At 37.9% G+C, this 72,089-nt stretch overlaps 2 protein-coding genes, 1 non-coding gene and 1 pseudogene across 3 annotated transcripts; all 4 read left to right on the top strand.

Moving 5' to 3' along the window:
* The first annotated feature begins 20,724 nt into the window (after nucleotides 1-20,724).
* Nucleotides 20,725-42,510, top strand: LOC124959683 (von Willebrand factor A domain-containing protein 5A-like; annotated as a pseudogene).
* Nucleotides 42,511-43,138: 628 nt separating this feature from the next.
* LOC124960894 (U6 spliceosomal RNA) lies at nucleotides 43,139-43,241 on the top strand. The gene has a single exon (XR_007104208.1). It is a non-coding gene; the product is annotated as a U6 spliceosomal RNA (small nuclear RNA).
* An 8,833-nt stretch (nucleotides 43,242-52,074) lies between these two features.
* Nucleotides 52,075-53,002, top strand: LOC124960014 (olfactory receptor 149-like). Its single transcript, XM_047518536.1, is given in 3 exon segments — nucleotides 52,075-52,183; nucleotides 52,186-52,509; nucleotides 52,512-53,002. Coding segments are annotated over 3 exon segments (924 nt in total).
* Nucleotides 53,003-64,235: 11,233 nt separating this feature from the next.
* LOC124960253 (olfactory receptor 150-like) lies at nucleotides 64,236-65,174 on the top strand. Its single transcript, XM_047518951.1, has one exon. The coding sequence runs from the start codon at nucleotides 64,239-64,241 to the stop codon at nucleotides 65,172-65,174; it is 936 nt and encodes a 311-aa protein (XP_047374907.1). The 5' UTR covers nucleotides 64,236-64,238.
* The last annotated feature ends 6,915 nt before the right edge of the window (nucleotides 65,175-72,089 follow it).

Below are 72,089 nucleotides of genomic sequence, written 5' to 3'. Positions count from 1 at the left end.
TGTGTTCCATAGCCAAGGTCATACAGAAAACTGATAGCAGTGTACTTGGTCTCAGTGTGGGACTGAGCAGTATTGGGCGATGGAGGTCATTCTCCTTCTATCTCTGTATGTCTGTTTTCCCTCTGAGACATCTTGATGGATGTAATTGGCAGGTCCTATGCTGCAGATCCTGCTGTCTCCTCTTCAGCCAACAAAGGGTGTCCATAAGAAGTCACATAAAGCCGGGCATGGTAGACCACGCCTGTAACCCCAGCAGCTCTGGAGCCTGAATCAGGAGGTTTTCAAGTTCAAGACCAACCTCAGCAACTTATCAATCAAGGCCCTAAGCAACTTAGTAAGACTCTGTCTCAAAATAAAAAAGGGCTTGAGATGTAGCTCAGTGGTAAAACACCCCTGGATTAAATCCCCAGTACCGAAAAGAAGAAGGTGGGACAGGAGAAGGATACAGAGAGGAGGATCATGAGGAGGAGGAGGAGGGAGAAGAAGAAGAAGAAGAAGAAGAAGAGGAGGAGGAGGAGGAGGAGGAGGAGGAGGAGGAGGAGGAGGAGGAGAAGGAGGAGGAGGGAGGAGGAGGAGAGAAATTGAATGAATTAGAGGACACAGGCAGGTCATTTTTCATTCTATGAAACTTTACCAGCTATCAAAATATGCCAAACTGTTTTATATTCTGGAGAACAGGAATTAGTCATGGTGTCTCCCTGCCAAAGAGAACATGGGTTAATAGGAGAAATGAGGCATTGATCAAGTCATCACACATTTGAACTCTAATCACTTAACACGGTCAGTGCTAGGAAGAAAAGCACATGGAGGGGAAATAGTGTCCTCCTGTCAGCAACTGAGCACTCACACTGTGATCTGTAGGTAGGTGGGAATCCCTACAGGGTGGTGAAGACTCAGAGAAAACACTTTCCCAACTGAGATCTGAAGGGCGAGTCAGCCTGCAGGGAGGGGGAGAAGACTCTAAGCAGAGGCAGTGACCTGCACAGAGGCTGCACAGGAAAGGAGCTGGGAGAGCTGAGGAAGAGAGCAAAAGGGTTCTGTGCAAGATGAAGCTTGAGAAATAGAAAAGAAATAATTACTCAGGGCTGCCATGGTCACTTTAAAATTGTGTTCTCTGCAGGAGGAGGTTTAAGAAACATTCAGAGTTTTAAGTAGACTTGTGTTTCAGTATATTGTAGGGAGGGAGAATATGAGGAGACAATTCTTGCTACAGTGGGGATAGAGTTTTGGAGGAGCAAGTGTATATTCACAAACATAAATTAGGTCACTGGGCAGAATTTTGAGATACTTTTTCAGGAAAAAAGGAGAAAGATATTCACAAGATCAAAGAAATGCAACTGGCAATGTGTTTGGATTAAGGCCTGGTGTTTGCCTCATCTAATGGCATCAGAGCAAATGTTCATTTTTGTTTTTTACATTTCTGTGTCTGACAGTACACTGAGAAATGGATTTCAATTCTCATTATCTAGATGAGTCCCCCACAGATGCCCTCTGGGAACACCTACCAGGTAGGAACCAACAGAAGATCGCAACAAATGGGAATAAGAATAATAAACCATACTCTCTCTGATTAGAACATTTCCTTGTAAATGAGTTTAGGCATAATGGAGAAGAAGCATAATTACTACAACACCATTGGGTTTTGAAATGACTCTGCTTTCTTTCCTCAGGAGTAATTACTCGGAATGTTTATCCACTTCAACTTTTTAGATCTGCTTATCATTCTCACTTGATCACAGTCTGAAATATTCTTTCATTCCTCTTGAAAATAGTTTTTTAAAAAGTAAATGTTACAAACTCATCTCAAAATAGTAAAAGAACACAAAAAATAAAATGAAAGTTTTTCAAATTCCTACAAATAAGGTTACATAATTTAACATTTAGTAGGATTTTGTTTCCAATGTCTATTTATACACAGACAATTTGTATGGGAATAAAATAATGTGTAAGTATTCACAACCTCTGTAAGAGATGGTGTGGCTCAGAACAGAGAGATAAAATTGCATCATGGGACAAGTTACAGATGGAAATAATATGTCCAAAATAGACATAAATCCCAAGAAGAAACACATGGGAGTCTCGAGAGTAGAGGAAGAAAGCACTGCTATAAAGATCAATCATTTCCAAGTAGGGTAAAGAAGCAGATGACAGAGAAGATTCCCAAGAGCAAAGTCTCCAGTCCCTCTGTCTGGGGTATTCCTAGGAGAGTGAACTCATTCAGCAAGATGTGACATGGTGACAATGAATATATTGGTATTGTGTCTGTCATAATCAGACTCCACCTTCCTATTTTTAGGTTGTTTGTGAAGTCACATTTTATATAAAACTGAAAATATAGGATATTGGCACATTGCTAGTGGTGCAATTTATGAAACTGTAGAGTCATGAAACTAAAATCTTTCAGTACTACAACTTTATTTGTTTTCTGCATTGTCAAAATGTGTACTTAAAAAGGGTATTTGTGGTAACTACACTTAATATGGATCCACCTTCTTAACTGATTTGTAAGTATAGTATACATTAATGTCAAATACAGAAGAACATGTTCATCAGGGTATCTCTAGAGCACCATATTTATTATGATTTATTTATTACTGGAATTCAATTTTCAAATGGTCTAAAATGGACTGCTTTTGACCAAAGACAAATTTAAACCTTTCTAATAACCCAAGAGAGCAATCATTACAGTGAATTTGTTTTTGGATCCAGATTCCATGCCAAGTAAAAGGAATTCAGATATTCATTAAAGTGCAGTGTTGTCTAATTCTTCATGTAGGATAGATAGGATGGGTATTGAACATACATCCTCATAAATGCTGGCAACTGATCATTGTCTATTACTGGAGCTAAAAACTGTGACATCTGCCTTTGTGGGACTTAAAATAGCTTCATGATCCCTCCGGAGTCTTACCCATAACGTGTCCTGGAAAAGGAGCCCTCTGAGCATAAGCAATTAAATACTGAATGTTCAGGGAGTTTTGGAATTACAAAATAGTACGCAGTAACTGAGGTTCTCTTAAAAGACATTGGAGATCAAAAAGCTTTGGAATCCTTCCTGACCACCCCCATTTTTCTGTGTTGAGTTCATATCGCATTGACACCTTTTGTTCTCTAGAGATGTCAGGTTTTGGCCTGTCTATTCTGTCATCTTATTTTCAGTTTCTACCTATTTCCTTACTTCTTGTGGTTCTTGTTTCCCATGGGCCAGAACTTAATCACAAGGTAACACCAGATTTAAGAGAGACTGGAAATGTCTTATTTTGGAATAGTCATAGACTTGGCTCCACTTAGGATACTTACTAATATGAAAAGAAGGTGAGAATCAATTTTGGAAACTACCTAGAAGGCTAGGGCACAAGAACAGACCTTCGTGGGAAGATACCTCATCTGAGGTGGCCTCTATTTGTTCTGTAACGTACGACACTCATATATTGCATAAAGGTGTTTCTGTCCAAGGGTAGCAATGCATCTTTAATGGTGTCCCATAACAGAATTATAAAGCTGGAAGATTTCTATTTCCCTGTGGTGTCGTAGCCATCCTCATGTGGTAGCAGAAGGTATCATATGCAAATGCTGTATGAATGAACCTACTGTTCTACCAGTCACATACCAGTAGGGCACAACATTATGTAAGGTGCATAATACTTGTCAGAGATGATAAAAGACTATGTTATTGTTTTATACTTTTATCCTGTACCCTTTTACCATTATTTTATAGTGTATAACTACCACTTGAAAAAAAAAAAAAAAAAACGGGAAACTTTGCTGTATGGAGTCAGAGGCTCACACATCTTATGTTTGATGCATACCTTGATTGCATCAAGGGACCATGTCATGTGACTGACATGGACTTTCCAGGGATGTGTGAGTCTACCCTTTTTATCACAGAATAAAGAAATTGCTCAATGAAGCATGTTTCAGAACATGTCCCATAGCTAAGCAATGCATGATGATTTTAGTTTCTGGGTTTCTTTAAGCACCTTCACTACAGAATATTTTCTTCTTTGCTTATTTATTTGTTCATCAAATTTTTCCTCTATTTACAATATAAGCTGCAGAGGGAGAAGAATTTGTCTTTTTTGCTGAATGCCAATATGCAGACTAGTATCTTCTGTTTTGTATAGAAGTTCAATAAATACATGTTGATCAAAGAATGAATTGTGTTTCTCTAACAAAAATGTGGTCATTGGACTCATTAAATATTTTACCTGAAAAGTGTAAAATTGTCCACAGTATTTGCACAAATATGAATAAACAAATTATAATGCACCCAATGATTTAATAAATATAAAGTTCTGCATACTTGTTATTATGCCAGGTTTAGGGGCATTTCACCTATTTATCTTTCCAATAACCAGAAACATTTGTGTGTTCCCTGATTCTTGTCCTTCCAATAAGATTCTGTGTCTAGTCTGCAGCAGACTTCAAATTCTTAGCTTGTGACTAAGCTAGATCAGAGGATGAACACTGCTGAGTCTTCTAACTTCTTTCTCTTACTGACAGAAACTTCAGTCAATAAACTGAAGTTATAGCTGGGGAAAAATATATTTATATATTTAAATAATTTCTATCCAGAGAAATGGACCATCCCTTCTCTTAACTAGTTTGGCATATGCAGTAGTAATATATATCATCTGCATTACTATTCACTACTGATAAAACAGTTTGTTCCTGTTCTTATGTATAGCTTTACTCTTTTTGTGTATGTATTTGTGTGAGTGTGTTTGTGTGTGTGTTTACTTTCACATCCATTAAGATCCATTAGATCTTAAAAACAACCCAGGGAATTAGCTATGCCACTATATTCATTTCATAAATGCAAGAATGAATACTTTGAGGGGAGAAAAATTGCCACAACAAATACATCACAGAGACCAAATCAAACTGAGTCTTTCATACACTTCATATATACTTAACACAGATTTTTCTACATTGATATGAACTTCTTTGACCCAAATTTAATAGGTCCTTATGAAATTCAGAGAAGATAGAGGGAATTTGATCATGTCTAGTGCTCTTTTTTTTAAATTTATTTTTATTATAAACAAATGGGATACATGTTGTTTCTGTTTGTACATGAAATAAAGGCATGCCATTTGTGTAATCATATATCTACATAGGGTAAAGATGTTTGATTCATTCTGTTATTTTTCCTTCCTCCCCACCCCTCCCATCACTCTTTCCCTCTATACAGTCCCTCCTTCCTCCATTCTTTCCCCCCTCCACCCCCCACCATGTGTCATCATCCGCTTATCAGTGAGATCATTCATCCTTTGTTTTTTTGAGATTGGCTTATCTCACTTAGCATGATATTCTCCAATTTCATCCATTTGCCTGCAAATGCCATAATTTTATTATTCTTTATAGCTGAGTAATATTCCATTGTATATATATATATATGCCACAGTTTTTTTATCCATTCATCAATTGAAGGACATCTAGGTTGGTCCACAATCTGGCTATCGTGAATGAGCAGCAATGAACATTGATGTGGCTGTATCTCTGTAGTATGCTGATTTTAAGTCCTTTGGTTATAGGTCAAGGAGTGGGATAGCTGGGTCAAATGGAGGTTCCATTCCAAGCTTTCTAGGAATCTCCACACTGCTTTCCAAAGTGGCTGCACTAGGAATCTCCACACTGCTTTCCAGAGTGGCTGCACTGATTTGCATCCCCCCCAGCAATGTAGGAGTGTACCTTTTCCCCACATCCTCTCCAACACCTATTGTTGCTTGTATTCTTGATAATCGCAATTCTAATTGGGGTGAGATGGAATATTCATGTAGTTTTGATTTGCATTTCTCTTATTACTAAAGATGGTGAACATTTTTTCATATATCTGTTGATTGCTTATACATCTTCTTCTGTGAAATGTGTGTTCATTTCCTTAGTCCATTTCTTGATTGGATTATTTATATTCTTGGTGTAGAGTTCTTTGAGTTCTTTATATATTCTGGAAATTAGCACTTTATCTGAAGTATGAGTGGCAAAGATTTTCTCCCAATCTGTAGGTTCTCTCTTCACATTGCTGATAGTTTCCTTTGCTGAGAGAAAGCTATTTAGTTTGAATCTATTCCAGTTATTGATTCTTGCTTTTATTTCTTGTGCTATGGGAGTGCTGTTAAGGAAGTCTGATCCTTAGCCAACATGTTGAAGATTTGAACCTATTTTTTCTTCTATAAGATGCAGGGTCTCTGGTCTGATTCTGAGGTCCTTGATCCATTGGGAGTTGAGTCTTGTGCAGGGTGAGAGATAGGGGTTTAGTTTCATTCTGCTGCATATGGTTTTCCAGTTTCCCCAGCACTATTTGTTGAAGAGGCTATCTTTTCTCCATTGCATATTTTTGGCACATTTGTCTAGTATGCGGAAATTATATTTGGGTTTGTGTCCGTGTCCTCTATTCTGTACCATTGATCTACCTGTCTATTTCGGTACCAGTACCATGTCATTTTTATTACTATTGCTTTGTAGTATAGTTGAAGTTCTGGTATTGCGATACCCCCTGCTTCATTCTTCCTGCTAAGGATTCCTTTAGCTATTCTGAGTTTCTTATTCTTCCAGATGAATTTCATGATTGCTTGCTCTATTTCTGTAAGGTACATCATTGGGATTTTAATTGAAATTGCATTGAATCTGTATAGCACTTTTGGTAGTATGACCATTTTGACAATATTAATTCTGCCTATCCAAGAACACGGGAGATCTTTCCATCTTCTAAGGCCTTCCTCAATTTCTTTCTTCAATGTTTTGTAGCTTTCATTGTAAAGATCTTCTACCTCTTTGGTTAGATTGATTCCCAAGTACTTTATTTTTTTCAAGGCTATTGCAAATGGAGTTGTTTTCCTCATTTCCCTCTCAGATGTTTCATTGCTTGTGTATAAAAATGCTTTAGATATATGTGTGTTGATTTTATAGCCTGCTATTTTGCTGAATTCATTGATGATGTCTAGAAGTTTTCTGGAGAAGTTTCTTGGATCCTCTAAGTATAGAATCATGTCATCCGCAAATAGTGACAGCTTAAGTTCCCTTTTCCTATTTGTATCCCTTTAATTTCTTTAGTCTGCCTAATTGCTCTGGCTAGAGTTTCGAGGACAATGTTGAATAAAAGTGGTGGAAGAGGACATCCCTGTCTTGTTCCCATTTTTAAAGGGAATGGTTTCAGTTTTTCTCCGTTAAGAATGATGTTGGCCATAGGCTTAGCATAAATAGCCTTTACAATGTTCAGGTATGTTCCTACTATCCCTATTTTTTCTAGTGTTTTGAGCAAGAAGGGGTTTTGTATTTGTGGAATACTTTTTCTGCATCAATTGAAATAACCATATGAACCTTATCCTTCAGTCAATTGACATGACAGATTACGTTTATTGATTTACAGATGTTAAACCATCATTGCTTTCCAGGGATGAACCCCATTTGATCGTGGTGCACAATTTTCTTAATATGTTTTTGGATACAGTTTGCCAATATTTTGTTAAGGATCTTCGCATCTATATTCATCAAGGATATTGGTATTAAATTTTCTTTTTTGATTTTTTTTTGCCTGGTTTGAGTATGAGGGTGATATTAGCTTCATAGAATGAGTTTGGTAAGGTACACTCCTTTTCTATTTCCTGGAATACTTTAAGAAGTATTGGAATGAATTCTTCTTTGAAGGACTCGTAGCACTTGACTGAGAATCCGTCTGCTCCTGGGCTTTTCTTGGATGGTAGGTTTTTAACGACTTCTTCTATTTCATTGCTTGATATTGATCTGTTTAAATTGTGTATGTCCGGTGATCCAAGATGGCAGAGTAGAGGGTGACTGCATCTCCAGTCGCTCCAGAACCCAGGACTCAAGAAGGGGAGGCATTGAGAGACTTGGACTAAAATAGAGCCACGGGATGAGTCTCCCCCACTGGGTAAAGCTCAGCCTGGGCGGCAGACACAGGTAGGGGCGGCTTATCAGAGGAGGGCAGGGCAGCTAGGGTCTTCCCCAGGTAGCCTTGCATGCTCTGGCGGTGGGCTCCTCCCACACGGCCAGCTGCACAGTGCAGGCCCCCCAGTGAGAGACTTTCCGCACAGAGACAGATCCAAGCCCTGGAACCAGTAGGGGGCTAGGGGCAGCTTTCTTTGGAAGCACTGCATTATCAAGTTCCTCCAAGACTTCAGGCTACTGAAGGCTGGGAGGTGATACACTGGAAATCTACAGGGACACTATAAGCCAATAGAGGAAATCTGCAATATCTCAGAGTCCCACTGACATCTGACCAATATGAGAAAACAGGGGAAGAAAATGTCCCAAATAAATCTAGATACTATATCAATAAAACCCAGTGACAGCACAGCAGAAGAAATGGCAGAAAGGGAGTTCAGAATGTACATAATTAAAACAATCAGGGAAGCAGATGAGGAGATGAAAAGCAAATACAGGCATTGAAAGAGGAGATGAAAGAGCAAATGCAGGCATTAAATGATCGTACCAATCAACAGTTAAAAAACCAAATATGGGAAGCAAGAGATCATTTTAATAAAGAGTTAGAGATACTGAAAAAAAAAACAAACAAACAGAAATCCTTGAAATGAAGGAAACAATAAACCAAGTTAAAAACCCCATAGAAAGCATAACCAATAGAATAGAACACCTGGAAGACAGACTTCAGACATTGAAGACAAAATATTTAATCTTCAAAACAAAGTTGGCCAAACAGAGAAGATGGTAAGAAATCATGAACAGAATCAACAAGAATTATGGGATTTCATGAAAAGGCCAAATTTAAGAATTATTTGAGGAAGGCTGAGAGAAACAAACCAAAGGAATGAACAATCTATTCAATGAAATAATATCAGAAAATTTCCCAAATCTGAAGAATGAAATGGAAAACCAAGTACAAGAGGCTTATAGGACTCCAAATATACAAAATTACAACAGACCCACACCAAGGCACATTATAATGAAAATACCTAACATACAAAATAAAGACAGAATTATAAAGGCCGTGAGAGAAAAGAATTAAATTACATTCAGGGGGAAACCAATAAGAATATCAGCAGATTTTTCAATCCAGACCCTAAAAGCTAGAAGGGCCTTGAACAACATTTACCAAGCCCTGAAAGAAAACAGATGCCAACCAAGAATCACCCAGCAAAACTTACTTTCCGATTTGACATTGAAATAAGATCCTTCCATGATAAACAAAAGCTAAAGGAATTTACAAAAAGAAAGCCATCATTACAGAACATTCTCAGCAAAATATTCCATGAGGAAGAGATGAAAAACAACGATGCAAATCAGCAATGGGAGGAACTAGTCTAAAGGAATAGCCAAATAAAGGAGAAACCAAATCATGTCAAAAAACAAATATGAGTCAAATGACTGGGAATACAAATCATATCACAATAATAACCCTGAATGTTAATGGCCTGAACTCATCAATCAAAAGACATAGACTGGCAGATTGGATTAAAAACAAAAATCCTACAATATGCTGCCTGCAAGAGACTCACCTCATAGAAAGAGATACCCATAGACTAAAGGTGAAATGATGGGAAAAAACATACCATGCACACGGACACAGCAAAAAAGCTGGAGTATCCATCCTCATTTCAGAAAATGTGGACTTCAAGCCAAAACTAGTCAGAAGGGATAAAGAAGGACATTATATGTTGCTTAAGGGAAGCATATCAGAAAGACATAACAATCATAAATAATTATGCCCCGAACATTGGCTCATCCACGTACATCAAACAAATCCTTCTCAATTCCAGAAATCAAATAGACCACAACACAATAATGCTAGGTGATTTTAACACACCTCTATCACCACTGGATAGATCGTCCAAACAAAAATTGAATAAAGAAACCATAGATCTCAATAACACAATCAACAATTTAGACCTAATAGACATATATAGAATATACCATCCAACAAAGAACAAATACACTTTCTTCTCAGCAGCACATGGATCCTTCTCTAAAATAGACCATATTTTATGCCACAAAGCTACTGTTAGCAAATACAAGAAGATAGAGATACTACCTTGTACTCTATCAGATCATAATGGATTGAAATTAGAAATAAATGACAGAATAAAAAACAGAAACTTCTCCAATACCTGGAGATTAAATAATACACTATTATATGATGAATGGATAACAGAAGACATCAGGAGGGAAATTAAAAAATTCTTAGAAGTAAACGAGAACAAAGACACATCATATCAAAATCTCTGGGACACTACGAAAGCAGAACTTAGAGGAAGATTTATTTCATGGGGCACATTCAACAAAAGAAGTAGAAATCAACAAATAAACGACTTAACACTACAGCTCAAAGCCATAGAAAAAGAAGAGCAGACCAACACCAAAAGGAGTAGAACACAGGAAATAGTTAAAATCAGAGCCGAAATCAACAAAATTGAAACAAAAAAAAATCAGAAAAATTAACAAAATAAACAGTTGGTTCTTTGAAAAAAATAAACAAAATTGATAAACCCCTAGCCACAGTAACAAAGAGAAAGAGGGAGAAAACTCAAATTACTAAAATTTGAAATGCACAAGAAAATATCACAACAGACACGAGTGAAATACAAAACATAATTAGAAGCTATTTTGAAAATCTATACTCCAACAAAACAGAAAACCTCGAAGACATCAATAAGTTTCTAGAGACATATGAATTACCTAAACTGAACGAGGGGGACATACACAACTTAAATAAATCAATTTGAAGCAATGAAATAGAAGAGGTCATCAAAAGACTACCAACAAATAAAAGTCCGGGACCAGATGGGTTCTCAGCCGAGTTCTACAAAACCTTTAAAGAAGAGCTCATTCCAATACTCCTCAAAGGAAATAGAAGAGGAGGGAACCCTCCCAAATGCATTCTATGAAGCCAATATCACCCTAATACCTAAACCAGACAGAGACACATCGAGGAAAGAAAATTTCAGACCAATATCCTTAATGAACATCGATGCAAAAATTCTCAACAAAATTTTAGCAAATCGCATACAAAAATAGATTAAAAAGATAGTTCACCACGATCAAGTGGGTTTTATCCCAGGGATGCAAGGTTGGTTCAACATCCGGAAATCAATTAATGTCATTCACCATATCAACACACTTAAAGTTAAGAATCACATGATTATTTCAATAGAATCAGAAAAAGCATTTGATAAAATACAGCATCCCTTCATGCTCAAAACACTAGAAAAAATAGGGGTAGTGGGAACATTCCTTAACATCATAAAGGCCATCTGCGCTAAGCCCATGGCCAATATCATTCTAAATGGTGAAAAACTGAAAGCATTCCCCCTAAAAAGTGGAACAAGGCAGGGATGCCCTCTTTCACCACTTCTATTCAACATCATCCTTGAGACTCTAGCCAGAGCAATTAGACAAACCAAAGAAATTAAATGGATACGAATTGGAAAAGAAGAACTCAAACTATCCCTGTTCACTGATGACATGATTATATATTTAGAGGAACCTGGAAATTCCACTAGAAAACTTTTAGAACTCATAAGTGAATTCAGTAAAGTAGCAGGTTACAAGATCAATGCTCATAAATCCAATGCATTTTTATACATTAGTGATGAATCTTCAGAAAGAGAAATTAGGAAAACTATCCCATTCACAATAGCATCAAAAAAAATAAAATACTTGGGAATCAATCTCACAAAAGAGGTGAAAGACCTCTACAATGAGAACTACAGAAGACTAAAGAAAGAAATTAAAGAAAACCTTAGAAGATGGAAAGATCTCCCATGTTCTTGGATAGGCAGAATTAATATTGTCAAAATGGCCATACTACCTAAAGTGCTATACAGATTCAATGCAATTCCAATTAAAATCCCAATGATGTACCTTGCAGAAATAGAGCAAGCAATTATGAAATTTATCTGGAAGAATAAAAAAACCAGAGGAGCTAAAGCAATCCTCAGTAGAAAGAGCGAAGCAGGGGGTATCGCAATACCAGATTTTCAACTCTATTACAAAGCAATAGTAACAAAAACAGCATGGTATTGGTACCAAAATAGACAGGTAGATCAATGGCACAGAATAGAGGGTGGACACAAACCCAAATAAATACAATTTTCTCATACTAGATAAAGGGTCCAAAAATATGCCATGGAGAAAAGATAGCCTCTTCAACAAATGGTGCTGGGAAAACTGGAAAACCATATGCAGCAGAATGAAATTAAACCCCTATCTTTACCCTGCACAAAACTCAACTCAAAATGGATCAAGGACCTCGGAATCAGATCAGAGACCCTGCATCTTATAGAAGAAAATGTAGGTCCGAACCTTCAACTTGTTGACTCTGGATCAGACTTCCTTAACAGCACTCCCATAGCACAAGAAATAAAAGCAAGAATCAACTAGTGGGATAGATTCAAAATAAAAAGCTTTCTATCTGCAAAGGAAATTCTCAGCAATGTGAAGAGAGAGCCTACAGAGTGGGAGAATATCTTTGCCACTCATACTTCAGATAGAGCGCTAATTTCCAGAATCTATAACGAACTCAAAAAACTCTACACCAAGAATACAAATAATCCAATTGACAAATGGGCTAAGGAAATGAGCAGACACTTCACAGAAGATGTGCAAGCAATCAAGAGATATATGAAAAAATGTTCAACATCTCTAGTAATAAGAGAAATGCAAATCAAAACTACCCTAACATTGCATCTCACTCCAATTAGAATGGCGATTATCAAGAACACAAGCAAAAATAGGTGTTGGAGAGGATGTGGGGAAAAAGGTACACTCATACATTGCTGGTGGGGTTGCAAATTAGTGCAGCCACTCTGGAAAGCAGTATGGACATTTCTCAGAAAGCTTGGAATGGAACCACCATTTGACCCAGCTATCCCACTCCTTGGCCTATACCCAAAGGATTTAAAATCAGCATACTACAGAGATACAGTCACATCAATGTTCATTGCTGCTCAATTCACCATAACCAGATTGTCGAACCAACCTAGATGCCCTTCAGTTGATGAATGGATAAAGAAACTGTGGCATATATATACAATGGAATATTACTCCACAATGAAGAATGATAAAATTATGGCATTTGCAGGCAAATGGATGAAATTGGAGAATATCATGCTAAGTGAGATAAGCCAATCTCAAAAAACTAAAGGACAAATGATCTCGCTGATAAGCGGATGAGGACATATAATGGGGGGGTGGGAGGGGTTAGCGTTAGGGTTAGGGTTAGGTTTAGGGTTAGGGATAAGGAGGGTGGTAAGAATGGAGGAAAGAGGGACTGTATAGAAGGAAAAGAGGGGTGGTAGGGGAGGGGGGAAGGGAAAAAAATGAATCGAACATCATTGCCGTATGTAAATTTATGATTACACAAATGGTATGCCTTGACTACATGTACAAATAGAGAAACAACATGTATCCCATTTGTATACAAAAATTAAAAAAAAAATTGTGTATGTCCTCCTGGTTCAGCTTGGGAGAAACATATTTCTCTAGAAATTTGTCATTGTCTTCGATAGTTTCTATTTTGTTGGAATATAGATTTTCGAAGTTGCTTCTCATTATGTTATGTATCTCAGTGGTGCCTGTCATGATATTTCCTTTTTCATCACAAATTTTAGTACTTTGAGTTTTCTCTCTCCTTCTTTTTGTTAGTGTGGCTAAGGGTTTGTCTATTTGTTTACTTTTTCAAAGAACCAATTTTTGTCAATTTTTTGAATGTTTCTTTTGTTTCAATTTCATTGATTTCAGTTCTAATTTTAATTATTTCCTGTCTTTTACTACTTTTGCTGTTACTCTGTTCTTCTTTTTGTAGGGCTTTGAGCTGTAATGTTAGGTCATTTACTTGTTGACTTTTCATTCTTTTCTTAAATGTGCTCCATGAAATGAATTTTCCTCTTAGTACCACTTTCATAGTGTCCCAGAGATTTTGATATGTTGTATGATTGTTCTCATTGACCTCTAAGAATTTTTTTTATCTCCTCCTTGATGTTTTCTGTTACCCATGTTTCATTCAATAGCATATTATTTAGTCTCCAGGTCTTGGAGTTTTTTCTGTTTTTTATTTTGTCATTGATTTCTACTCTCAGTCCATTATGATCTGATAGAACACAAGGCAGTATCTCTATTTTCTTGCATTTCCTAAGGGCTGCTTTGTGCCATAACATATGTTCTATTTTTGAAAAGGTTCCATGTGCTGCTGAGAAGAAAGTGAATTCGCTCATTGATGGATAGAATATTTTATACATATCTATTAAGTCTAGCTTATTGATCGTGTTGTTGAGTTCTATGGTTTCTTTGTTTGGTTTTTGTTTGGAAGATCTATCTAGTGGTGACAGCAGTGTGTTAAAGTCACCCAGAATTATTGTGTTATAGTCTATTTGATTCCTGAAATTGAGAAGTATTTGTTTAATGTACAGGGATGCACCGTTGTTTGGGGCATAAATATTAACTATCGTTATGTCTTCCTGATTTATGGTTCCCTTAAGCAGTATGAAATGTCCTTCTTTATCCCTTCTGACTAACTTTGGCTTGAAGTCCATTTTATCTGATATATGGATGGAAACCCCCGCTTTTTTACTGAGTCCATGTGCGTGGTAGGTTTTTTTCCCATCCTTTCACCTTTAGTGTGTGGATGTCTTTTTCTCTGAGATGAGTCTCTTGCAGGCAGCATATTGTTGGGTCTTTCTTTTTAATCCATTCTGCCAGTCTATGTCTTTTGATTGATGAGTTTAGGCCACTAATGTTCAGGGTTAGTATTGAGATATAATTTGTATTTCCAGTCATTTGGGCTTATTTTTGTTTTTTTAACTTGGCTTGATTTCACCTTTGAGTGGGTTTTTCTCTAAGGTAGCTCCTCCCTATGCTGCCCTACATTGTTTTTTTTTTTTTTTTTTTTTTTCATTTCCTCCTCATGGAATATTTTATTGAGAACATTCTGTAGTGCAGGCTTTCCATTTGTAAATACTTTTAACTTTTGTTTATCATGGAAGGATTTATTCATCTTCAAATCTGGAGGTTAGTTTTGCTGGTATAGGATTCTTGGTTGGCAACCATGTTCTTTCAGAGGATGAAATATGTTGTTCCTGGCCCTCCTAGCTTTTAGAGTCGGGGTTGAGAAGTCTGCTGCTATCTGTATTGGTTTCCCCTTATATGTAATCTGATGCTTTTCTTTTGCGGCCTTCAAAATCCTATTTTTATTTTGTATGTTAGGCATCTTCATTATAATGTGCCTTGGTGTGGATCTGTTGTGATTTTGTGCATTTGGTGTTCTGTAAACCTCTTGTATTTGATTTTCCATTTCCTTTTCAGGTTTGGGAAATTTTCTGATATTATTTCATTGAATAGGTTGTTCATTCGTTTGGTTTGTATCTCTGTGCCTTCCTCATCCCAATAATTCCTAAATTTGGTCTTTTCATCATGTTCCATAGTTCTTGGAGATTCTGTTCATGATTTCTTACCATTTTCTCTGTTTAGGAAACTTTATTTTTAAGACTAAATATTTTGTCTTCATTGTCTGAGGTTCTGTCTTCCAAGTGGGTCTAGTCTTTTGGTGATGCTTTCCATTGAGTTTTTTATTTAGTTTATTGTTTCCTTCATTTCAGTATTTCCATTTGGTTTTTTGAGAATCTCTACCTCTTTGTTGAAATGATCTTTTGCTTCTTGCAGTTGCTCTTTCAACTGCTCATTGGTATTATCAATCATTGCCTGCATTTGCTCTCTTATCTCATCCTTTGCTTCGTGAATCATCTTAATCATGTATAATATGACATCCTTTCCTGATATTTCTTCTACCATACTGTCATTGGATTCTATTAATATAAAATCTATATTTTGTTTGGATCATTTCTTCCCTTGTTTTTTCAGGTTGTTCATGTATCTTCCCCTCTAGCAATGCAGATCTGGGGTATTGCAGATTCACCCCTATAGGCTTATAGTGGCCCTATAGGTTTCCAAATCCTTTTCTTTAAGGGAAGATCAATATTAGCAGTGCCCAATTCAGACACTATGCAATCCTAGACCAAATAGCCCCTATGAGGACATTAACAATTTTGTCATAATAAACAAAATGAGTTCAAATATTATCTTCAGTAAAACAAACATATTTTCATCAAGGTCTGCAATTTCTAATGGAGGACAAAGAGGATGCAGAGGGATGTAGGATATAGCTGTTAATGGGATAAAAAAAGAATATACAGAAGTTCTAGATAATAGAAAGTGTGAGAGTATAATCAAAAGAAATTGGATGTTAGCATGCAAAAAGGGAGAAAGAGACTCTGAGGGAACAGGTATACAAAAGGGAAAAGAGAGCAAGAAAAGTAAAGAAAGAAAAACTTAAAATTTTTCAATAAGGAGAAAAAAGAAAATCTACACTATAATAGTCATATAGTATTCAAACCTCCCAGTCTTCAGTGTCCTGATGTGTGAAAGGTACCTGACAATGAGCTTCAGGTCTCCAGTAGGCGTCTCAGGATGGGATTTGCCCCACCTAAAAATCGGAGCTACAGCTTCCAGGATTATCCAAGATGGCCGCTCTGGTTTCCAAATGTGTTTGGCAAATGGGGAGCTGCAGCTTGGGATGTGGACGTGGTTGGCTGGAGGTCCTGGAGACAGTGTGCTGTTGGTCAGGCAGGGGTCCTGGATGTCGGGTGTGTTTGGTGTGGTTGCAGGATCCTGGAGGCGGGGTGAGATTAGTCAGTCTGGGGTCCAGGTGATAGGGCGCAGTCAGTTGGTCTGGGATTCCTGGCAGCAGGGAGCAGTCAGTTGATGTGAGAACTCCAGAGGCAGGTAGTGATCGGTTGGGCTGAGGGATCCTGGAGACAGGGCTTAGACAGTCTGACCAGGGGTCCTATGGGGCCTTGCTGTTGTCTCAAAATGGCAGCAGCCACGTGTAATCAAACCTGCAGGTACTGTCACAGTGAACTTCCAGGTAACAGCAGGCAGCTGGCGCTCCACTGGCGATCAGTCAGCAATCAATTTGCAGACCGTTGTCGGACAATCGGTAGGTGAAACTTGTGTGGTGGGTGATGGATAAGTGAAAGGCAGGTGATGGACAGGCAAGAGGCAGGCAAATGGTGAATGATAGGTGCCTGACAGTGAGCAATCTCATGTCTGGTGTTCTTCAACCAGGAAAATGAGCACAGATATTCTCAGTTACTTACATGTTACACCAGACACGTGATTTACCATCCTGAAGAGACAAGTTTTTATGCCTGGAAAATGCAGACCTTAGAAAACGGATGCTCTAGGCAATAAATTTATATAACCAGAAAAAAAAAGAAAAGAAAATGGATGCTATCTCCACAAAGCAGAAGTATGTTGCCAGCCCTAGCACTGGGTATATATAGTGTAGAGACAGAGAATTCAAATTAGAGATGGAGAATTAGTGACACACACCCACAATGTCCTTATTAGCAGGGCCAGCACATGGCAAGCCCTGGTAAAGTCTGTCACAGAGGTAGGTAGTGTCTGATATCATTGCCAAAGTTACTGTTGCAGCACTTTCACCTGAAAAACCAGCCCCTTCCCTGTGTGTCCCTCTAACAGTTCCTTTGCAGACACTAAGCAGATGAAAAAAGAAAATGTTCTCATGTTGGGGACTTTTACATGATCCAGAGAGAAGCAGAAGTGCAAATATTTGTTTAAGAAATATCAGTGTGTCCCCTAGTGATATAGATGTTACCAGTTTATAACTGGCCCCTAGAAGGGAGAGGGGTTTCCAAGGAAATTTAAGTGCACTTGCTTTCACTTTGCAGCAGTTCAGAGCTCTGGGAACTTGGGGAGAAGGTAAGTGACCCTGCTACCTGCAGTGGGGCAGAATCCCAATCCTGCATCTGAAGCCTGAGAGCCTCCCATTCTGTCTCCCTTTCCCCTGTCCTTAGATCTGTTGATGCCTGTTCTAGCCACAAACCCAGGGGTGTGGAACTTAGCATTGGTGTGTATCCCCAGGATTTCTGCAAGCTTGGTTGTTTAGGGGAATCCTAGGGGCAGGCTGGAGGGGGAATTTAGCCATCTTCTGATAATCTCCACATCTCCCTTCCTACTGTCCTTTTCTTTTCCTTGTCTCTCTCTCCATCCCTCTACTTCTTGCTTCCTCCTGCTTTCTCTCTGGGATAAGTGATGTTTTCTCAGTTTTGTGTAAGTTTGTGTTGTCAAAATGTGACTTTAAGTCTCCACCCAACCCAATCATTGCAGCTCCTAGGCCCATCTGTGTAGGAATTGAGACTGCTGCTGTCCCTTTGTGTAAAAACCTGGGCACTGAGAATCTAGGACAGAAAATTTACAGATTGAATCACTCTCTGTTTCTGAGTAGGTCCCACTCAGCAGTCCAAATCTCCTCCTGGCTGCAGCCCAGGTTCTCCTCTTCTCCCTGTTACAGGCTGTTAAGGTGTGGTCCACTGGACTCTCCTGCTTCTCCCTTCTCTGCCTGCCTCTGACTGGTTCTAAGTCAGATTCTGTCATCTAATGTTCAGTTCAGAGGGAACTCCCAGCTGAGATGGAAGCTCTCTCTCCTGGGCAGCTGAGAGCTTGGATTTTCTTCACACAGTGCTTGGGCTGTTTTGCTCCTGAGTGAATCTACTACGTTAAGCTTCCTGTGGATGTTATTAGATGTTCTTCCCAGATTCAGCCCAGTCACTTTGACCTGCCCCATTTAAGGGTCATCCTGGAAGCCCTTTTTCTTAGCATGCTCTACTGTGCTCTGATCTGCTACTGTCATCCTGTGTTGTTTTAAAATGTGAGCTATTTTACAACTCACAGTTTTTATTCAATTGCCTGAGAAAACAGATTTGGAATGAGGAGCCTAATAATAGCTGTGAATTTGTATAACAGAGCTTGGAGCACAGGAAATACAAGTGATATCACATGGATGATCAGCATGGACATTGTTTCAAATTTGGTTAAAGTGGAGATTTTGTTTATTTGTTGTGTATATGTGTGTGTGTTTGTGGTTCTGTGGATCTAACTTAGGATCTTGTTCATTCTAGACAAGTGTTTTATCAATAGCAAAAGCCTCACTCTAATGTATGCTTTAATAATGATTTGGATCAGCATAGTGCACTTACAAATAGTCCTATCAAGAGCTTCAGAACGTTTGGGGTGGGGTTGTACCAGAAGGAAGGCTATTCCTCACAAGAGCCCTTGTGTTTTCTCACCTGCAGTTCCCTTAGTGAAGCGTGGTGTGCTCTGTATTCATCTGCCAAGGGTTCTGGATAAACACATGTGTGCTGTTGTTCTCCAGCATGCTCTGTGCTCCAGGTGGTGGGTGACTTTTTAACTCCTTAATTCCTATTTTCAGTTAAAGTCCCTGTTGGTCCTGGAGCTGGCAGCCCAGATCACATTGTGTGAGAACAGGGAGAGACACGCTAGCACATGATCCAGTGCAGAATGGACTCAAAATGACTCCCAGGAGCATGAGGATTCAGCATTAGGATCAAACTCACCTGTGGACTCCCCAGATAAAAGAATTGCTATTAAATCATGCTTTTGATACATAAAATGTATCTGTTATGATATGTATCAAATCACACACACACACTGCACCTCCAAAATATGATTATAAAATTTCAGAGAGATGTTTATGACAATCTGATTTAAAATATGGGACACGTTGCATATATAATAATTGAATATTTTGAATAATGTAGAATAATTTGGATACAATGTAAAATAAACCTGTGACACATAAAAGAAAAGTCACAAGGCTCATGGTACAAGAGGCAGGATATTTAAGATGTTTCTTACATGCAGGTCTGAGTAGAATGATCCATAATGATTAACAGGAAATGTTCACTGAATAATAGTAACAATGGCAACAGGAAAAATGCTGCTATCTGTTCTAATTATTTAAAAAAGCTAATGTAGGAACTTTAATTCATATGTGAAATGAAAGTATGATGGTTATTATTTTAGAAAGATAATACTGGGGCTAGAGGGGGATTAAGGTGATGATTGTATAGTTGAGAACGAGGGTCAGAACCCCAAGATCTGGAAGCAACACTTTATTAGTGGCATCATAGCCCATAGGGATTATTCTCAAAGTCTAAGACCCAAGTACAACAGGGCTTATACTTTTATACATAAGCGAATTTTGTGTACATCAAGGCAAGGGCATTGGTGCAATTCTATTGGAAGATGCATTCTACATTTCTATATGGATACAAATTTGTCAACAACCTAGGGACTCTTAGGTCATACAGCTTGGGGACTTTTATTGCACTAAGTCTAAAGGGGGATTGTTCTGTCCCCACTATGTTTCCTCTTTCTATTACTGCACTTACCTGTTACAGCTACCTTTTAGCCACCTCAAGCCTCTATGGTTAAATGTCAGTGAACACAGCTGCTGTGTGTCAGTGTGCAAAACCACAGCCCATCAGCTCTTAAACTGGTAAAATTCCCATTTTGTTCTACCATGATAGCTATTCAATATTCCCAAGGGAACAGTGTATTAAACACACTTTTGAGCTTTTGAAAAGGTGGAATTGGCATTTTAAGTAGCCTCAAGGTTTTCAGAATTTTCTGTTTAGTGAACCTGGTTGAATTGTAGAGCATCCCGCCCCGCCAAGGGGTGGAAAGTTGTCATTTAGAAGGAGCCTATCAGACTCTGTCCTCTCTCCTCCTTTCTTTCTAGATCCAACCCTAACATCCTGAATGTATTCTTATGCCAGAGGAAAGATCATAAGGTGGTGGTGCACATCTCCTTCTCCCTGCATGTCACTCTGCTCATGATGTGTCTTTTCCTTAGTACACGGTGTCAGTATGGAGGGCTGCTGTGACTTAATCACTCTCCAAAAAGAGCCAGGTAAGTCTGATTTCTGACTTTTGTGTACCAGTGTGCCCTGGGTAGCTAGCTCAATTCCTGGCCAGCAGGAAGACTTCTATTACAAATTGCTGAATCCTTGAACTCTGATCTATACACAGTGGCACTGAAGAGCATCTCTGTGACCTTATCCATCCATGAGTTTGTGGCTGGTGTGTCTGCAACCTTAAACTATGAGAATGAGGAGAAAGTCCCTTTGGAGGCCTCCATTGTGTTCCCCATGGATGAAGACTCTGCTGTCTATAGCTTTGATGCTTTGGTGTAATGGACAAAACTTCTCCCCCCGACCTTTCCGGTGCAGCCTCCCAACCACTTGTCAATCTGTGAACATCCTGGCTAGCTATTGGCTCATCAGTCAACTTGCAAGTATCCTTCTCAGTTATTGGTCTCTGTTAGCCCGTCAGAATTCAATTGCCATCTTTTCTCTCTTGTTTTTCTCTCCCCGACTTGTTTTCTTTCTCCTCCTCACTTTCCACTCTCTCTAGCGTGCACCCTTTCTCTTTCATTTCTCTTTTCCTCTCATTTTCTCTCTTACCCTGCAGGGAGACACTCTATTTGCTTAATAAACTCCCTCATGTGATTTCCCGTCTCCAGCGTGGTTTTCGTGGGATTCCTTACATTGGTTCAGTGACTCGGATGGGCTCTTCCACTGTCTCTTAAGCAAGTGGAACCCCATCTGACGCCCCAGTGACCCCTGGACACAGCCTCACCTTCCATTTTGCCCGGACGCTCTGCTCTGCATCCCGGATTTCAGATTGGTTAAGTCCCCTAGGTGGGTTCCCCTAGGCCAATTTAAACACTCCTCTGCCAACCTGAGAAGCGACCATTGATCCGGGACCCTGAAGGCGACAGAGGAGTGGAGTACCCCAGCCACAACAACTTTTATAGTTACGGCAGGCCCCTATAGTTGGTCTTATCTGCTGGGTGGCTTCCTGATTTTATGGTGGAGAATCTCTCTCAGGGTTGAGGCTCATCTCATGCTCGCACTCATACTCGAAAACCCTGATATCAGGTCCTCAACTCTTCTCGGCTTTTACCTGGCCCCACATTGATGTTTGTGTGATGACACCATCTATGTGCCACCTTGTTGTCTCCAGTCAACTACTCTGTGGCCTCGGGACGCCAGGGCACAGACTCGGCTGTATCAGTCCCCACCATGGAATCTGGGTCCTCCAATCTGGCAGATTCAACCCTGGGAACCCTTTGCCCGACCCCCGACTTAAAGCCATCAAAATTCTTTTGTGTAATGGCGCACAGCTTCCGTGAGCGAGCGGGCAGATGGAAAGGGATTCCTTATCTTCAAGTCTCTTCTTTCTTGCTTCTTGGCTCTTCCTGCAGGCTCAAGCACCTCCAGACCCTGCTTCTCCATCTTCCCCTGCTTCCCCATGTAATATAAGCAGCCCCATTCCCCAAAAGTAGTGGGAGACAATTGTTTCACAATTTTCTGCTTCCAAACCTGAATTGATTACTAACCAGGAAAAAGGGTTAAAATGCCCTAGCCATCAAGTTTCTGCTAGAACATTTTAGCCCCTTTCGGATTCAGATCTCAGTCAAGGCTTACATTGAAATGTAAATGGAGGAAACCACAATGCTCAGTGGGAAACCAGTCTCAAACCCAAGGAAAAAAGTGTCCATTTTAAATTTCTCCTGGGCTGCAACTCAGAATATTTTTTCTCTCCCTTTCACCTCTTCTCTCCTTCTCATTTTCTCATGCTTTAATTAATGACCATTATCATTTTTCTTCTAGAACTTTTGTTTTTCTTAAATGCTATATTTTTGAGCTCACAATTTTGATCCTACATACCTAGGTCAATGATTTTTGATCAGTTCTTTTTATCCAACTCTAGAGTTATTTTTGAACATCTGTTACATTGCAATGGAGATAAGCATTACAAGGCCTTTACTTTTGTGTTAAATATAAGCATGCATAAAAATTAAAAATTTTAAAAATGGATCCAAATACTTTTAATTCACATGATTTAAAAAGGTTCAATTTAAATTGGTAAACTAATAGAAGTAAAATGTCTCTAAAATTAACTCACAAGTCTCTAGGTGGTCACACTAATAAAATGTTGATGTTTATAAAATGTCTAACATCAATTTTTCTAGGACTTTTCTTCCACAGGAAAGAGATGGCAAATATTGTTGGTACACTTGTCTGATATCTTGTTTTTTTTTTTTTTTTTACAATAAGATGTGTGAATTAGAGTCAACATGTATGGGATTACTCAAATGTGTTTGTTAGAGACATCTGATTAATTTATAGTTATTCCATGGAGTAACATACTTAAAAACATTATTCTTTGTAGCTATTGCACAAACTGAATGTTTTACTCTTGGTGATTCCATTTTTAATTTCTTTGTAAACTCTAACTGTTGCCTGATATTTTGCAGAAGTACACCATAGATTAATTTGAAAAGCCATCACCTATAGGACAGATAATGTAAACCTCAATTAGATAAAAGGAGTAAATAACTGTAAAGTTATAGACGTTGAAGCTAAAGCCCAGTACTCTTACTTTATGACTGGTGAGACTGATTTGCTTGATGGTTAAAATCAAACTTAGAGATTGAGATTAAATACAGAGGTCAAGAAAAGTTCATATTTGGGTCTTGCCCTCAAAGTCAGCCTGAACCCAGGGAACAAGAGGACTTCTCTAAGGAGGTTTGCAACTCTGGGTCACACAACCTCCTGATCAAGGAGATTGATGAGGCCACTAGAGGAAAAGCCACTCAGTGCACCTGCTGCAGAGGAGGGTCAAGGAAAAAGGGAGACATCCCTGGTGCTTCAAGGGAAGCCACCTCATCGAGGAGACCCTGCCTAACCAATGGCACTAATGGAGCCAAGAAGCTGCTCTTAAGTTCTCTATGAGTGACCCCTGTGGGAACTCAGCTGACTCTTTAACAGACAGGAACAGGTCATTTGACCAACTTGATCTTAAATACCTAGCAAAACAGTTAAAACCAAAATATAGCCATTCTTGGTCATTTAAAAGAAATAATACTTAAATGTAACTTAAGATGTACACTTGTGTTAGCCCACTAGAATAAAGACTAAAAACTACAAAAGAGAGATTCTTAGGCAAATGTGCCTGATAACTATCAAGAGAAACTGCCAGAGTCAGAAGTTTTAGTCAGTATAAGGCCTACAGACACAGGTAGGCTTAATCTATGTTTGCTAGTAACAGAAGTATAGAGATCTCTACTAAATGTTGTGTTTACATTCCTGATAACCTGGACAATGTTAAAGTTCCCAAATAAAGGCCTTGTCCCCTCCAGCCTTTGCTAGGCCTTGTTATGGGAATAACTTCTCAGTTCTTCCACCCCCTCGTGAGAAATTATTGACTTCTGTCATCTTTATGATATTCATTGGCATGTTCCAGATTCTGCAACATTTATATTGTATCAATCTCATTTCAGTACTCATGTCTTTTTGTTCTTCTCTCATGGAAGCACCCATCCCCAGATGCCTTTACAACCTGCTCTTTTCCAACTGGACGTCTACCATGGACCCCTCAATTGACCTGATTTCTAAAAAGGGAACTCCAAACTGCTTGCCCCACGCTGCCCCCTTCCAGCTCAAAGAAACCAGAGCAGTTATTGACCCCCTTTCCTTACAGCAGTGAAGGAGTTCCTAAAATTAGAGGGGTGAATGAAGTCAGAATTGGGGACATGCAGTTAGTGTAGAAATAGGAGATCAGTCAAATCGAGGAAATGAAGTCCATGAAACCCATCTGCCTTTTGAAGTCTGGAAGGAGAATGGACTTTTTACATCTCACCTGCAAAACCAGCCCGTCACTTAGGCAGGAAGGAGAGAGAAGGCTTCAGAAAGAACTGGAGAACAAAAGATTTTCTTATAAAAACAGAAACGGGGGAATGTAAGGTACAAAGCTGCTCCCCCTGACCTTTCTGGTGCAGCCATTTTCCCCGCCTCCCAACCACTTGTCAATCTGTGAACATCCTAGCTAGCTATTGGTTCATCAGTCAGCTTGCAAGTGTCCTTCTCCGTTATTGGTCCCCTGTTAGCCTGGCGGAATTCAATCGCCATCTTTTTTCTCTTGCTTTTCTCTCCCCGACTTATTTTCTTTTCTCCTTCTCCCTTTCCACTCTCTCTAGTGCATGCCCTTTCTCTTTTCCTCTCATCTTCTCTCTTACCCTGCAGGGAGACACTCTGTTTGCTTAATAAACTCCCTTATGTGATTTCCTGTGTCCGGTGTGGTTTTCGTGGGATTCCTTACACTTGGTGGATGGGAAGAAAAGTGTGGCAGAATTACAGGACAAGATGGAGGTATGAGAGATGGGTACAGTGTCTTCTCCCTTTCTTTTACTTTGATGATTAATGTGCATTCCTTAGGATCTCATTTAAATGCACCTTCACATAAAACCCTGGTGTTGGATTCTTTTCCCTCCATTTACTTCTAAATGCTGATTTCCTGATATCATTGGGGAGAGATCAATTAGAGGCATTCAGAGCATAGCTGTGAATTTGAGAAGACATATCACTTTCCCTCTTTAATAGTCTTTTTTTTTTCTGCAGTCCTGTCTTCATTTGAAGTTACCTTTCTTTCCTATCCCTCCCATTTTCCTTAGGCATGACACAGTTATGAGGATGCCATATCCCAGGGCCACCAGGTCTACTTATTAGAGGAGGACTCAGACTCCAGAGATGTCTTCTGTTGCAATGTGGGGAACCTCTAGCCTGGGTCACAGGTGATAGTCTCCCTGAGGTATGTGCAGGAGCTGCCCCTGGAAGCAGATGGGGCCCTGTGCTATGTGCTCTCAGCCATCCTGAATCTTAGATACCATCTCTCTGATAAGCACTTTTCCCCCTGGATACTGGTGGTGGCATAATAGGTGGTGGCATAATTCCCCTTTCATTTTTGGGTGTGCTGAAAAGCACACATTGGAAAGGAAAACAGAACTTGAGTCATTTTTTGTAGACTGTCTTGACAGTTGCCTTGATATGAAAACTCCTGTAGTCCCTTTGGATGAACTGCCCTACACACTCAGCATGGTCCCCACCATAAGGTCCCAGCATGGCATCCAGAAGGTCCACTCCAACTGCCCCTTAAGTGCTGTTGAGTTCCTTGCAGATGATAAGACATCCGCTCAGGTAATCAGTAAGAGAGGACTGTTGTTGCCAGGACCTTTTGCCTTGGGTCTTGACTTTGTCCAAACCTTCTCAGGTGGTCCCTGTTAACCCAGAGGGAGATGCACTGTGCTCCCTCCTCACTCAAGTTTAATGTCCTGAGTCTTCTCTTGATTCTCCCCTCTGCATCTGATTATGCTCACTGGTGAAGGAAGTATATGTCCCTCAGCTCTGACCTCAATTCCAGGCAGCAAAGAGTGATGGCTATAACCTGGTTTCCTTGCTGGTCCCCAACTCAGGTTTCCTTGGCTGAAGGACAAAAGTTTAACAGGGATGTGGAACCCCTGATTTACTACAGTGAGGTGCACAGCCCCAGAGTATCTGTGGAGATGGGGATGCCTGAGAAGAAGTTGGGTAATTTTTTCTCCCTTTGTGCTCACCTTTTGGAAGATGCCTGTCTTTGAATCACTCTCAAATACCTTTGCTTCCATTTTCTCTCCAGTAGCAGGTAAACCCACTGAAGTGAAATATTGAAAGAGCTTCACTACGGTATGCAAAGTGGTCAGCTTGGGTGTACCCTGTGATAATGTGTTATGGGCAAGTTTAAGTAGTAGATAGTGATGAAGGATGTGAACAAGCAATTCATAATAGAAAACACAGGCATTTATACACATGCAACAGTTATCAGACTGGACATAAATGCAAATAAAAATGATCATATGACATCTTTATGTTTTAAAACATCAAAGATTTATAAATATCATAATGTCTCATGTTTCCAAAGACATGACTTTGACCCTGTCATAGATTACTATGAACAAAATATTTTGTGTCAATCTTTTCAAGACAAATTTTGATATATATATCTAAATAAATGCTCAATTTTGTAATTACAATTTTTAGAATATTATCTAAGGAAATAAATATAAATAGAAATAAAATATGCACTGTATACATTTTAATAACAATTTTAGCATTATCAAATATTCATAAACAATCAAAATCCATTTCATTGACTATGCTGTGCCCGCATTAACTTGATGCTTAATATGCAGCTACTGAAATAATGTACATTGACATATTGGAATAACTTGGAAGAAAGATCTCCAAGTAATTGGAAGTAAGAAACAAATCATACAAGCAAGTTACCACTATAAAATAACAAGCAATAGGAAAAAACATTTTTAAAAAAAGAAATATGAATTTAGTAATTGTGATTAGATTAAGACAAGGTTTGGTTTCTTAATTTCCTTTTTTATTTCAAATAGATACATCATACCTACATGTAATATCCCTGAAATTCTTTCTAATTTCCTTTTTTTAAAATTGTGATAAATAATAAAATTTAACACCTTAACTATTTCAAGTAGACCGTTCTATGGCCTTGATTAATTCACCTTTCACCACTATCCATCTCTAAAACTTTTATAATGTGCTAATTATTAATTTCTAATACTACTTAGTGTCTTAGTAAGTTTAGTTTCTACTTAGTATTTTTTTTTCTAATTTTCTCTTATCATCTATATCTTCCTGAACACATATGTGCTTTTTGTAGTAATGAAAAGTAGTGCAACCAAGTGAATCTGTTGTTGTGTTGGCCTTCCTGGCTCCATGCACTGGGTTGCAGGGACCATGAAACATGACTGGAGAGATACTGTCACTCTGCAGCATTTTTCACATGGTTGGAATGGAGGCGTCCCTGGGACAGTCACCTTCACAGTGACATGGTTGGGACTAGGCTCTTGCTTCTGTAACTACAACTGCTGTGGAGAAGTTCCCTGGAGTCAGCATCCACAGGCTATGGCAGGCTCTCATTGCTGATGTGTGGCCAACACAGTTTCATACATGAGCTTGCAGAGTGGCATTCTTTGTGTGGCCTCACTGGTCAACCATTCTTCCTTATGGCCTGCTGTCCATGCTGAGGTCCCAGCCTCAAGAATGTTTGCTATATCTATTTCCTCTCCCATGAAGCTGCACACTCTGCCTTGTACATTAGTTACCTTTGTTTGCTTCCTATTGGTGAGCTCTTCATGCCCATGAAATATATTAGTAGTGATTGGTTTTTAGTTAGAATTATTTCATAATGTTCAACTTCAAAAGATAAGGATGGAGATCTCCGTCTCTTTCCTTATCTGATATTTTCTAGGCCCCATGCAGATTTTCTTATCTATTCCCATGACCAGTTCTATAGGTCCCAGAGAGACATCAAGGGAACCCTTACCAGTCCTATGAATCCCTTCCAGCAGTGAAATTTTTTAAAAAATGCTGCTACATAGCTCAGATATTTGACCAAATTGATTTTCTGTTCATTTACCCAAAAGGAAACAAATGAAATCTTGGAGTGGCAACCTGGTTCAATAAAACTGGCTTCATGTGCCACATGAAGCATACCAGTACAGAGAGGAAAGAACAATACATTATTTTTTAAAACTTAGGATAGAAGCATTTACTATATTAAGAGAGTGATGTTTTTTTAAAATTAAAATTTTAATTAACAAATTTATTGCATAAAATTACTTTTAGAAATAATTTTATAAAATTATTAAGAGTTCAATATGAGTTAAGTCCTCGGCTAAGTTTCTTAAGGGTACTGTATCACTTAACCAACAAAACAACCATATTAGGTAGGTACTATTACTTTGATTTTTCAGATGAGGATACAGCAGAGCAAGTGGTAGAATTAAGGTTTAAAATACCTTGTTTGAAAACAAGGAAGCAGAGATTGATGGAGTTATAGATAATTTGAATGAGGCCAAAAGAATTACCGTACCTAATATACACGCAGTGCTCACCATGCATGGGGAAGTGTTCTGAACAGTTCCTATGTACGAACGCCCATCATTCTCATTCAACCTTTCTGGCTTCCCAGGACCTTGCCAGCTCCACAATAACCAGGTGCCTCTTGTCACAGAAAGGAATCTACCCTACTCATGAAAACGATGCTACATTATATATCCAGACGTCTGGATTGTGTAAACATCATTTTTTTATACTAGTGTGTTTCAAATATTTTGTGGGTGACACCCACTATATTCAGTAGCCTGTTTGATTAGTGGAGTATCCCATGAATAAAAGATTAAACTGACACAGGTTTCATTCATACTGAATCCCAGGCTACTAAGGATTTAATTCTATCATTCTGGATTCAGTTTATAAAAATGCAATAATGGTAAACAACTCCATATCCTCTTATAGTCTCTAAACTATAAAAGTGGAGTTAATATAATCCAGTCATTCTCATTTCATTTCCATCTCAATAATGATGTTTTCATTCCAACATCAATTTTCATTTACACCTCAAAATAAAATCACAGATATGGTTTTAACAGTTTATCCATTCAGGATGGTCTCCTCAGGTCTCCCCTATCCCATTGTTTATGTAAAGCTACTTAAATTCAACATGAATCCCATTACTTTCCTTTCTTTTGTAGAGTATCAGTGAGTCCTTCACACCCCAATAACTTGGAATTTCATTGGTGTGTATATTACTTATAAATACTCTTGTAATTTATGAGTTTCAAAATTATGCACATGAACATCAATTTTTCAAAGTTGTAATTAAAGGTTTAAACAATGACCTTTGTGATAAGATTTCCATTGATTTGACATGAAGAGAAGTTATGCCTCTGGAGATAAACTTACCTGCTTCTTTTGGCAAATGCCTGAAAATGTTCACCTCATGTGTCTCACTCATTTGTTGAGCTGCCAGGAAAATAGCTTCCAGGGGTACTATTACAATTGTTGCTTATTCCTCCCTTACTTTTCTACCTATTGATACTCACTTGTCCAAGCCCTTTGCAAGCTAATACTGCATAAAATTCAGACACAGAAATTTAGATTTGAGTTTTTCCTGTTCCCTATTGAGTTCACTGTAGTTGATTCCTGGAAGCTTTAAGATTCTTGGGTTCCCTTTCTTTCTCATAGGATCTTTATCCTTTTTTGTATAGGTAGTTTAATGGGAGATCCGTCTGTCATAGTGAGTTTCTATCCAGACATTCCTGAAGGTGAGGCATCTGTGACCTGTGGAGAATATGTCTTCCTGATGGACTGCTCAGGAAGTATGCAGTGCCCCATGAATAACCAGGACCGCTCTCAGTCACGCATAGAGGCAGCCAAGGTAAATCCAGTTCCTTTCCTGAGTCAGGCAGACAAGTGAGGATGACTCTGAGGGGTTCAAGTGTGGTCCCTTTGGAGGTGCAGGGCTGTTCTCTACCTGAGCAGCAACTGGCATGACCCCTGTGAATCTTGGAAGGTAATGAGGCATGAAACCAGGTGACAACCTGCAGCCCCAAGAGCTGACTTGGCAGGGTCTGAGCAGTTCCTCTCACTCTCTCGTCGTTCTCTCTCCCCTTCAGGAAACACTGATTCTGTAGCTGAAGAGTTTGCCTATAGGCTGTTATTTCAGCATCTATCAATTTGGATCTTCCTATGAGAAATTCTTTCCATAAGTTTCTGAAAAGACCAGAAAATTAATCCTTTAAAGGAAGGAATTAGATTGTTAAAGGAATTACTGAAGAATTCATCTGGTCTTTGGTGATTTCAGGTGGGATTACTATTTGATTTGGATTTCTCAACTGTGGGCAATGTCCAACTGCTGTCTTATACCCTGTTGTTTGTTTCTCTCAGGGAGAGTGTGAAGTATATTCAGCAAACAATGGAGAAGGCAGTGAAGAAAGTTAAGCTCATGAGAGCGAACCTAGGGGGCACTGAGATCTTGGCCCCTCTTCAGAACATTTACAGGAAGCCCTCCATCCCTGGTCACCCACTACAAGTAGGAATTGGAGCAGACCTAACAGAAGGACACAGAGAAAATGAAAGAATCAGTGTTCCTGAGCTTCACTGCAGGAGTTTAAAAATGTGGTGTGTAAGTGAAAGACTATCTTGCAGTAAAGATAAATAAAGACACAAGGTATTTTTCTCCCTTCACTCAATCTGATGGACTGTGGAACTGCCTTTGTGGAGTGCCCAAAAGCCTCTAATGAAATCAGTGTGTGGAGGAGCTGAAAATCCCCAGGGTTGCCAGAAGTCCTGTGAGGACACGGTACCTGTGACAGGAGAGCACAAGGTAGTGTGCACCTGTTCGAAGAGCCCTGGAGTCTCTGGAGTTTTCAAAGGCAAATCCTGATGCCTTACGATGAAATTGAGGATTGATGTGTGTTTTCTTTCTTTACACAGCTTTTTGTCTCCACAGATGGAGAAGTTGCTGAAACTTTTACTGTAATTAAAGAAGTATAGTTTGACAGCAAGAAACACAGGTACAAACTGAATGTGATTTCTGCTGGGTGACCAGACCCCAATGATGCCACAGGAAACCTACAGCCCCATGATACCAGGGTTTACATCAGGGATTGTCCTCAACCCAAAATATGTACTATTTAAATTTTTGCTATTATTATAATTATTGTTCTATTTTCATCCACACAGAACATTTTAGTGAGTTCTAGGCAGAGATTTCTAATCAATAAAAACTTTTCAGTTTCGATTCCATACATAAAATCATTTAAAACAATGCATTTAAGCACTATATAACATGGAAAACAGTTCAAAATTCATGTTGGAAATGTAACAATGAGGGTATCAAGATGCAGGCAGAATTTGGTCTTCAGAGAAAACGATACCAAGTTAATTGCATGTATTCTAATGTGATGTCACTAGATTTGAGGATGATGACTCACACTAACCCAAATGAAAAAGACTGTTATGTAAATCAAAATCCAGAGTATTAATTCACAATGGAGACTATTTTTTCCTGCTGTTTATATGCTTATATTAGTATTACCAAGGCATTCTCTGTTTATATTATTATGAAATTTGACAGGTTAAGTATGTTTTCATGCATATGAAGTAGGACACAGTAAGATCTTTCCAACTGAAGATCAGAAGGCCAAACACTAAGAATGGCCTTCCTGAGCAGATCCAGCGCCCTAATTGTCCCAGGCAGGTACACAGGGAGAGTTTCTATATTTTCTTTCACTTGTCAGAGGAATGTTGTAGTCAACTCCAGTGCCATGTTGACTATTGGTAGGGATATGGATATGGATAGATTTGTTAAGTTTTCAGGTCCTCAGTTCTTATTTGGGAAATGGAAGAGAAATCTGTTGCTGAGGAGACTCAGTTTGACTAAAATCTACTATTAATTTCAGGTCATTTTAAAGCTCCCTCTGGCGTCTATTTCCTGCCACTCTGACACTTGACACGGTCCTGTTGGAGTAGAGGACTCAACATTTGACATGGTTCTGTTGATCATTCTCCCTCTTGGGGGCCATAGGCATGGCATGTCTCCATGTGTAGTTGCTTTTTAATATTAATAATCAATATATCATTAGAAACTTATTGGAAAAACATGGTAAGGTTCTACTGTATTGGGACACAAAATAGTACACAATAAAAATCTAGCAATATACATAAATAAAATATATGAAAATAAACAATTGTAGCTGTGCTCAAGTTAAAAGGAGCCTGTGATTGCTTTATTATAATAATTTCTAAATATAGTTGGATAAAGAGGCATTCCTCTGAGCTTGGATGCAGTGTTTAGACTTTGTTGCTTTCCTAGTTTTAATGGTTGATTCTAGAGATACTTTACATAATAAAAATATTTAGGTTAGTCATAAATATAGTTTGTGTTTTTCCTATGTTTAGTCTAATTCTTTGAGAATCAGAATAAGATTGTAGTCCACCATTATATGAAATAGAATAGACTAACTATTAACTATAAGTTGATTTCTTTGCCCTTTGATAATAGTGAAAGTTTCTCACTGTTAAACACTGGAGTTCATTGTGGGGATGGTTTCTCAGAAAATCTAGTAACGTGTTTGTTCTGAAGAGTAAAGGCTAGCAGATCATGGTGCCCTCAGTTTAGCTGGGATACAAGGTTGTTTTAATCTAGCTGGGAAATAAGGTGTTTTGGTCTGTGCTGTCATACAGAGAAAATGTGTACTTTGAGAAGAAGCATAGGTTGTACTTTTGAAGGTTTTTCTTATTCTAAACTAACCATAAAATGATATAATCATTACTAAAGAAAAATACCTATGAAAAGGCTGGCAGAAAAAATAAAGACAGATTCAGCCTCAGAACACCTGGTGTCTCTGTGTGCTGTTTCTCCACCACGCCGACACCTCCCATCCACCAAGGACCCCCGATCCCTGCTAGGGCTGGACCCCGGCAGCTCCCCAAATATAAAACATGCTCCATAAGTAACTTCTATAACAGTTCTCATCAAGGAAGAAGATTAACTCATCATGAGTTGTCACCATTCCTTGTTAATTGTATAAGTTCCCTCTTGGGTTCCTGTGTCTAACCTCCATTCATTTATAATTGCAGATGTTTCTCATTTGGCATTGGAGAAGGTGTCTCCACCAGCTTAATAAAAAGCATTGCCCCAGTGACAGGGGGCACTTCAGAGTTCATCACAGGCAAGGACAGGATGCAGTTCAAGATGAGGGACAAGCCATGTGTCCAGAGGTGGGCAAGTATGGAGCAGGGTGGAGGACACTGCTTCAAGGGCAGGAACCCAACTTGCCTCCAGGATGCATTTTCCCAAAGGCCTGGGCTGTATCTTTAGCATGGCTACTTTTGATCTCACAAATGTGCCCACTGTACATCTGAAATATGGTTGTATTAATTGGAAAACCAGAATAAGAATCTGAAAGAGGTTGAGGCTTTTGTATTTGAGAACAATTGCAGAGAAACTAAGAGCTTTGACTGTCATATTTGAGGCTCCAGGAACTCTTTTAGTGGTAAATAATAGTCCATTATCAGTATGAACAAGGAGATTTCTCTGGTTCTATTTCTAAGCTCCTCTTTCCCAGTTGCTGCCATGTCTTCTTTAGTTCCATTCTCCAGGGATCAACTTTCCCTAGTATATCCTTCATTCACATTTATGCTGTTAAATCTCTCAACCTTAACTTCCTCTTGTGTAAAGCAGGAGAAATAATACCCATATCCCAAGATGGGATTAAGAATTAGGCATAACGTATGTTATGTCACATAGTACCTGATACATAATAAACATTCAGTTAATTGTGGCTGTCCTTCCCATCCTTGTTTGTTTATGCCTATTTGGTTCCCTTTCCTCCATCAGGCTCTTAGGTGCCTGAAGCACTCTCTACAGCCTGCAATATGCAATATCTCTCTGAGCTGGAATTTGCCTCCTCGTGTGTCTGTTACCATGCTTTCCCCAGAACCAACTGCCATGTTTAGGGGTCAGAGGTCAATCATTTAAGCCCTGCTCACTGGGAGCATGCAGGTGAGTCAGATTAGCAATTTCAGATCAGCCTGACAATTTCACTGAAGTTGGTAGGTGGATTTACATTTCAGCAAGATTGCAAATCCCAGGTAGAGTCAGCCTACCATTTTCTCCACCATTTCAGGTCTCTGACTTCCTGGGCTACCTGATTGCCACTTGGAAATTGGTGCCACTGTTCTAACATTTTCCTGGTCATCTCTGCCTTCTATCACTTCTTTTATCCAATTTTTAGGCAGTTGAGTCTACAGGAGAAGTATGCCTGAAGTACATGCTCCAGGACAAGAGTTTTAAGCATAAGCTGACATTTTCTCTACAACCCAAGCCAGATGCCAAGCAAGAATTTAGCTTCCTTATTCTTTTCCCATATTTCTCTTCATTTTCCTTCCCTCTTCTATCATCATTGCATTTTGGATCCCTTCTCTTGATTCTGGCTTCAATTGTTTCCCTATATTTGGCTTTTACACTTTAAACATTCGATCTTGTCTCTGCTCTTCCCTGATCTTTTCTTTCCTCTGCCTTCCCTAACATTTGAAACCCAAAGTAACTGTGGCTGTTCTCTGTAAATCTCAGAATGTTTTGTTTCATTTTTTTTTTCTTTTAGCTTTACCATTCACCATCTTGCTGCAAAGTCCTTCATTCAGAGAAAAGAACTGGGTTTCAGTGAGACTCCAGCTAAAGATAAAAAAAGATGTGTTGAAGATCAGCATTGAATCTGGAGTTATCAGCTCCTTCACAGCGCTCATTGCTATAAACAAGGAGCTCAAGCAGCTAGTGCAGGGGCCCCTGGCTTACAGGTAGATTCCAAGACCAATTCTGTCTCTTGATAACTTTAAATGTCAAGAATGTGTTTCCTGGTGAGTGTATCCATTCAGACTCCCACAGACTAAGTGTCCTGGATATCTGAATACATTAGTTAAGGAAAAACTTGTGAAAGACCTTAAACTGTCTCATTTTCTTGAGCCTCCACATCCAAGATTTTTTGGTGAATGTTAAACTTTTCTGTGCTAAGGAGCTAAAATACGGCCCATTGGCAGAGAGATTTAAGATGAGGGGATGTTGGAATATAGAAAGTACACATAAGCATTGAAAAACCAAACTCTTTGAATCTGAAGATAATTTATCAATGAGGTGTTTAATGATCACACAGATGGCTGATGTTCGGAATGACCTGATAAGGGAAGTGGTAAAAGAGAGGACTCAATGAAAGGAAAAGTTATAAAAAGAACAACTGAAGTTAGTTGGAAAGTGGAAAGCCCAGGGAGAAGTAGAAACATTTGTGAAGAAGAGTTGAGGGTCCAGTATCTCAGCTTATGTAGAGGAACCAAACTACTAAAAAGAATCATAGTATATGTGAATCTTTTCAGCAGTACTCAGCAGATCTGGCACAAGAATGAAGCAAGTAGACAGTTGGGCTAATTTCAATGTTGAGAATTTGCCTGATGGATGTGACAAAAGCAAATTAACAATATGGAGTTGAAAGTATCCGCAATGTAGTGGCAAATGTTGTACTTGAAATTTAGATTGCATACAGAATAAAGATGGAAACAAGCTGATATACAGGAAAAAATTGAGGAATCAGGACTTATATGTTTTAGAGGAGGTCAAAGTTCAGGTAAAACAGGAATGTCTAGATAAGAAACTAGAAAAATGGTACCAATACCATGCCGTTTTTGTTACTATTGCTTTGTAGTATACTTGAAGTTCTGGTATTGCGATACCCCCTGCTTCACTCTTCCTGCTAAGGATTGCTTTAGGTATTCTGGGTTTCTTACTCTTTCAGATGAATTTCATGATTGCTTGCTCTATTTCTGTGAGGTACATCACTGGGATTTTAATTGGAATTGCATTGAATCTGTATAGCACTTTAGGTAGTATGGCCATTTTGACAATATTAATTCTACCTATCCAAGTACATGGGAGATCTTTCCATCTTCTAAGGTTTTCTTGAATTTCTTTCTTTAGTGTTCTGCAGTTCTCATTGTAGAGGTCTTTCACCTCTTTTGTTAGATTGATTTCCAAGTATTTTATTGAGGCTATTGTGAAAATAGACAGGTAGATTGATGGTACAGAAGAGAGGACACAGACACAAACGCAAATAAATAAAATTTTCTTATAGGAGACAAAGGTGCCAAAAACATGCAATGAAGAAAAGATAGCCTCTTCAACAAATGGTGCTGGGGAAATTGGAAATCCATTTGCAGCGGAATGAAACTAAACCCCTATCTCTCACCCTGCACAAAACTCAACTCACAATGGATCAAGGACCTTGGAATCAGACCAGAGACCCTGCATCTTACAGAAGAAAATGTAGGTCCAAATCTTCAACATGTTGGCTCAGGATCAGACTTCCTTAACAGGACTCCCATAGCACAAGAATTAAAAGCAAGAATCAATAACTGGGATAGATTCAAAATAAAAAACTTTCTATCAGCGAAGGAAACTATCAGCAATGTGAAGAGAGAGCCTACAGAGTGGGAGAAAATCTTTGCCACTCATACTTCAGATAGAGCACTAATTTTCAGAAAATATAAAGAACTCAAAAAACTCTACAACAAGAATACAAATAACCCAGTCAACAAATGGGCTAAGGAAATGAACAGACACTTCACAGAATAAGTTCTTCAAGCAATCAACAGATATATGAAAAAATGTTCAACATCTCCAGTAATAAGAAAAATGCAAATCAAAACTACCCTAAGATTCCATCTCACCCCAATTAGAATGATGATTATCAAGAATACAGACAATAATAGGTGTTGGTGAGGATGTGGGGAAAAGGTACCCTCATACATTGCTGGTGGGGCTGCAAATTAGTGCAGGCACTCTGGAAAGCATTGTGGAGACTCCTTAGAAATCTTGGAATGGAACCACCATTTGACCCAGCTATCCCACTCCTTGGCCTATACCCAAAGGACTTAAAATCAGCATACTACAGAGATGCAGCCACATCAATGTTCATAGCTGCTCAATTCACAATAGCTACACTGTGGATCCAACCTAGATGTCCTTCAATTGGTGAATGGATAAAGAAACCATGGTATATTTATACAATGGAATATTACTTAGCCATAAAGAATAATAAAATTATGGCATTTGCAGGCAAATGGATGAAATTGGAGAATAAGCCAATCTCAAAAAACCAAAGGACGAATGATCTTACTGATAAGCAGATGATGATGCATAATGGGGGGTGGGAGGGAGGCAAGAATGGAGGAAGGAGGGACTGTATAGAGGGAAAAGAGGGGTGGGAGGGGTGGGGAGAAGGAAAAAATAACAGAGTGATCAAACACCATTACCCTATGTAAATGTATGATTACACAAATGATATGCCTCTACTTCATGTACAGAGAAACAAGATGTACCCCATTTGTTTACACTAAAAAATAAATAAATAAAAGAAACTGGAAAATGGATATTATATTTTAAAAGCAAGACTTTTTTCAGTTTATTTTATAAATGGCACAATTCTGCATGATAAAAAGTCAACATGTCTGAGAGTGTACAACTGAAGGGGAGAATAGAGCCAAAGTCATTGAATTTGAGGAGGTTAAAAAGCTTTGCATTAGGAAGCTTGGCAGGCTGTCTCCATGGTGTGCTGAAAACCCTCAAGATGATGGCAGACCTTGGAATGAAGAGGAAGTCCAATCTGCCTTTCAGATGCCTCAGAGGATGAGTGACAGTGATAAAGGGATTTGGGGGTGGTGAAAGTAGTGAGGAAATATGGAAGGTACCCAGGTGAGAGTGGAAGAGTACTCATCAGAAGCTGAAAAAGTTTCCAGACTCACCTCCCAAACTGGGTATTTCGAGTGCAGACACTGAGCAATAACCATCTGAAGGAAATGAAGGGAGAACAGTTTAGCAGAGAATGCATGAGTTTTCAGTTAAGACTTAGTTGGAAGGAGCCTCCTGTACTGAAAGTAAACATGCAGGGAAGATTGCTTAGCAGGTGTCAGGGTTTTCAGAGGATACAACAGAAAGCAGAAAGAGCTGAGAGGGTGAAAATTTGTACCAGGGTGGGCTCATAGGAGAAGAATAGCACAGGAAAGGTGTAGACTGCATCTGATATAAATGGGAAGAAATGTGTCTCAAAATTATCAGACTTCATTACCTTTGCCTACTGTAGAGAGCAGGGGACACCTAGTCTTTGTGCATATTGGTGTTTTTCAGATATTTTGTGGGAATCAGAATTCAAATCCCATTATATGCCTTTGTCTGCCTTTTCTGAATTAATGTATCTTGGGAGTCCCCAAGGGTCACAAAATATGCAGACTTCTATAGTCAAAAACTGCCTCAGGCACTTCAATGGGGTCAGAGGACAACATGCAGTGTTCTCACAGAGACTAGCTGTGAGATGACTTCTTCCACCAATAGGACAAACTTACAGTTTCCATAAAGGGGAGATGGGCTTTAGCTCACTTTTCTGATCTATGGGAACTGAAGTGCTAATCTTTGATGTTCTACTTTCTTGTATCTTTCACTACCTAGGAGGTAATCTTTTTGCAAAGCATCAAGCAGGGAATAAAATTTTTCTAGTCTCTAAATTTTCCATGGCTAGCTCAGCTTCATTAGTTGACAATATAGGACCCTGAAACCTCCTACCACTGGAGTCTGGAGTGACTTGCCGTTAAATAAATCTTTTGCCATCATTGCCAGCATAGGTTGCCTACAGTCAGGGTCTAGACTCTGCATAACTCTGATGTTTTTCTATTTGGGTCCCTGCTTCATTGGTCATCCTTTAACATTTGAAGGTAGATATGGATGGTGCCTGATAGCTTTCTCAGTAGAACCACTTGTCTCTGAATCCAGCAGTCTATCAGATATGGTAATAGGCTACAAGCTCTGTAAGCTCCATCATTTTGTTTATTTTTCTCCTCAAAATGGTTGTAGAGGATGATCTTGTGCAGCTGATATATCTACAAAGGGCAAATGGTACCTGGGATCTGAATGAGGATCTGGCCAACATCCTGGGAGTGAATTTGGAAGACATGCTGACTGCACATCCTGCTAAGGTGAGAGTCAAAGAAAGAGAATAAAGTAGGTATGTTTTTAATTAATTAAGACTAGTAATTAGAAATGGGGGAGGTTGTTCGTTTTTTGTCTCAATGAACAAAATACACAATCAACTCAAAGGAGGAAAATATTTATTTTATTGTACAGTTTCAGATGTTTCAGTTAATAGTCAGATGGCTCCTTTGCTTTGGGCCTGAAGCAAGGCAGAACATCATGGCAAAGGGTTTAGGGGAGCAAAGCTACTCAGTTCATGGCATCCAGGAAGCAGAGACAGAGAGAGGAAAGTGGTGAGGGACAAGATACGGTCTCCAGAGCATGCTCCAGTGACGTACTTCCTCTAATGAGGTTCCACTTCGTACAGTTCCCACCACCTCCTAATAATTCTTTCAAATGACTAATCCATCAAATGGATTAATCTACTGATGAGGTCAGAGCCCTCATTATCCAGTCATTTCCAAAAAGCCCTGTCACTGCATTGCTGCACTGGGGACCAAGACTTGAAATTTTGAGGAGACATTCCAGATCCTAACAATAACAGGGTGGATCAGGGTCCACCTGAGATAAGAGAACACGGGGTAAGGGCAAAGACTGAATTAACTTGTAATAAGTAGAGGTTGAAAATTTTTCCAGTTATGTTAGAGCAGAAATTATAAAAAAAATAATGGGCTTACTAGTAGATGTTCATATGAAGGTTTGTGAATGGCAAAAGGAAAGTAAAAATCCTTTTGGACTTTTTAGTTATATTCCCTGCCAGGTGTCTTAGATGTAAAAATAAACAGTGAGTTAGTCCTCTGTGCCAGGCATTGTGCTAAGCACTAAACATTCAAAATCTACTTTACTTTTTACATCAATTGAGAAAAAGGTGGGTCCTATTTATTTGTTTGTAGATAAAGAAACTGAAGTTTATAGAGGTGTAATTAGGTGTGTGAGCCAATGAGTGGCAGAATCAGTTTAAATGCTAGGACTATCAGTATTAGAAGCCCCCAAATAACCCCACTGATGCTTCCCTTCATACTAAAGGATGTCATCCAGACATTTAAAAAAGTTAACTGAAGTCAGAATAGACAAAATGTGAATGGAACCACTTAGATTTCAAATATTGAAATATGCTGACAAGGATAAGGTACATTCAAAATGTAAAGTAACTTGCTTCTATTGCTCACTAAGAAATTATTAAATATAAGATATGAAAAATGTGAAGGACAAATGTCACTCTGAACTTTAAATCTGTGGAAGATGACTAAACTTCAGATATTCTGTGATCAAACCATCCCTCCAGTATCCATGAATCACATGTGGCTTTGAAATATGGCTAATGCAAATGAATAACAAAAGTTTTTAACTTAATGGAGGTATGCTATATTGTGAAGTACTTATTTCAAAGACAGCATAAATTGTATACAATATGTCATCAAAATTATTTGATTGAATTTAACATAACTTTCCTATGTTCATATATGAATACATGACTAGTGTAACTTCAAAAATCACAAGAATGGAAATTTATACACCATGTCTATAGGATATGTCAAAATACATTCTACTTCATGTATAACTAAAAATAACAAATAAAAAATTAAATAAAAATTATTTGATGTTGATTTCATTTTAAAATTATGTTTTAGTATATTGATTTAAGTAGAATGTATTAATAATTAAAGGTAGATCTCACCAGTAGAATATACACTTAGCATCCCTGGCACAAAAAAATTTTTTTAATTAGTAACATAATATGTCCTATTTTAACTTTTTAAAATATGGCTACTGAAAATTTACAATTCCTTGTGTGTCTAGCATTCTATTTCTATTGGAGAATGTTTTTTCTACAGTGAAGAATTAGAAGTATTTTGTTTTAAATACTTGGAAGATGGAGAAGGAATCTTGAAGTTCTAGCATAGATTCAAGGAGGATAAGACATGTCGGGCTGACATTTCTTTTTTGATATGGCAGCAAGGTCAACAAATCAAGTGAATGAGAGATTTGGTGATCTGAATTTTGGGGAAGGAATTTGACCATTTTTTTAATGATGAGTACTTGGACCAAGAATAAACTAGTTGAAAATCCAGAGCACTAAATAATGAATTTATTTTTAAAGTGAAAATGTACTTTTAAACCCACCAAACTCTATATCTTCAATGAAGATTTTGATGAGGATGTAGACAAAAATTTTCTTACACAAATAATAAGAGAAACAAGAAATAAAATGTTAAACGAGAGCTTCAAGATACCCAAGTTCTCTAAAATATGAGTAGCAATTTGTGTGTGGGGGAGAGTGAGATTCAAAAACAAATGAAGATATTTTATCAAATGTAAAGCAATGATGCATGTGTTTCTCTTATCAGGGTTGTATAATCCCTGTGTGGGTGTTTAGTGGTCTCCAGCACTATCCTGGTGGTTATGCTGGATTTAAAACTTAAGACTACCTTGACTCAGTGGACTATTTCCCTGGGGTTCATGGACTATTGTCGTGCTTTACAAGTGGTAGATGGAATTAGAGGGAGAACAGGTAATTCCATCTAGCAGCAGAATAGGGCTGGCCAGCGAGAAGGATATGACACTCCTTGCACATTCTTGGGGGGCTTCCTGCCCCAGCCTAGTGTCTTCAGGGAAGTCTCTGTCTATTGTGCAGCATGTGGACTCCTCAGGCTGGGCCACTCTCCTGGCCGTGGTCTGGCTACACACTCATGGTAAGGACTGGGAGACCGAGTGGGAGCTTCTGGAAAGGAAGGCTGTGGCCTGGATTCACATCCAAGCAGGTAAGAGCCCACTCCCAGGGCCCTTCCCTACCCTTCCAGGAAGACAGCATATTCCCAGGCACTGCCCCTCCAGACCTGGCAGAGGATGACCCCAAGAGTCCTCATAGTCATTTCCAGGACTTTCAGGTCCAGACCTTTTCTGGTCTCCCAGTCGTCCTTTCCTTGTTAGGATAAGGGAAAAATCTTATATGGAGGAAGTGGGGAGAGCTGAATAAAAAGGGAATGGGACATGGATGGGTACTGTGAGTTGCAGAAAGGACATGGTGTGGAACTATCCTCTCTCTCTCGGTATTAAGCTGAATAAGTATCTGTACTTGGAGCACTTATACCTTCCGCATTTATTATGTCACTGCTGCTGAGTGATTCTGGGGTGAAGATGAATGTAGAATCTGGGCAAGAAGAACAGAAAAATCTTGGGTATTGAAGAAAGGTAAAGCAGAATTCAGGGCGAAGGATCATGGACCTTTGGGTTACACTGGGAAAAGAACCTTCCTCTCAACTGCTGTCCCTCAGCCCTGATTCTTCATTCCCTTCATCCCAGGTTCCACTCTGCCTATGGCTTGTGAAGGCTGCAAATATTCTCCTGAAATCATCTGTGGACCCTGCTATCTTTGAACCCTAAGGATGCCTTCCAGCAAAAAGAAAAAAGACAAAGGGGAGATAAGGGAGGGGATTCTCCTTGGCTATCAGCACCACCTTCACCGTCTCTTCTGCTGTGATGTTTTGTGTTTTAAATCTCACCTACAACTCTATTCACATAAAAGTAAAGGATACCCACACCACCTTGCCTATCTGTGCCATGTCCCTCTGAATGTCGTCTTCTTTCCCCAGCCATGACCCTCAGACAAGTAATGGTGGTCCCAGCACCTGTACTTTTCCTGGAGAAGTGCAAAGCATTCATATGCAATAATTAATATTCCTCCCAGGCTTTCAGAGTAATGAAAAGAAAAACAGGTGGCATGGGCACCAGACTAACAATTTCAATATTTGATGCCAAGGGTTGCCTAAATTAGAGAATTCTCTTCATTATCTTATTGCTCTTATATACTTTCCAGGACCATACAAGTAAGCTGTGAAGGTTTTTATACTTGAAGGAAGACTTGGAGGGCAGTTAAAAGACAACAGCAGAAAAATAAGGAATTACACTCCATTTATGTATGATCTACCAAAATGAATAAGTGTATCCTACTATCATGTACAACTAATTAGAACAAATTTAAAAATTACTTTAAAAAAGCTAACATCCGTGCTTGCTTTGGCCACAAATACACTGAAACTGAAACAATACAGAGAGAATTAGTATGGACCCTGTGTAAGGATGACATAAAAATTCTTGAAGTGTTCCATATTATTTTTGGACTAAACAGAGGGGAGTGAAAGTAGGGGAGAGGCATGCGGGTGGCAGGAGAATGAATTGGACATTACTACCCTTTGTGCATATATGACATGTGTAACTCTACATCATGTACAACCAGACAAATGAGAAGTTATACTCCATTTATGTATGATGTGTCAAAATTGTAGGGATTTCAGGTCAGTCAATATACAGGGGGGCAAAAGTCCTTGAGTAGAGCAAATTCCTCATGATGACATTAGGCGCCCTGTCTGAATGACTTAGAGATGCCCTGCAACTCCTCTGTCCTTGAGGCCTTGTGGCATTATCTTATTATAATAACCTCTGGTACTAGTGGACTCTGAGAAGCAAGCAAGTTATGTGAATCTGTACATGCACAAAACTAACTGCACTATGTAACCTAATGTAACTTGATATGACCCTGGAATAGATAATAAACTGGACCAGCTCTCCTACAGGGACCACTTCTTGCTCTTCACCATCCTGTGTGCTTGCGTGTTTATTGGCTCTCTCCTTAACTCTTATAGCTGGACCCCAATTAACCTTTACAGGAAATGCATTCTACTGCCATGTATAACTAATTAGAACAATTTAAAAAAAAAATCAACATCAGTGTTGATGTGACCTCAGGATTACAAAAAGAGGCACATGAGGGGTGCACTGTGGGCACTGGTCCTGTTGGGAGCCTTCTCATTTAGTTCTTCTTGGAGTCATTAGCCTATACCACATGTCTTTGCCTGCCCATGCCTAAGTGACATGGGTTGAACTATGATTGTTGGAGACAGATGATCTCCTCAATCAATAAATACATTTTAATAGGAATATAGTGGAAAGCTCAGGGTTAGCCTGAACCCATGAGGACTGTACATTAGACTCTGATCTAGTGCAATAAAGAAAGAGTAGAGTTGATGGTAGCCCAAGACCTGATCCTGGATTGCTCACCACATAAAGAACAGTGGAACTTCACATGATGGCTTCTGACCCTTATGTCTCTAATACCTTATCAGAATGAAGTGGCCCTTTTGCTGTATTGTCAGTATTAAAGTGACTATTTTTGCACACACTTTGTTGTATCTGGTCTTCCATAGATTCACTCATTGAATCTTCATTTGTTTTATTATGTTTTCTGTGTCAAATTTCCTGACATGTCCACTGTTACACTGAATCCTGTTTCCACACCTTCTCCCATAAGATGAATGACTGTCTTACATGTCTTACGTGAAGGAAGCAAAGGGCAGTTATCAGGACCACTACTAGAATCCTGAACATACACGTAGCTAGTTATGTGATGATGGGCAAATTACTTAATCCTCCATCTGTAAAATTAAGTCATTGAACTACAGTTGTATTATTACTTTCAGTGTTGTATTATTACTTTCAGTGGTTCTCTGACTATTGCTTTCAGTGGTTCTCTGACTATTGCCTTTGATGCTAGCTCCAGCACAGTTTGCTCTGGGAATCACTTAACATCTGCTGTTTCTCTTCCAACTCAGTCATTTCTTTTTAAAATATGAGCCCATCTTCATACTGAAGTATCTGATTGATCAAAAAAAGAAAAGAAAAGAAAAAAACTATGCAATGAATCAACTGCATGTATTCCATTTCTTAGTTCTTTCAATTTTTGCTTTACACATTTTAAGTTCTATTGTTAAGTGCATTCTCATTTAGGATTATTATTTCTTCTTTGAGAATTGGCTCTTCTATCAAAATGCAATGCCAACCTTTATCTCTGGTGATTTTCCTTGTTTTGAAGTTGGCTTTGTCTGAAATTAACAGCTTCCTTAGTGGCTCAGGTCTACATGATGGATTTGGATGCATTCCTGTAATCCATCCAGAGTTGGTTTCTGTTGCTCAGCAACTCCTTTCCTTCATTGAATAACCTTATTAAATCCTTTTCTTTGTAAATTTGCTGATATAATCCTACATAGCAGAGTCTCAGATATGACCCAGTGTTCTAAGCAAAATACAAGATCCAGTTTACATGGCAAAAGTCAATCAAGGTTTGGAAACAGTAAAGCTTTAAATAGGCAAAAATATAGAAGATGCATGGAATACCCCTGCAAAAGGAAGGACCATCTCAAGACAAATGGATGAATAGAGAGATGATAAATATCTATGTATGAAATAGTGATCCACTTCATGCTTTGAATATAGCCCTTGCTGCTCTACCACTGAGGCTTATTTTAAAATGATCATGTTTTCTTTTTGTCTTCTCCCTCTCCCCCTCCCTAATCTGGGGGTGGGAGGTAGAACAGGATCACTTTTTTTACCATCCTGGGCTGAGTTATCTTTGAGCACACACTCATTGCAAAACCAAGTAATTTGGACTTCAGAGATGGCACCAGAAAATCTAATAAATGGTTATGTCCTAAATTAGCAAGTGAATTTTAACCCCCAATACCTGGGACCCCTGTCAGGGCACACCTAAAATGTAGCTTTTGAATCCTCTTCAAAAAAATCCCTCTGTTTTCTGGGTGTGGTGGCTCACTCCTGTAATCCCAGTAGCTCCGGAGGCTATGGCAGGAGAATCATGAGCTCAAAGTCAGCCTCAGCAATTTAGTGAGACCCTGTCTCTAGATAAAATGCAAAAGAGGGCTGGGGATGTGAGCTCAGTGATTAAGTGTCCCTGGATTCAGTCTCTGGTACAAAAACAACAGCAAACGCTCTGTTCTCCTTGATGGGCAAAATTACAACCTCTGGGATAGGATAGGAGTCCCCTTGTGCTTTTCCTTTGCTAGCAAAGCAATAAAACTTTTTTTTTTTCTTAAATGGATTCGCATTGGGGTCAAGGATCAAGATTTTGGTAACATTACTGTTCAGACAGAAGTGGGGATCTCTTTTATTATCCCATTTTATTCATCTGAATTCGAAAACTGGTTCATTATTCTATTATGCTATGGTTACCTGACTTATATCCCAGCATGTCTTAGACTTTTATAGTGGAGAGAGGATCAGAGAGAAACGAAGGTGATTGTGTAGAAACTAGTGATAACTAGGATGCCAAGTCACTCAAGAGATTTTCTGAGGAATTCAAGATCCTAATATGCTTTCATTTCTCTCTCTCTCCAATAAAATGCAGATATCATCAATTTTATTGGTTTTCATCCTATTTTTTAAATTTTAACTCTCTGTTTGGTGAATTATAGCTCTTTCATCCAAACCATTTAATTTTCAGGAGGCCCCCAAATTTTCCAACCAAGATAAAAATATAAGAAAAGAAAGAAGGGAGGGAGGGAGCAAGAAAGGAGGCAGATAGAAACAAATTTGTTCTCTATTAAGTAGCCATATCCTACCTTCTTCCATTCTGGATCAAGAATGCCCAGACTTTGCCTTGCTATTTAAATTCTTAATTTTTCCAAATGAGTAGTTGAGAAGTCAGTAGTTGCTGGAATATGTCTGTGATTTACTTGAAATTATAAAGAAGAAAATAAGAAATTAAAGGGTAGACTGTTCTCTGAAAGAAGGATAATGCAAATATATTGCAAATTTACCCAGCAGTTGTGTCATGACAAAAGAGCTCTCTTGAGAATATCTATTTTGAATTTTCTGGTGGAATTTATCCTTATGGAACAGACTGTGAGCTAACATCTTTCTCCCACCCTCTCTCTTTCTTTCTCTCTCTCTCTCTCTCTCTCTCTCTCTCTCTCTCTCTCTCTCTCTACCTCCAATTATTTGGTTAGGGAAACAGTAATGATTATAAATATTTACAGAACATGTATCCAAATCCCTAAGATGAATGGATTAATAATAATCCTGTCTCATGGGGTCACTGCAGTCATGCTGGGAAGCAGTGATGATGCAGTGGAAGCAAGCTAAACTTGGGAATGCCTGGGCTCCTCTGCTGTCTAAATTTAGGAAATTGCTCTGAGTTCCGGTGTTCTTATTTGTAAAATTGAGGTAAGACAAACCATCTTACACATTTCTTGATAATAAATCCAAGTAACATGAAAATGCATTGGCAAACTACAACCACCACAAATGTTAGGTCAAATTACTTATGAATGAGTGTTTGAAAATTATAATTAATGATGAACTTGTTCTATTTATTTATTTATTTATTTATTTATTTATTTATTTATTTTGTACCATGGATTGAACCCAGGGGCACTTAACCATTTGGCAACATTCCCAACCCTATTTTGTTTTATTTAGAGTCGGAGTCTCACTGAATTGCTAAGTGCCTCCCTAAATTGCTGAGGCTGACTTTGAACTCACAATCCTCCTGCCTCAGCCTCCAGAGTCATTGGGATTACAGGTGTGTGCCACCACACCTGGTCTTATTATTCTTTGTCACTCAATGGAGGAGTCACACTGTTTTTGATTTGAGATACAGCTTTATCATTAACCAACTCAGTTACCTTGGTTACCTTGATTAAACACTTAGAGACTAAACTGTATACTATTAAAAATCAGGGAGACATTATCTGCCTAATATATTTATGGTAATAAGTGAAAAAGATTGTGTATGCAGAGCCAGCAAGAAAATGCCAGAACAAAGAAAATGAACAATAGACATCAGTTATTATTAAAAACTGTGGTCTACTCACTAAGACATCCCAACAGGTCACTCCCATCCTATGAGACCATGTCTGAGTGTGTTCGGACGACCCCCAAAGCAGGCAGGTGTTTTCCATTTAAGATGCTCTAGCAACAGTCTTGGCATTACAAGTTACTTAAGTAAAAACTATGGATATAGTAACACTTCTGCTATGAAGTTTTGTTGAATTATCATCATTAATTTAAATCTTCATTTCCATTGCACTAGGTTAGTATTACTGAAAAGATTAATGGCATAAATAAAATCAAATAATTTCAAAATCACAAAGAGCATGAAATAACTTTAGTTATTCATTCAAACTAAGAATATCCTCAGTGATACACCTGAAAGATGGTCTGTTTATGTCTTCTTAAATACTTCCTGTGACAGAGATAATTGCATCGTAAGATTATTTATTTCATCAATGTACATTTTCTAATAAATCTTTCTTATTTTGAAAATAAATCCCTTTGTTATGCCAATTCATAAGTCTCTTCATGGAACATCTCACATTCTGTCTGAATGTCAGCTCTGGAAACATTTGAAGACCATATTTTATCTCTTTTTTAGTTAAGTGCAAAACCCAAATTTTTATAATTCATTATCAATGTTTTATAATTAGTTTTATCTCTAAATACCTTCTAATTATTTAATCTTTAAGTTTTAAATTTTTTCAATGTTATGATAATACCACCTAATCCATAAAATTTATTTTGGAGATTCAGTGTAATAATGAATGCTAAAATTTACCATAACAGCTGGGTGTAGTAGTGTGTGTCTGTAGTCCCAGCGATTCCAGATGATGAGGCAGGAGGATTACAAGTTCAAAACCAGCCTCAGCAACTTAGCAAGGCCCTATGCAACTTAGTTAGACCTTTTCTCAAAGTAAAACATTAAAAGGCTAGGGATGCGACTCAGCGGTTAAGTGCTCCTGAGTTAAATCCCTGGCACCAAGAAAAAAAAAAAATTACCATGGCACTTAGCTCGTGGTAAGTGCTTACAATTAATTATTATTCAATATTAGCTATTTTTTGCCAATCATTTTTTCTTTTGAGACGTTTTATAGTTGTTTTTTTTGTTCTGGTGATCCTCCCATAAATCGGTCAACTATATGAATATTTCTTTTGAAATATGTACCTAAAGATACATACCGATAGTAGATGCATAATAAATAAACTAACTAATTACATTCTTGTCTTTAAATAGTTATATTTATTAGAGACAAATATATAGTTACATGGATGCACAGATACTTTTAAAAGTGATGAGACAAAGAATATCATAAGCAAAGACTTGAAGGATAAAAAGTTACTAAATATGGGTATAGCCTTGCAGGTGATCTAATGTTAGAATGCAGCCTGTTTTACCTGACCAACAGTCTCACAGCACCTGCACCTCTTTCTGATGATATCATTACTATTATCTCATGATTAGATAATGAATAAAGTTGACAAATAATTGCTTCTTCAGAGCTATCATCACTGAGTTCCAACCAGGGCTTAAGAGGATCTGAAAAACACTTCCACTCTCACCGCAGGGAGAGAAAGTGTGTGCTAGTCTTGATTGTACAAACCCCATGAGACTCAATTCTTTATAAGTAAGGAAATGGCAGCTCCTATGGCTGGGACACACTTTTATCTTCTCAGACATATTAAATGCAAGGTTAAATTTCTTTCCTGGTCCCACTATTAATCTCTGTCCCTTATATATTAATGGGACCACAGATGGGGTCTTTTTTGGTCCTTCTGGACTTTTGTTTTCTTTTAAATGAACTTAAAAATCAAATAACATTATAGAATCAGGAAATATCATTGTGTCGATTCATAGACAAGGAACAGTGACCCCTGAGACACTTTGCTGACAAAGGGGAGGGGATGACTATCTTGAGGAATTTGAATTGTTCGGAAAGACTGTTCACATATGACTAGAATTAGTAACAAGGGACACTCCCTCTAACCCCCATTCCCTAAAATGTCACTTCACCACACTTTATTTCCTTCATTTTTGCCCAGTTCTAGAGTGCTACAGGCTGATTCATTCTGTTTTGCCACGATTTTCAGAGATAATTTTCAGTCAGATTTGTCTCAATACCTGATTGAAATTCCATATTGAATGTGACTACACTGTAAAAACTCCTGTGTAGGAGCTGATACAAAGATCTATTGTCTAAAGGGTGGGAAAAGCCTGTTGTAAAATCTCTAAAACTAAGTGAGATTTTAACTCAGACTACAAATGATCAGGAAGAAGTCAGATGCAGATATCATTTTCCACCCTTTTATGAAGAAATGCCAAGGACACATATGGAAGGGTCCTCAGAATCAATTGCCTATCTGTGAAGCAAACTATCTTAGAAGTCAGGGGCAAACACGACAGATTTTACTAATAATCAAGAACACAGCCAATGGAATGAAAGAGGTCTGCCATATACAAGTTTTACACTGTGGGCAGTTTTTGAATTTCAGCTTCCTATCTGTGACTCTGAATAGTTATAATAATGGTAACTTCTTATAGTACATTTAAAAGATAAATCACATTTTTAAAATGCTGATCTCATCCTTGGAACACACTAAGCATTCATTATATGATGTGTATATTCATTATTCTATTATTATTATCACCATTATCATTACATATATGTTCAACTATTATTACTATTACCTTTATATATATTCAATTATTATTACTACTGTTATCATAACTAAGTGAATAATGAGAAGAGGAACTTACATCTCCTAGGCACCATACCATACTCAACTTGTATAACTTTCCTGTTCTTTGCTTTTATTCTACATGAATCACTGTATTTCCCACTTCATCAGTAACATGAATTTGATGCTTTCCTTGCTTCTGGAATATTTTGTTAATATTTACAAGTTGCTAAATTCCATGCAGAATAAATTAACGGGATGGGAAGAGCCAGAGCAGTTTCTTATGATAGAAGTGGGGATTTTAGCACTATCAAATCCAGAGGAATGTAATCTGAAGAGAATGTGATCTACTCAATAGGGTTAACAAAACATTTATTTGAAAATAATTGTACAATACCAGCATTAATGGAAGGTGCTCAAAGAACTGTATTTCATATGTATAAAATAAAGGAAGTTTTTTTCTTAGGATTTAGAGGAATTTTTAAAGAATTTTTATTGGTGCAGTATAATTATACATAGTAAATTTTATTAACCATATTCATACATAAACATTATACGGTTTGATCAATGCCATTCCCCAGTATCTTCTCTATCTCTCCCCTTCTTCCTCCCTCCATCTACTTGTTTTAGTCAACTGATAGCCCTTCTACTATTGTAGTTATGATAATTATTATTATTATTATTATCATTATTTTAGTTAATGGATTATTATATACCATATATATCATATATAATCATACAAATGTGATTACATATATGTAAATTTAAGAAATAATCATATTTTTAAAATGCTGAACCATTCCTTGGAACATAGAAAACATTCATTAATTTGATATTAATATATAAAATTTAGGTGCATATATATCATATACATATGATTCAATGTGGTATATTTGTACATGAACAAAACGTAATTTGATAGACTTCATTTCCCTACACTTTCCCATGTTTTCCCTTTTCTCCCTCCCTCTCAATCCCCTTTCTCTACTCTGTCTCCCTTATATTTTAATGAGATCCCTTCCCTTTTATCCCTTAGGATTTAAATTGTTGCCAAATGCTTTCACAGACATTTCATAAACTTTACTGTGATACCAGAATATTTTTTGCACATATTATTGTGATCATTTTGGTTTCCATGTTGCAAATGATGAAACCAGGCCTATGGAAGACATTGTGCCAGCTATGTTTACTAGTATGGTGAATAAAACCCAACACCAGGATTCATATTGAATGATCTGCTTTCTAACACAATCTTTTTTCTGTTATTTGCAGAGTATAATGAATAATTGGAGTTTGTTACTTAGAGATATCATAAGAGTTCAAAATATAAATGTGATCAAAGAGATTAAATCTATGGGTAAAAGTTTCCTCACTTGAGAATATTTTGAATATATCTCTAAGTTTCTCCTCTTGTCATAGAAACCAATTATCTGCCTTTATGAAATATTCCTTCTAAGACTGGATTGACTGACTGACTCTTAAATAGCCATGTCTTATGACCTGAAATTGTTACATAGGTTTTACTGTGAGTTTCATAAGAAGGCAGGTTGCTTCTTTTCAAAAACAGAGTCAAAGCTTGATAATGTGACATTGTTGTCCAGATTTTGGTGTTTCAGACCCTCTCTCAGGATCAGATTTTTTACAGCTATGAGGAATTGCTCGGTGGTGACTGAGTTTGTCCTGCTGGGTATCCCAAACACAGAGGGTCTGGAGATCATGCTTTTCATCCTGTTTTCGTCCTTTTACATCTTCATCCTCATGGGAACCTGCTAATCTTGCTGGCAATTATCTCCTCCACTGGGCTTCACACCCCCATGTACTTCTTCCTGTGCAAGCTGTCTATTTTTGACATATTTTTCCCATCTGTGAGTTCTCCCAAGATGCTGTTCTACCTGTCAGGGAACAGCCAAGCCATCTCCTATGCAGGCTGCATGTCCCAGCTCTTCTTTTACCATTTCCTGGGCTGCACTGAGTGTTTTCTGTACACAGTGATGGCCTATGACCACTTTGTTGCCATATGTTACCCTCTACGCTACACCATAATCATGAGCCACAGAGTGTGCGCCATCTTGGCTGCAGGGACCTCGTTTTTGGCTGCATTCAGGCCACCTTTCTGACCACTCTCACCTTCCAGCTGCCCTACTGTGGCCCCAATGAGGTGGACTATTACTTCTGTGACATCCCAGTGATGCTGAAGCTGGCTTGTGCAGACACCTCAGCCCTGGAGTTGATGGGGTTCATCAGCGTTGGTCTCATGCCCCTCAGCTGCTTCCTCCTCATCCTCACCTCCTACAGCTGCATCGTCTGCTCCATCCTGCAGATCCACTCTGCAGAGGGTCGCCGCCGTGCCTTCTCCACCTGCAGTGCCCACCTCACCGCCATCCTGCTTTTCTACATGCCAGTGGTCCTCATCTACCTAAGGCCAACCCCAAGCCCCTGGATGGATGCAACTGTTCAGGTCCTGAACAACCTGGTCACCCCCATGCTGAACCCCTTGATCTATAGTCTGAGAAATAAAGAGGCAAAATCATCCCTGAGGAAGGTCCTCTACCTGCTGGGCTTCCTTCCTAAATAATTGCAGAGAGATCAGAGGCTCACACTTCAACCATGCATCATAGCTGATGAAATACTTTTGTTTGTTTGGTTTGCATAAGGTATTATTATTATCTCCACTTTACAATATGGGGGACTGATACATTAAAGAGTTAAGGTGACCAGTCCTCAGCATGTATAAGGAGCAAATGGCAGAATGAAGACTGCAGGGTTGGTCTTCTGACCCTGGGATCTGTACTCTTTTGTGGACATCACAGGACTCATAAAGAGGAAGAGAACCTTTCCCAGTAGACCAAAAAAAAAAAAAAAAAAAAAAAAAAAAAAAAAAAAAACCTGGACCTTCTGCTTCTCACTCTTAATTGTCTTCATCCTTTTCATCCCTCCACCTCATCTTCTGCTCACTCTGGTGCTTTTTCACTTTGGCTATAATATTTGTCTCCTCAAATGCCAGCATTAGACAAGTCATCATTTTATTGGCTAAAGGGTTGTTTAAGAAGTGAGAGAGATGTATTCTCAAGGCTTCAAATAGCATCCTGTTACTCCAGAACCATGAAGAGGTTGTATAAAGAAGAAGGCTTCTGGCTAGGACCTTAGGCAGGTTTCTCAGGTGAGGCAGAAATACCAGTCTTCTATATCACTTACAAACCCTGACTTTTGGACTTAGACCTGAAATAGGCATTGGTTGTGGACATGCAACATGTGAATGGAAAGAGAGACGAGATAAAGGGATCCATGAGTAGGGGATTATACTGTGATTCCATGCTAGAAAATCTGGACTTATCTATGTCTTGCTCAGTACAATCAATGGACAATGCTAGGCATTGCTGAGTTCAAGCTATCAATCTTTTGCATTTTGGGCTTCTTTGTTTACTAAAAGCATTTGACTTTGACTTATTTTCCTGCATTTATTGTTTTTTGGTCTCAATAGACTAAGGATGAGAAATAGTTAATTTCAAACAGACCAGGTGTAATTTTCATGACTGAATTTCATAAAGATACTCGAATGCTTGGGGAACACTGCTGCTATGAAATCTGTTGTGAAATGGATTTGATCAAATTATGTCATGTGCATAATATGAATATGCCACAATGAAACCTACTATTGCATATAATTAATATGCAACAATAAAATGTTTTTAAAAAGCAGATATGTCTGTAAATTATATGGAAATTATTTGAAAAAAGAATAATAGAGAAGAAAAGATTCTAGTAAAAAATGATGGAAGAGAAGCAGAGAAGAGACAGAAACAATGCTTTTCTTTGTCTCTCTTCTCAGAATCGGAGAGCAATCAAAGAAACTGCCAGTCCCAACTGGAAGTGCTGTGTCTTTGCTTGCAACTACCAGGGTGACCTGGCACTTGGTCCAGATTTCTGCCTGGCACTACTGTGAGCCTCCTAAAATCCTTCTACCATGGCTGTTTACCTATTCCTTTTCAGTAAACAAGAACCTTAAAGGGAAGGTGGAAATACATCTCAGATTACTTGAATTTTACTGTATAACAAACCCTTCTCATTCCTCAGGATTCACTCTAAAGGTTCCCTTCCTCAATTTCCTGGCTGTATAGGCTCATTCAAAAGAGAACAATCTATAAGGATAAAAGATGGGCTCCTGCTTCTTTTTCATTTTGCTCATTATATACCATTTGGTGAATAGGATTGGAGAATGCAAAGTCACCATGAAAGAGTCAGAATCTGCTGAAGAAAAGAAGCAGATGGGCTGCCTAGAAATTCTGGGGTTCACATTAAGACCAAGGTAGAAATTAAAGAAGAAAATAAGGAGTGCATTTTCTGAGACCAGAGAAGGACCTCAGAGAAGTGTTGAAAATTGAAGATGTGTTTGCTTGCTTATTTTATCCAGAGCTGAGGAATATTATCCAGGAAGAAACAGCATAGTTCTCAATGTTTCATTTAGGTGACTGGGGAGGAGGATGAGAGAAAATTTCTTGGGCTGGTATCTCTTAACCATATGCTATTAAGAGGGGATGTCTTTGAAGGAAGGCTAAATTCATTATAGCTTCAATTTTGGGGTTCTTCTCCAGCTCAGCACATTGTTCTTGGATTGGGGGAGAAGCCTGGACAAAAGGACTCCACCATATCCCCTTAAGCAAATTAACCTCTCTCCATATCCCAGCAGCTTTGAGATATTCTGGTAGCTCTTGAACCTTCAGGTAGAGCCTGTACACTGTCCTTCTAAGCAGGAGCCAGAAATGCCAGGCCCGGCCTGGACTGTGGAGGTCCAGGTTGGCTTTGATGGTAGGATGAGATTTTTATGGGTTTTATCACTTAAGTGGCAGCTTAAGAAGCATTTGAGAAAAAGTTCCAATGGAAGAAACCTCAATTCAGGTAGCCCATGGAATATTTAATTCACAGGGGCAGATAGAAATGAAGAAAAGTTTAAGACCAGGGAGGTCAGAGAAGAGGAATATTGGAACAGAGGTTCAGGGGACAGTTTTGAGCACAGTGGGCTGCAGGGCAGCACATCCTGAGACACTAGCTTCAAGCATGGCCCAGGGGGCATTCAACACCTCCACCCCAGAGTCTAGATTCTTTTTTTTTTTTTTTTTTTTTTTTTTTTTTTTGCAGTGCTGGGATTGAACCCAGGGCCCTATGTTTGCAAGCACTTTACCAACTGCGCTATCTCCCCAGCCCAGAGTCTAGATTCTTTAAAGGCTTCCACATTCACCCCAACAATGTCTGCAAGACACCTCAATTTGTTACAAAGCCAAAGTCTGTTCTGAATTCGACCCACGTTTTGTTTTATTTGCAGCCCCCAGAGAGCAAATCTGAGATGTGGGCATTTGTTGAAACTGAGGACATAGACACTAAAAGTGAAGCCCAGATGATGGTACTGACAAGGACAAGGAGGTCATGGAGAGAGGCTCCCAAGGGAATAGCCACACAGGTCCAGGTCTGCACCATTCATGTCCTGCTCTCCCTGTTGACTTGTTCACAAGGAAAGTGACTGAAATTAATGAGTAACAAATCTCAGTCACTCCATCTGCATGTTTTTGGTCAAAAATTCTAGCTTTACCTTTACCAGAATAATCACTCAAGCTAAAAGAAGAGCATTATTACATTTCTATGTGGTGTACTGGTTGACTGAGGATTAGGGGGTAACAATAACTGTCATTATTGCAATCTTAGATTGATGAGAAACAATCGAGCCTATTATTTATCATTGCTTTGTTTTATATTCCAGTGCTTCAACAATTATTTTAAATCCCATCTCAGTGATAGCCTATAATGACATCATAAATCATCTGTCACTGTTATTGATCTTTTCTAAAAATGATTCATCAAATATTAAAAAGTTAGAAAATAATTTTAATGAAAATTCTGTAAAGCATAAAGTACTATGATGTAATAATCACACAAGTTCCTCTACTCACTTTAAGGGAAGAGAAATGCCAGTGAAAATTCTAAGTAGTTTCCACTCACTTCCCTCCTTCTAGATGCCATCATTTTCCTGAGTTTTGTGTTGTCTCTGAGTTTTACCTCATACGTTTATGTCCCTAAACACCGTATTACAAGGTTTTGAACTTTGCATCAATGAAATTCTATTAAAGTTTGCTTTTTTCACATAAATGTTGATGCTTATGTTTGCATGTCTAGGACTAATTTATTCACTATTTCCAAATATAAATATATCAACTTTGCCACTGTGTACTGTCACACTATATTAATATACCAAACTCTATGTATTAATGTTTTTAAATAAATAAGCATACATATGACATGAAGATACCAGCATGAACCTCTCCTCAAGATTTCCTTTCATAAGAGAAAACAGGTAAACCAATTTAGTTAGGATATTCCTAAAGGTTGGGATATAAGTTCATTTTGGAAGATACTCCCAGGAAGCATGATAAGGAATAGTGAGAAAAGAAAGGACAGTCAATGATATGTGTATTTATGGTTCACCATGATGAAGAAGTGGGGCTCAATCCCACTAGGAATCCTCTGAAAGACAGTAAAGAAAGACCTCTGTTATTCTACCTGGGTACAAAGTAAGCTGGAGTGATTTTGTAAAACTATTACCCCAAATTTGTTAGTGGATGATCTTGGAAGCATTAATTCTCAGGCCCTAGCTTGCTCTCTCTCTCTCTCTCTCTCTCTCTCTCTCCTCTCTCTCTCTCTTTCTCTCTCTCTCTCTCTCTCTCTATATATATATATATATATATATACGTATATACATATATTTTTTTTTAATAAAAGATTGAAAAATCTTCCCTAGCCAGACTGCCTTCAGGCAGAGGGCATGGGGATCCTCAGGCCACAAAGATACTCTGAAGGTGACCTCTGAAGTAGCCTAAAGAATGTGGACAGATATCTTAAGATGGGTTATGGTCATAACTAATTTAATTTCTAAAGCACTCTCTTTCCACAATGCAAACGACATGATACTGCTTTAATTCTTTAAGATTTTTAATAATTGTTTGTCACTTGTCATTGAATTAAAATAACTTAGTAGCTTAGTATAATAACTGTGGATTTAATAATCAGGATCAATTACTCTCTTTAGTCTCCCCCAAAGCCCTACAGTACCTCAGCAATATACCCCTCGCTCCCCTTAAGAACCACTTTGCATTTTTTATTCATCAACTGACTTTTGCGTTTTCTTTTGTTTTGTTTCGTTGTACTGGGAATGGAATCCAAGGGCATATTACCACAGAACTACATCCCCAGTCCTTGTTATTTTTTTATTTTGAGACAGGGTTGTGCTAAGTTGCTGAGTCTGTCCTTGAACTTGGAATCCTGCTACCTCAGACTTCTGAGTTGCTGGGTTTACAGGTGTGGGTCACTGTGCCTGGACCACTTGTTTGACAATAAACCACTATCTATTAATTAATTGTAGGATGATCACTGGAATTATGTAGGTCTGTCAATCTTAAGATCATATTAAACATGATTTACAGACATAGAAATAATTAAATAAAATGAGTAAATATTTAATGAAAATATATAAAATTTTGATTAGCCAAATTAAGACAGAAATGATTAATTCTACAAAGATGTTGGAGATGATTTCAGAAAACATTTAAAATTGATCTTTCACAATTCTGTGTCTTCAATTTTTTTTTTCTTATTTTTTTTTCCACTGAATGCCTTTCTCTGATTTCTCTGTGGCACAAATTCTTTATATCCTTCAAGACTGAAGCTGGAAGGTCATTTACATTGTATAATTTCTCCATTTAAAGCAATATTTAAGTTCTGACTTCTCCGTTTCAGTTTTATATCATGACATAAACCTACTTGCCATTATTCACTGGCCAATGTGTTTTTTCATTCCTGGAATACAATCATGGTGATTTCAGAATTGGCAACCTGTGCCTTTATGAGAAATAGCTTTGATCAACTGGAGTAGTGATACCACAATTCATTTTGTTTCTAATCCTGTAAACTCTACTCAGTTCCTAAGTTCCCTAGGTCAACACTTTTCACCCCCAACCCTTAACCGAGGTGATACCATAAAGTGCCTTGACAGAGACTGTAAAGAGCAACTTTCACTAATAATGACAAATAATGAACTATTTCTTCAAGCCTTCACTAACAAAAAGGATGGAAATCGTGGCCTTAACTATTTCAGATATTATTTTCAGGTAGGAAGATGTTCTCCTGAAGACCAGATAGAACTATACCTATGAGGTTTAATTTCTAGTCTTTACCTAATGATTGCTACTTTTGAAGCCCAGAGAGACTATTGTACACAAGGGAGTTGATGAAAATTTCATATGAAAGATGAAAAAAGCAAAATGTAACTGCGCTTACATCTCAACATCTCATCCCTGGTGAAAGGAAATCCTGAGGGAGCTTCCACCCATATATTTACATGACACCTGTTATGGATCAGAACTCTTGATAAAAATGACATCATTTTGGTGAGTGCCTTGGTTGCATTTTGAGGAAACTACAAAGAGGAATTGTGGTGTTTGATTTATAATATGTAAGTGAGCTCCTCAGATATTGAAGTCTGCATTATAATCCCCTAAGGAAATGAGAGCCCAGGAGTCTCTGTGTTGAATTGCCACCACCAAAAGTATCAAGAGCTAGTTCCCTCAGAGCCTTTGGTCTAAAGCTAATATATAACCTGGATTCATGTTTCTAAGTCAAGTAAGACTGAGCACCTGAATTCCAATTATTCTACAACCTTTAATCACAGAAGTTTGGAGGACTTTCTTGAAGTTGAGGCTTCCTACATATAACAGTGCTTTCCTACATCTGAAAAAGATTATTCATCTATTCTACAACACATTTGAAGGCAGACAATTATCTTTTTCATAATTCAACCAACACAGTTTGCAGGTATGTTTAATGGCTAGAGAGGTAAAGATAAACATATCTCTATAGCCATAACTCTGCCTTTGAGGCAGCATAAAACAAATTCTATTTGTTGTTACTGTCATATAGATACTAGGTATAAATTATTACAATCTAAATCTTCAATTTGGCTGAATAATTATGAGTTATAAACCACCACCAGAAAATATAGCCTCTCAGAATTAAGCACCATTCACTAGATGCAATTTTTCTTGGGTGTCTATCACTTCCCTCATTTTGGATACTCTTCCTTATAATGAAATTACTAGTATTTATAGGAGTTTTTCTCTGAATCCAGGGTCTTTGAACATGAGGAACTATCAGGCCAATCTTTCTCCACTTTGAAAGTTATGTAGATCTTCCTCATTTCTACTTATATTTCAACACTTAACTTCCCTTAAAAAGTCTTCATTGACCCCATTCTTGGCTAGCACCATAATGACCAAGTTCCTACAGGACCCACATGTCATGTTCAGCAGTCACTAGTCAGCCTCCCTGTCCCCTTCAAGATGGTGACATTCTGAAGATCAGGAATTCTGTAGCATTTGTGTTCTGGTGCCAAATGCCCACAGCAAATGTTTGGCTTATCCTTGTAAAATTTGTTTTAATATTAGTTCACGTTCACAGCCCAACACCATCATCTTGAATCATTACAATCTTAAAATTTCCCACTAGGCAATTTTCTTCAACTATACTGTGATTTCTGTCCTCCTTAGTTATATTCATTTCTTCATTTTGTTCTGATGATTTTTATCTCTGTTCAAAGACATAGAAAAACATGTTTGAATTGAAGCAGGTGCCTGCCTCATGTCTGTAACTTCTTATCTTTCTCCTTCTCCTTCTTCTTTCTTCTTTCGCCTTCTTTGGTATGGGGAAATTGAACCCAGGGGCACTTATCCCCTGAGCCCCATTCACAGCCATTTTTATTTTTAATTTTGAGACAGGTTCTCAGTTTCTTAGAGTTTTGCTACATTGCTGAACCTGGCTTTGAACTTGTGATCCTCCTGCCTCAGCATCCTTAGCTGCTGGGATTTCAGATGTGTGCCACCGTGCATTGCTTGTTACATGTTACAAAAAATCTTATGATAGGAAAATTGTTATATTTTCAAGACATATATTATAATAGTTTTATTTGTTGGAGAGAGACAAATGCCACACTGAGGAAATGAAATACATATAAACAGCATAAGTGTAGATGAACTCCCAGGCATAACCTAGGTGGGGAGGACTTGCAGGAACATGGCAAATTAGTTGGTTGTGATGGAATGTTTTGTGTGTTCAGTAGGATGCCCTTGTTATCTTGTGGTTGTTTTAATTTTTATAACACTTGCATTGAAACATAATTGATGTGCCATAAAATTCACCTTTTCCAACTGCACAGTTCAATGTCCTTTACTATATTCATGGAGTTGTACAACCATCACCTGTTCTTATTATAGAATACCTTTACCACCACCATAAATATAGCCCTGTACCCATTAGCAGACCTCTCCCAGCCTCTCCCTTCCCACAGACTCCAGCAGACCTTAAACCGCTTTCTATCTCTATGAAATTTCCTATTCTGACACTTCCTATGACTTGAATAACACAGCACATGGCCTTCTGTTTCTTGTTTCTTTCACGTATTGTGTTTGGGGTCCATTTAGAAAGTGGCCTATCCCTCAGTGCTTCATTCCTTTTAATTGCAGAATAATGCTGCTCTGAAGGACATACTACACCTTGCCTGTCCATTCAACACTGGTTGGACATTTGGGTGGCCTCTGTTCTTAGGCTCTTGTAAGTAAAGCTGCTCTGAACATTTAGGTACAAGATTTTTATAGATGTATGCTTTCCATTCCTATTAGTGTGTACTTGGCAGTGAAATTTCTGGCTCATATGATAATTTTGCATTTCATATTTTGAACAACTTCCCAACTGTGTCCTAGCAGTTTGTACCGATTTACACTTCCACCAGCAATGGATGGGATTTCAAATCTCTTCACATTCTTGTCAATAGTTATATTTGTTTGTCCTTTTGGTTACAATCTTCCTGAAAGATGAGAATGTTTTCTCACTGTGGCTTTGATTTGAATTTCCTGAACAATTAATGATGATAAACATATTTTCAGGTGCTTGCTCAGTGGTCATTTATATACCTCAAACAGAATAAAGTTTATTTCAACCTCCTTACCATTTTAATTGTGCTGTCATTTTAATTGATAATATTTAATACTGCTTTATGTATACTAACTGCAATTTCTCCATCAGATACATTACCTGAAAATATTTTTCCATTCTGTTTGTTGTCTTGTCATTTTCAGGTTGATGTCTTTTTAAATTTTTCATTGGTATGTAAAAATTTTATAGTATTTTATAGTATTCTGTGTTTCATGTGGCACATTTATATATTTGCATGACATAATTTAATGTATTTCAATCCCTGGTACTTTCCTTTTTCCTCTTCTCCCCTGCTGCCATTATCTCCTTCTTCAACCCTACTGTTTTGTTTTTATTTTCATGAGCTTTACTTTCTTTTTCTCCCTAGTTGCCATGTATGAGGAAAAATTATAAAATACTTCTCTTTATGAGTCTAACATATATTTCTTAACATGATGCTCTCCATTTCCATCCATTTTCCTGCAAATGATGTAACTTCATTCTTTATGGTGAAATAAAACTCCATTGTGTATATACACCACATTTTCTTTATGCATTCATCTGTTGACATATACCTATGCTATTTTCATGAATTATCTTTATCTTTAATTGTGCTTCCATAAACATAGGTAGGCATCTATCTCTATAATATGTTGACCTTAATTTTTTGGACAAATACCAAAGAGTGGTATAGCTGGCTCACATGGTGTTTTCATTTCTAGTCTTTTGAGGATCCGCCATGCTGATATCCATAGTGATTCTACTAATGCATGATCCTGATACCGCCATTTACCGGTGACGAGTTCTGCTTCTTCTAATGTTGAAGATTAAGCACTAGAGAAGCACGCCAAGGCAAGCATATTAAGCAGGTTTATTTAAAGGGAATAATATAGACTTCTCCCGGCAGGAAGAAGGGGGCCATGGCTGATGTTCTAAAAGTTCCAAGAAGTGAGCACACCCTGCATCTTTTATAGGTTAAAGTCTCTTTTGTTCTCCAGTTCTCTCCCCCCTTATCTCTCCTTCCTGCCTTCGTGACTAGGCCTGGTTTTGCATTGAGAAGCCATGGGCAGGGGGAGGGCCAAGGTGATTCAGGCAGATAAGGGCCCAGGGGGCATTAATTAGCAGCTCCTTGTTTGCAGCCCTTGATAAAGGCAGGTAAATTTGGTAATCAATGGGCTCCGGAGAGCTTTGACATTCCATTCTTCCAGGGGCAGTCTCCAACTTCCAAAGGGAGATGGCTTCATGGCTTCATTTCCTCGAATTGACCCGATTCCCTATTTCTACACTAACTACCTGTCCTTAATTCTGGCTTCAATCCTACCAATAATGAAGAAGAGTTCCTTTTCCCTCATACTTATTATGTTCAATTTACTATTTTTTCTGTTAGCCTCTGGTTTGGGAATCTTATAAAAAGCACTTATATTCAAATTAAAGGTCATAGGAATTAGTCTTGTGGGTTTTTTTTCTAATATTCTTACAGTAATAGTTCCAATTATTTTTTTGTGAAGTGTGTGAGAGATCCATATTAACTCCTTTACATGTCCCAATTTAATTGTCATAGCAGCATAAGTTGAAAAAATTTATTTTCCTCGTGGAATTGTCATGAAATGCTTATAATTAATTCTTCATAGATATGAATTTATTTCTGTATTGCCAATTCTATTTCATTGAGCTGTGCATCTGAACTTATGGTAATATCATACTATCTTGATTATAGATATCGTGTTGAAACTTCTCAAATGGAAAATGTGAGATCTCCAAGTTTATTCTGCTTTTATCAGTTTACTTTGATTATTCTATAACCCTTAGATTCTTGTAGGAATTTATGATCAGCGTATAAATATCTACCATAACATAGTGAGGATTTTAGTAGGACTTGCACTAAACTTATGCATCAATTTGGGAAGTACAGCCATTTTGACCAAATTGAGTATTGTTGATACATGAATATAGTATGTCTTTCCATTTATGTAGGGTTTTTATCCTTGCAACAATGTTTTGTAACTTTATGCATAATGACTGGCATTTATTCTACTTAATTTATCCCCAAGTATTTTATTCTTCTTCAAGTCATTTCAAATGCAATTTTTTGATTGTTCATTGCAAGTGTATGAAATACAATTCAATTTTTCTATTGATCTTGTATTCTATCATGTTTGTGAACTTTTAAATTCATCCTAATAGTTCTTTGCTAATAATTCCTTAGAATTATCAATAGATAAGTTGCACCATTAAAAATATAGCTGGTTTTATGTTTTGCTTTCAGATCTTGATACCTTTTAATTTTGTTTTTTTACCTGATTTCACTAGCTAGAGCTTTCAGCATAATGTTGAATAAAAGTGCAGGGTATAAACACTTTGACATGATCAGTAGCTTAGGGGGAAAGTTTCTCAAACTTTCTCCATTATGTGTGATATTGGCTATGTGTTTTTATGCTGTTGTTATTTTAACATAGGCAAAAACATTTACTCTACAAAGCACTTGAAAATATTAGAAATTAGGCATGAAAAGTTCTTGAAACAGTCAATAATAGTTATCAGGAGAGTTCTTTGGATTATCAGGGATTGGGTACTAATATAACCACTCTTTTACCAAATAACACAGATTAGGAAAATTCTGATATTTATTGACATTCCCCATATTTTGGGGATCTAAGGTTTGTGGCTGCAAACACAGAAGAAGAATTGGCAAAAAAAAAAAGGAGAAAATTGGTGAAAAAGACTCAAATTATGGTTCACACCTCAGTGAGATAATAAATACATCAAATTTGTTTTCTCTTCCTCCATAGAATCCAAAGAAGAAAATGACAGAAGGAAACCATTCCACGGTAACTGAATTTATCCTCATTGGATTAACAAAGAAGCCAGAGCTCCAACTGCCCCTCTTCCTCTTCTTCATAGGAGTCTACGTGTTCACAGTGCTGGGGAACCTGGGCATGATCCTGCTGATTGGGCTCAGCTCTCACCTGCACACCCCCATGTACTATTTCCTCAGCAGTCTGTCTTTCATCGACCTCTGCCAATCCACTGTCATTATCCCCAAAATGCTGGTGAACTTTGTGATGCAGAAGAACACCATCTCCTACCCTGAATGCATGACTCAGCTCTACTTCTTCCTAGTTTTTGTTATATCAGAATGTCACATGTTGGGTGCCATGGCATATGACCGCTATGTTGCCATCTGCAGTCCCTTGCTTTACAATGTAACCATGTCTTATCAAGCTTGCTCTTGGTTGCTAGTTGGAGTGTACAGTATGGGCTTGATTGGTGCCACAGCTCACACAGTCTGCATGCTAAGAGTGCTTTTCTGTAATGCTGATATAATCAACCACTATTTTTGTGATGTACTTCCACTATTAGAGCTCTCCTGCTCCAGTACTTTTGTGAATGAAGTGCTAGTTCTATGCTTCAGTTCTTTTAATATCCTGGTCCCAACCCTGACCATCCTTAGCTCTTATATATTCATCATTGTCAGCATCCTGCGCATTCGCTCCTCTGAGGGAAGGTACAAAGCCTTCAGCACCTGCAGCTCCCACATCTCAGCTGTTGCTCTCTTCTTTGGTTCTGTTGCATTCATGTATCTGCAGCCAACATCGGTCAGCTCCATGGACCAAGGGAAAGTATCCTCTGTGTTTTATACTATTATTGTGCCCATGCTGAACCCTATAATCTATAGTTTGAGAAATAAAGATGTGAAACTTGCCCTATATAAGTTCCTTGAAAAAAGAAGTGTCCTGTGAAAAGAGTATTTTGCTTCTGGTAAAAATTTAAAATTTCTGGAGATTTGATAAGGAAGCAGTCCAGAGATAGCAATGCATATACACAAGTCATGAGATTAATGCTAGTACTTGATTTCTTGGGAGAAAGGTGTCAAGGATAATATTGGATTGACAGGATCAGATACATGGAGGACAGCACCTCTTTGGGATGCCCCATTATCCATTTGTGCAAAATAACCTGTATCACATCTAAACACATTTAAAAACCTTTAAAAATTCCTTAGGGCTGAATTTTAGGCAAGTGGGTTTTTTTATCTTAATTCAGGAATAAATATATTTGGTTAGTACCCTTTCATATTCTCAATATTTTATATACCTGTTCTTTATGACTAAGTTTATTGGCAAACATTTCTTAAAGTCTCGTCCTTAAAATAAATAAATAAATACAACAATTTGAAATACACGAAGTATAAGGCCTAATTCTTACTAAGTTTGTAGAACTCTACTGGGAAATATGGAGGCATGAGATGAGTGATAAGATTGTTCCAACTCACAAGGAGATAACACTATAGTTGTAAAGAATGATAATGATATGCATGATTAAAACATTATGAATACTTTTACATGAATCCATGCAATAATCCTTGCTCCCCAGTTTAGGAATGATGTAATTACCCTATTTTTTCATAATTCTGTACTCATTTTCCCTTACTCCAAAGAGATAATTTTTTCCAAACTTCATTATAGAATCTCAAAGTTGGAAATGATCTTTTTGTCATTTACCTGTGCATGTAGTATTTCTTCAAATGCAAAAATTAAATTCAACAATGTTTTTTTTTTACTCATTACAGATATTCCTTATAACAAAAGATCATTATTCACTCTGGAAAAAAAAACTGATTCTTTTTTTTTTTTTTTTTTCGTGGCAGGGTGTGACACAAGGAAGGAAACTTCCAAGAGGCAAATTTGCTTCTTTCCCCGTTTCTCAATTAAGTTCAAATTGGCATCTTTTTAAACAGCAACCAGAAAACTTGAGTTAGTCTTATGGAAGTAACTGTCCCCCTCAATAAGTCTCTCTTGGTGGCATTCATCAGTTTTTCAGTTCCCACGTATTCTCCTAGTGGTAGTTTAACAATGCCCACTTTATGCTTTGAATATAGTTCATGGTGTTCTGTTGCTGATGCTTATTTTAAAATGAACATGTGTTTCCTCTTTTCCCTCCCCCAAATTAGCAAGTAAATTTCAAGTCCCTGTCAGGGCACACCTGGAATGTTACTTTTAAATCACTTATTTAAAAACCCTCTGTTTCCATGGATGGGCAGAATTTCAGCCTTTGGGACAGAAGTCCCCTGTATTTTTCCTTTGCTAGCAAAGCAATAAAACTTCTTTTTCCATTTTCTCAAAACCATGTCCTCATTATTGGATTGACATCAGGGACAAGAACCAAACTTTTGGTCATGGATTGGTGACTCAGATGGGACCCAAGTGCAGCCCCTGCTCTCATTTTCTTGGGCAAGTTTGGAACACTGGAAACCCCCTCTCCCTTCCATGCAGAGGATTCACGGTGCCTGGTAAACGTTTTGAAAGCTGATTGCTGTAGAATGAGGAGATAGGGTGATTTTGACTCCAGCTGAACCAGGGGAGTGTTTTCTGTAAGCAAAGGGAGTAACTCAGGGACTTCCCTAGCAGTTGCTGAAGCTCCTTTTGCTTCAGAGAATTTCTGCCTCCTCTCCTTGAACTGTATAAAATACTCGCTCAGATTTGTCTAAGAAATGGAATGTGTCTGTCACACAAAAGGCCTAACTGTTGTGGGACACAACCTAAGAACAGAGTGATCACTACTGAGAAGTCCAAATTTGAGAGTCTTTATTAGCCGGCCAGCTGACTATCTCACACAACACCCCAAAAATGACTATTGGGAGAACAACCCCAATAATAGGGTTGTAGGGGTTTTTATACCATAAGTCAGTATATCAGCCATAGATGCTGTTGCTATGTTTTAAAATTACAAACTAACATCATGAGAGCTAAAATCATTAGCAGAAGGAGGAAGTGGATTAAAATGATCTTACTTAGGTACAAATTAAAGAATGGTTACTAATACCTAGACAATCACTGTTGACATCACTGTTGACATGTTTAGGAAAAAATAATAAAAAGAGAACAATTTTTCATTATATAAGAATTGCTATTTTGTGTTGCCAAACATGTAATGCTAAGCAACTGTTGATGGGTACAGAGGTGGGGTGTTCCCATGGGAGAAGTATTTCCTACATAACATGGAAACTTAAAGTAAAATGGAGTCTGTTTAGTCATTGCCCTTATTACCTTGCCTATCGCATTTCCATGGAGTCAAATATGTCAGTCCATCACACTAACTTTTCCAAGAGATCTGTAAATGACACAGTTAAAGGGATCCCTCTACTAAACATAAAGTCATATAAAGGTGATAAAAAAGCTATTTTACAGAAATCAGATTACATTAGATATCTTAACTACAGCTCAAGGGGCCACCTGTGCCATCACAAAACTAAATGTTGTGCATGTTTCTAACAACTCTGTTGATTTTATAAAGTCTTAAATGGCCTCCACTCACAAATCAATGACATGTTAGATCCTGCCTTAAACTTTAATGAGTTATTGACTTCATGGTTTTCGGAGACCAACTGAAATATTAATTGCTTTTGTACTAATTGTTTACAAAAGAGTAATGTTTTGCCGTCTTGTTTATTATTGTTCTAGCATAATACCTGTCCTACATATGCTTTCTTTAGTCATCTACCTACTGCTACCGTGGACCGCTGGACTGCCCAGATGCCAAAAACCCTGAACTGTATATACCCCACCAGATAGAGAACAAGGATTTTGGGTCACTTTCCCCCAACTTTACCTTTTGTCAACAGAAAGCAGCTTGGAAATGTTGCCACCCAGTTTTCCATAGAATTGAAGAGTAGAAATTGACAGTGGGGAAAGATAATAGTGGTTCACTTCACAGTTTAAACGTAGCCCTTTTTGCTCTGCCACTGAGGCATATTTTAAAACAGATATGTTTTGTTCTCTACTCCCCCTCCAAAATTAGCAAGTTGATTTTGATTCCCCAACCCCACCCAATCAGGGCACACCTGAAGTGTAATTTTTAATCATCTTTTTAAAAATCTTCTGTTCCCCCAATAGCCAGAATCACAGCCTCTTGGACAGGAGTTTTTGGCATTTCTTTCTCCTTTGCTAGCAAAGCGATTATTTTTTTTTTCATGTTTCTCAAAACTGTGTCCTTGTTATTGGATTAGCATCAGGCACAAGAACTGAGCTTTTATTAACAATAGCAGCATCTACATTATTTTTCTCTTTTTGTGTCTTTCTAGAAAAGATTCTCAGTTTTTTGGAGACAAGATGTTTCTTTTTTATTTTAGTGCCACTTCCACATGACAGGCCTTGGTTGGGTTTTTTTCTGATACCTTTAAGCTTCAAATCCTTTAAAAGCTTTGCATTAAGGAGAAACGAGTGGTCACCTCCAAATAACATCATGCTCTTCCCTGCCTCTCTCTATTGCAGGTGTCCAGAGGTGCAGCAAAGGGCTGCTTCTATTCTTAAAGCTAGTTTGAGAATTTAAGCTTGGTTAAATTGCATTTGTCGCACCTAAAAGGCATAAAACAGTGCTTTTGTTTTCATCAGCTGGACTGTGACAGGAACACCTCAATGCAAAGTCACATTATGTCCCCCTATAAAACACAAACTTGTAATGACAGAGAGAAGACGATTCCCCTCTTTGAAAACAACAGGAAAACATTTTCTTAAATTTCAATGTGCTACTTACCTCTTATGTTCATACCTCATTTTATTTTCCTACAAAAATATCCAAATATCTATTCATGTTTAGGTAAATACGTATATCTAATCCATAGTTTTGTGTGTGATAATACATAATACATATGTGATTATAGTATTTGTATTGCTTGAATCTGTTTTATAAGGCTTACGTGTATGTAATTTTTATCTTATTATGTGAGGCATTAAACAAACAACATTCAGTATATATTTTTTCTTATTAGTGGAGCAATAGATAAAAATAATATTTATAAATTCATTATTTTTTATTAATAAATTTTTCATTATCTTTCATTATGAGGAACCTATTGTCAACCCTCTTTCAATAGAGACTAAATGACTTCTATGAGCTATTGATTTATTTACTATGAGTTGTGATGAGTGAAAAATGCACCAGAATCTGTCTCAGAAGAATGCAACTTTCTTGCTATAGGAACTCATTTTTGAAACTCTTTGTAACTCGTTCTTCCCTATTGTTCCTCTGTCCTCAGTCTTCTTTCAGAGAAAATGGTTATATATTCTTAGACTGTTCTGCTTCTGGTACTTATGGAATTATTTGAATGTAAATTTTTATTTTCCTTTCTTCAATTGACCTTAAGCTCCAGTAAGAAAGAGAATACACACTGAGGTATTTACGTATGATTATACCAGGCTACCCTGACTCCCCATGTTCTCTCTGACTACATTCCATTGCAGCAGATGAGAGGTGCATCTGTTACTCCTTCAAAAACTAAACCCAGGCTTGCATTGGTGATATTTTATTTCAAATCTACAACATGAGCTTTTCGCTTTCACTTTGAAAACTTCTCCAAACTCTAGTGCCCATCTTGCATTTATGTAAGTCAGACCAAGGAGTTCTTGTCTTTGTGGCTAACCCTACCCAGTGGGACTGAAGATTGGATAAGAACAACACATCTTCCTGTCCCTCTGGGTCCCATCTTGGGAAATAATGTATCTGTTCCCAAGAGGAGAGGGCATAACTGAATCCCCACGGACCATAGCAGCGCCTTATGCCACATTTAAATGTTAACATCCCCTTCTTCCCAATTCTGTAAAAACTATTTAAAAATCAGCAGATTAAAATTTCACTTTGTACTATAAGTTCAAGCATATGAAAGTAAATTTAATTTAAAAAGATATTGCAATTATTATCTCAAAATTATACTTTGAATAGTTTTGGTAAGAATTTCAGATATAAATTTTATTTCCAACAAATAACTTACTCTTCACATAGAACCAAAGTAATGTCTATAATCCACACATTTTCATTTCTCCCAACATTTCTTTTTTGTTTCCAGAAGAAGAGGAAGTCATCATCTTTCATTTATTGACTCTTTAAGAACTCCTGATGGGTTTATGGCATTGTCTACCAGATACTTTCATTCAGTTCACAAATTAAAATATTCCAAGCATTTCTGGGATTTTTGCTTGCTTGCTTGCTTGCTTCCTTCCTTCCTTCCTTCCTTTTCTTCAAGGTGCTAAAAATCAAATGTATGGCATTGGGCATGCCCAGACAAATACTCCATCACTGAGCTATAACCCAAGGCCCAGCATTTCTGCTTTACAAGTAAATCACAATATTTAGTACACTTAGTGAATGTCAATGAAAATAAAAACTTTCAAACCTTGCATAGTGCATTGGTTGCTAGAACTGGGTGACTTTAAACAACTGAAATTTGTAGAGTTCAAAGATAGAGTTTGAAATGAAGTATTAGCAAGTGCCCTGAGAATTTCTTGTCTCTTCATTACCTTTGGTGGTTGTCCCCAATCCACCCTAGATTTATTTTTAAATTACAATACAAACAACTGTTACATGATGTAACAATTGCCATAATAATCATTAGTGAGATTTTCTGAGATGTATGCACTTTTTTCATCACTTCAAATGCATTACTCTGTAATATTTATGTTACTCTAGTAATATGATACTACAATCATTCCATTTGAAGAAACCAAAGCTTGCAGAGTTTATACTGCTTGCACATGGTCCCAATCATAATAGGCCATCAAACCTGACAACTAAGAAGGGAGTTTGGTTCCAGGAGCTGTGAATGGCTCACAGTGCATTCTGACTAATGAAACGGGAGCAGATCTGGGAAATCCTCAAGTCTGCCTTTCTGAGCACTGAGCACCCTTATTTCCCTATAGGACTGTGCTGCTGTCCTCTGAATGTCTTTCATTTTCTTTCCATGTTTATTTTCAGCTCTAATCAAAGGAAGGAAAATCCTTCATATCTGTTCTAATGGAAGCAAAATAGAGAACCAGAGCCTTTTTCATTAAGGAGATTCAAATTCTAATAGCTAATTACATCTGTTTGTGTAAATCCATATCAAACAAGTTTGTTTTATCTTTAGACCAGTCATAATGTGGCAATTTATGAGTCAATTGTTCTTGAATCCCACACATCTAGCTAATTCACAGCATGTGCATGAGTTTTGTACTCTTTTATCCCATAATTCCCTTAAGGAAATGTAAAAAAAAAATTTTTCCTAACCATATATTGTCATGCCTGGAAAGTGAATTTTAAAGTGAAGAATTTTCTTCTTCATGCTAATTTTACCTTCAAGGTGTTTGTTCTCATTTTGCTTCTTTCCTGTCTCTCAACATTCAATATCTTACAAATGAAATTTTACTTTTTATATTTATTATGTTTAAAGCATATGATATAAAATTACATTGTTACATTGTGGACATATACAAATGTATAACAACAAATCCTGCTATTATGTGCAAATATAACACACTAATTTAAAAAAAGTGGAAAAAAGGTTTCTGCACAGCATAAGAAACAATTTAGAATATGAAGGGAGACCCTACAGAATGGGAGAAAAATCCCTGCTAGCAACACAACTAATAAAGGATTAATATCTAGAATATATAAAGAACTCAAACACTTAAAACCAAAAAAAGCCCAATCAGTAAATGAGAAAATAAGTTAAGCAAACAATTATCAAAAAAGGAAATACCAATAGCCAACAAATATATAAAAATATCTTCAACATCCTTAGCAATTAGGGACATGTAAATCATAGCTACCCTAAGATTTCATTTCATGTCAGTCAGAATGGCAATCATCAAGAATACAAGCTGTCGGGAGAAGCAAATCAATTA

Source organism: Sciurus carolinensis, chromosome 11 (genome assembly GCF_902686445.1).
Source record: "Sciurus carolinensis chromosome 11, mSciCar1.2, whole genome shotgun sequence".
NCBI classification, from domain to species: Eukaryota; Metazoa; Chordata; class Mammalia; order Rodentia; family Sciuridae; genus Sciurus; species Sciurus carolinensis.
Note: the sequence above shows the minus strand (reverse complement) of the source record. Positions and strands in the feature narration are given on the sequence as shown.

Bases quoted from the DNA above. Each gene is read 5' to 3' on its own strand.
- LOC124960253 (XM_047518951.1), top strand. From the start codon at position 64,239: ATGACAGAAGGAAACCATTCCACGGTAACTGAATTTATCCTCATTGGA.